Below are 52,258 nucleotides of genomic sequence, written 5' to 3'. Positions count from 1 at the left end.
GTGTCTTTCCAAATTTACCGGAAATCGTAAATCATATTTTGTAACATATCAGGAAGTTTAAAACTGTCAGGAACAGTATGCATGTACATGTACAATATTGTCGTAAAATACTTTTACGCACCCCATTCATATATTCTGACAATGAAAAACCGACACCCATTCATATATATGTAATGCATTTATGTAACCCATTCATATATATATATATGCATGGTGTTTATCCGTATCTACCTATCACAGCAGGATGCTGATCAGAACATTAGATATGTATCTAAAGACATTATCATGTCCCAGCTAATTGGATCCCTTCATGCTTATCAGTCAAGTGTTAATCTTTATTTACTTTGATGATTTTAAGGATGATTCAGTTGATGTCAAATCAATTACCATGTGTAACTATATAGCTATAATTCATATTTTTGAACCCCAACCGCATATACTCCAACTAAATTCCTGCCCTTTTCATATACTACTGATCATAAATAGTAGACCGATGTGGGCCGCACCTCTGTACCTACCCATTGTATTTAAGTTACCCCCCCCCCCCCGGTGGTGTACCTATTTCTGTTCATCTGTTCAAGATTAAAAAAAAACGATGGGATATTGTATTTTTGAGAAACAGATAGCTAAAATATTTACTTTCACGTGAATGGGATTTGTATCTATTTGGACTAGTTATGTCATTTTATACCGGAAGCTTCAAGAATTGATAAGGGTTTCTCATTAAGAAACATTAGGAATACATATTTTGTGTTTAAATTAAAATTAGTCTTGCTTTATGTTTCGTGATACCATTAGGTAGCTGTGACATTGGGCTACACGATGTTTATACATTCTATACATGTATTTGTTGATTAATTACGTTTCGTAGGATGTAAAAGTTTGAAGAAGAAAGTAGTTTTTGGTCATTTTTTTTTCGAGGCAAATCGATTCGTTAATGGGAGATATAGGGTGCCAGAAATTTGAGTTGATGAGTGGAGGTGCACGGATAATTATCTTAGGCCATGTATTATGTTCTTATTTACTAGTACATCTGTCCTCGTGGTGGAGATATAACTACACCATATTGCTTGACATTTTCATATAATATCAACAAGGAAAGGAAAACTTTTTGCTTCGGATTCCTGAAGAACTGGACAATCTAGGCTACCAGATGTTTTTATTCAATATTTTATTACTGCTCTCCATAAACCTGACTTTATTAGCACATGCACTTATAAGTTCACGAATTTTTAACCAGACTACAACTGGTTGGATGAGAAAACAAACTTTCTTCATTTACATAATAACGAGAACTTATGCCCTATAGTGTCGTTTATTTATTTGTTTTTATTTACATTTCAAGTATACAATACACATTTCAACCTTTTCTTTGCCTTCTGCTTAACAAGCAGAGTTATCTATACGGTACATTATTTCAAAAACTTATTGAATGATTTTGTTTTTGTTGTGACGAAGGCAGTTTTCTTGTTAACTACAGTTCTCGGAGATGCAACTGGACTTGCTTGTATCCTGCTTTTCGGTTTGTCTTTCGGTAAAATACTGTATCTATTGTCAGTCAACTTTAGTGGTGTTGTTTGATTAGGTTTAAGTGATGGAAGGATATTTCTTTCATCAGATTGTCGTGACGTCATATGTCTGCTAGATGGGTGAAGTCTTGCGTCCAGGACGCTCATCATACTAGACCACTTCCTATTTAAATTATCATTCATTTCATCGAGTTTCACTTTCAACTCTATACGCTCTTGCTTTGCCTCGGCCAAATCCTCTTTCAGGGCTTTCATCTGAGTGTTTAACGTATATATCTGAGTCGTCTTTTCGGTCAACTCTTCTCGTAATTCCTCACATTCCCTTCTTAAACTTTCTATTTCTTCGTCCTTCTTTAAAATTTCATTCTCTATCTTCTCGTGTTCTTCGTTTTTTGTGTTTATTTCGTGTTCAAGTTTGTGAAGTCGTTCGTTTACTTTCTGACCGTTGTAACCTAACGAAAGTCTTGATTTAAGTTTTTCATTCTGCTTTTTGAAATTCTGGACTTGTAAATCTAAATCTGTAAGTTTTTTCTGTTTTGTATCAAGTTCTTGTCTTACACGTTTTTGCTGTTCCCGTAAATGGTCATTCTCATTCTCCAGATTTGCGAGTTGTTTTTGGAGTTTCTCCATGTTTCCATATCCCATTTCCTTTCGTGACACCCTTGCGCCATCTTTCTGGATCAAAAAGGGAAACAAAATACTAAGAATTATATAATGCCTTGCGAAGACTATATGTAAATATTTGAATAACCCTGTATGTGAAGTTGTCAAAAAAAGTATTTCAATTTTAATTTTCTTTTAAATACAGGTATTTCAAATATATGTACAATTTGTGTACAAACATGTACAAAATGTATATGGTAATAAAGTATAACAGATCGACCAGAAAACGGATAAGTTTACCTGATCATGTGTCAGTGTAACTGTCCCATCTTTTGAAAAAATTTTCTTGTCTGAAATAAATTATAGATCAATAAATATTGGTACATCGACGCATTTTTATTTTCATAATGTTTTTTTTTTCTTATTATAATTATTAATTTCGTGTACTGAAAAACTAATGATTTTATGTTACGATTTACGTTTTGAGTAAGTGATTTTTGACATCATTCAATGAATTTTTGCCCAGCTGTGACGAAGTACTACATAGTACCCCATCGAGTTCACGGTTGTATGTCAATGTTATTTTAAGTGGGATTTACAAAATTCGGATTTAAGCGGAGCCAAGTTTTTTTTCAGGGTTTTTGTCCAAGTAATTCGAATAAAAGAGAAATGCTCAGTTTAAGAAAGTGCATTTTTTAATAATTACAAAATGTATGTGTGTACTTACCATGATTTATTACTGTAGTTTTGAGTTTTTCAGTGATGTGACTGTTTCCAGATGCTTCCAGGGCTAAGATGAATTTGTTCAAAGCCTCTTTCTTAATAACAATTTCCAGGATTTCATGAATTTGCATTCGGGGGTTCTTATTTGCCAAAATTCTAGATCTATCCTCAAGTCTAAGGATATCGTCTTCAATAAGTTTGTCCATAACTCCATCGATGTCCGTAATATTATCCTTGATGAAAGAAAGATTTCTCGTTAAAGATTTAGTTTCGTCTTCCTCCATGTCGAAAATGTTGAAAGGCACTGTTTTTGCTGTCTGTATTATCGTTCTCTTAGATAGTCATGACTTGTTTCTAATTTTAGCACTAAAAAGTATATATCTATTTCATCTAACTCGTCATATCTATTGTTTTAATAATCTTTATTTTGTAAGTGTATACTATTATTCAAACGGTCAGTCAATAAGAACAATGACAGAAAAAAACTAGGTCATTGAAGGACAGCCAAGGGCATTCCCCACTAATCTTATATTTATAAAATTATAAAATTTATAAAATGGGCTTGAAAAAGTGAGCTTGGTAATTTAATTACGTCAAAAACTTGACACGGTAATAAAGCAATGTTTTACTTTTTACTGCGAAGTTTCCCTTTCTTTTAAAATACGTAAGCATTTAGTAAAGACACAAATGACCATGCGAATGTTGATTATCGTTCCCTTGACAACCATCAAAACTTTCATATTTGCCACTGTCTACTTGAAGACACTACATTGAATAATATTTTTGCAATTAAACTGATGAAAAGACCAAGCGTACTATAAGACTAATCAGAAATTATGTGTTATATTTCAATAAAGCAATTTTAATAAAAAAAAAAAACAAACAAACAAACAAACAAAACAAAACAAAACAAAAAAACGGAGAGCGTTTCAAGTTTCGAACCAAATCATGTATTTTCAGGAGAAACGAAAATAAGCCACGTGCTTAGCTTTGAAAACAAATATATTCACTGGCTAAAAAATGTCAACTGATAATCCGTGCTTTTCTAGCCGTCAATGAGGAGTGTATTTGTTATCATGGTTAGATGCAGAATAAACAATGGCGTCCAGACACCTCGGATTTCAATAAGAGATCTATACATGTTTAGACGTTTGATCGAAAGAAAACCACACTTTTTTATTGACGGTTTAAAGTATTACTGTTTGTGTCAGTATAGAAAAATAGAGATCTATTTGATTTGCAAACATTTCATGAAAAAGTTTTAGAAAAATGTTGAATTAGAGGAGTGACTCCTTGTCGAAAACACCTCTGAATTTTCTACAACTTTCAAATATCCTTTATTAGAGGTTGTCCATAGATAAAATGTCTCACGCTATTTTACGTCAAAAATAAAATCATTAGACTTCTATTCGAATAATTCAATTTAGAGGCTGTCCATATAAAATCAGGCAAATCCTATGATCCAATTTTCCCAACTGAACTTTTTGTTTCAATATATGATACAAAATGTACGTTTGTCAAATAGTACAAAGATTTTAAGTAATTGACAATGGATATGGCTCGGAAAATGATGAAGTTCCCCAACTTGCACAAAATGATGAGTTCTCTTCCCTTATTAATAATTTTCAATACTGTTCTCTTTAATCGATACAGTTAATCAAAAACCAACATTTAACTTTATGTGATATGAAATATTCATGTGCCACTCATTGCCTGGTTTTTCTATGGCAACCCTCTTAATTCTTATTTTTGCATGATTCTTAGGTGGACAGCTACTTAACCATATTTTCCGATTGTATATTTTGTGGGACATACTTCGAATACCGTATAAGGGCACCGTTCATTTCACCTCACGAAATAAGCGTTGAGTACTAGAGGTACATGCAACTGTACAGTCTTCTTGGTTATGCAGTATGTCACCGAAATCAGTTCAAAGAAAACTCATATGTACAATAAATAGCTGCTCATTGCATTTATAATGTAATAAGAATCAGTTAATTGCATTAAAATGGTGAAGCCTGATGTTAATATAAGACACAACTTAGAAGTTTACAGCCATTGTGCTGTCAGTTTCATAGTCGACCTGGGTTTTTCTGTTTTAGATGAAAAAATGGATTGGGGAGATATGAATTGTTGTGGTCGTGAATATTTGTTCCGTTGGCTTGATGTGTTGCAAGACAAATCCTTTTGTTTGCTCGTGTTCGTGTCACTATTTCTTGGTGTTTTAGTGCCAACAAAGGGTGAAGTTGAGTTATTCACACTTAGACCTTTATCTTTGATCTGAGTTCGCATTCGAGGAGTTGTTCGAACAAACGTACCAGCAGATTGCCTGGCTGTACGGAATGTTTTGCCGCCACCGTTAGTTATAACATACATCATGTTTTGTATTTTTTCTTCAAAGTTGCTGTTGATCTTGTCCACCTTTAATTTTAATTCTTTCCTTTCTGACCGAGCACTTAGATGTTCTTCTTTCAGGTTCTGCATTTCTTCACTAAGCATTGATATCTGGTCGCTTTTTTCGTCTACCTCGCTCTTCAATTTCTCTAAGAGTGTGTGTAAAATTTCTACTTCGTCGGTCTTTTGGGCAAGTTCTTTTCTGACCTCTTCGTTTCTTTCATGTTTGTCCTTTACTTGCTTTTCGAGGCCGTCAATCGCCAATTGAATAGTGTCACTTTTTCTTAGAACGGACAATCGTTGACTTAGTTCTACATTTTGTTTCTGGTAATTACAAGATTCTCGATTTAAGTCGAGCAATTTCTGTTGTTTATCATTTAATTCTTCTCGTATCTTTGCCTGCTGCTCTTTCAACTGGATATTTTCTATTTGAAAATTTTCTAATTGGTTCTGTAGAATGTACGTTTTCTGTTCGATTTCTTCGTCAGAGTCAGGACATGTGAATTCCTATGTATAAAGCGTATTAATACATAAATGCGGTCTTATAAGGGGGGTTGAATTAGAATAATTTATTCGACCGTATATTATTATCGTGCAATCAACAGTAATCTTGTATGACAATATTTACAAAATGTTTGTTTTGACTGAAAAAGGGCTATCTTTTAAAATTAGTTTTTCAATGTTTTTCTCTACCTTTCGTTCCACATATATCGGGGTTAGATAAAACATTTGAATAGGCGATAAATACTTTGCATTTAACACCAGATAAACCATGATATCTTTTCTCGTTTATTTATTTTTTTTTAATATTAGAAAGTCTTTATCCAATTACGCATTGCCAGTTATTCGGAGAAAAAAATACCTGTTCGCTTAATTTTGTCTCATCCCGTTCTTTCTCTGAAAATGAAAATGAACATTAAAATGCTTAGTAAGAAAAAAAACATACATACACACACATACTGATTAGCAAGAAACTCCCGGTCCTTGTACAATGCACTTGGAAGTTAAGGGTTAAAATGTACTTATCATTATGCAGGAAACAAATATGTTCGAGAAATTTACTGTTAGCTAGATTCATTCGAAGAAAAAAACTTTCCACAATCCAATTCTCGATAAATGTGGTTCCATCACCTGGTAGAGAAGTATAACGTTTATTCAAAGGCCTGGGGCTTATGAGCTAGTGGGTTTTTCGATTCACAATTATAATTTTGTCCCGATTAAAAAAACTTACCATGGCGTAGCTCAGTTGTTTCTAATCTCGTCACTACTCTTTCATTCCCAGTGCTTCGCAATGCATTAACGAATCTTTGATACGCTTGCTTCTTCAACACTATATCTAAAACAGAGTGCACTGGGTCGTCTTCTGTCAAAATAATACCCCTCTCATTCATTCCAAGAATCTCTTCCTCAATTAAAATATCTATTACACTGTCAATATCAACTATTGTCTTCTTTATGAATGATAAGTTTCGAATTATCCTTTTTGAGTCATCCATGACATTAGATTGAAGTTTTTTTTCCTCCAATATGAGTTTACCTGCTATAGTTCAAAAGTCTATATACGAGAACTGCTAATTACTGTATAACTAGAGAATTTAGTGCAATTTTATAAAAAAAAAAGATAGAAACCGTTTTAACCACAACTATATTTGTAGTATTCGTCAATCATTTCAATTAAAGTCCCAATTTTTCTTCTTCAATGGTCATGATTTTGAACAATAAAGGGCTGACGAGACTAAATCATAGGTTAAATGTATCGTATTATTTTGACCCGTTAATAAATATCAAGGTGAAGGCCAGTAATAGTGTGTTGAAGCATAGCTGTATACTCCTGTGGTTGAAGCAAATGCTTGCGTTCTTGAGGGCTGTCTATTTTTCAGTGTATTTTTCAAATATCAATTTGATATATATAACCCAATGACTGCCTAGTCACATTGCTCATAATGATTTAAAAAAAAAGAATAACTTTACTTTTAATGGGGACCATTATTTACAAACAAATGGCAGAGATATGGGTACCAAAACGGCTCCATCCCATGCTAACATTTTCATGGGAAAGTTTGAAAAAGAACTTCTTGAATCTCCGATTGAAAGCCTTTGTCCTGGTATAGATTTATTGATGGCGTGAACATGAAGTGGACCCATGACGAAGAAGAGCTGAACAACTTCATCACCCGGGCAAACAACCAACACTCGTCTATCAAGTTCACTCACGAAACATCTACCACAACCATCTCATTCCTGGATACCGCCTGTACATCATCAGAGGGTAAGCTGTCTACAGACCTATACTCAAAACCAACTGACACCCAACAATTCCTTATGAGCTGTCATCCACCGCACTTGACTAAAAGTATACCATTTAGCCAAACTCTTGGGCTTAGGCGCATTTGTTTCAACGATAAATCTTTAAAAAAGCGTTTGGATCAACTACCGTAAAAACAATTTAAGAAGAGAGTATAAGAACAGCACCACCAAAGAAGGTTTCCGAAAAATTCATAACATGCCAAGGAGTAGCCTGTTACCGTATAAGGCAAGAAAAAAATACAAAACAACTCTTTGTGTCCTTACATACCACCCTTAGCTAAAACAGCCACACTACCATTCGTGAGCACTGGACTTCTGTCGAGAAAAATTCCACACTATTCAAGATCTTTCCAGAGCCACAAATGATTGCTTTCAGACAGCCAGACAGTTTGCGTAATCTGTTAGTACAGGCAGAAATATCTATGCCTAGCACAAACTGTAGGTGCAAGTTGATCCCGTGGTGACAAAAGGTGTAAATGCTGCAAACAGATGCACCAATCGTCGGCATTTACTAGCACGGTCACGGGGAAACGTTACAAAATATTTTGAATCGTACACTGCAAGAGTGTAAATGTAATTTTGATTTATTTACTTCGTTGTCCCGTCTGTGACCTCTAATTTGTTGGCAAATCCAAACAACCTTTTCACAAACGTTTAAATGTACACAGGAGCGACCTTACAAAAAACCCTTACTTCCAATAAGTCAACATTTCATGTTACAGAACTGCGACCTCGAGGATTTCAACAAAATGCAAATCCTAATCGTGGAATAGAATACGATCTGGAGCGATCCACAGAGGTTGACGCGGGAAGGGTCTTGTATGAAAGAACACTGTGCATTACATCCACATTAAGTTTTTCATGCTTGCATAGTCTATTTTCTTTACTGTGTTTGCTTATATTTCTAGTTAATTTTTGTACAAAGTTCAAGATCATCTCAAATTTGGTTTTCTAAGTTATACTTTCGATAATAATTTGTATACGTCACTTGATGATACAGCGAGTTGGGTTTTATTTAACACCCTACACACCCACTCTAACAATGCTAGAGGTTGTCTGGCAAGCTATTTTCTGACTTGGTGCCATCCTAACGTTGGGGTATGCAGGAACGGAATTCCAACCTCTTAGGTTGTAGGAGTACCTACACACCCAGTTTATGCTCAGCATTGAAGACGGTCATAAGTCTAATGAACATTTAGCTCGTATATATTCTCTTATAACATACCATTCTTCACATTGACTACGTTACTATTGATTTAAAGGATCCATTACATGAGTGCTAGTACGATTCCACTTATTGCATACCCTTTTATTGAATTTCAAGTTATTCTAATTGAAAGCAGAATTTGAAGTTCAGAAGCACCAAAGCACTTAAGTACCGAAATTACAGGATTAAGTACTACAAACTGCTCAGCTTCTGATGGACATCTAGGTTCCAGACCCATGTCAAATGATTTGTCATCAATTAAATTCAATCCTTATTTCAGCCCTGATAATAACTTGCACACAAAATCATTCCTTACCTTATCCCTTTTTGTAATTTTTTTTTCACAGGGGTGAAGCTTCATACGACCCAAGTAGTTAAACCTGAACATTTAGGGTAACTATGTACACTAAATTGGACATTAAATTCAAGCCTGACGATTTTTATTAGACATTATGTAAGATTCTGACACAGAAAAATTTTTCCATGACAAAATTTTCAAAATTTAAATACGGAGAAAGCCTTAATGTATCAAAGAATGCATAGAATTCATTTTTTTGTTGAAATATAGTCAAGTGAAGTTTTTGGACCCATCTGATAAACAAGACTTGTCCAGGTTTTTCTTTTTTTTCTTCATGATATTTTGAATGATAAGGAAAGACAATCATTCGACCATGTGTCTGAAACACCATGTGTCTGAAACGTTAAGTCACTACTGACCTTAAAATCATAACTTTTATGGGCATTTTTTCTTTTCTGATATAATAAATCATATCCACACAAAAGTTTTTTGTAATTGATAACAGGATTTTGGGTAACCCTCAGACTGTCATGACAAAATTTCACTAGAAATGCCTAGATTTCCATATTTTTATTATTGGTCAGAGACAAGCTATATATGACAGAAGATGAGCCCCCCCCCCTCCAATAGGCTTGCCTCAGCCAATATGGGAATTCATGAGCAATTATACCTCTAAGAATAAACAAATCCAATATATCAAATTACATAGTCCCATTACCTGTATTGGAGGGCAATCTGTCACACTGGCGTCATTTGACATTTCATTTTGTATAATATTGATAGCATGTACAATTCTTAGGCTTATATTCAATTGTTAGTCAATAATTACAAATGTGATACATGTTTTGATGTGTACACAAATGGAATCAAGTTTGATATGCTTGATATGTATTCTCCAGTTTGACAATATTAAAAAAAAATTATTTGTTAAAAAATTTGAAAAATTTAGTACCACAAAAATGTTGTTGGTTTTTGTGCGTTAATCCCTCCAATTAACCTGTGTTGACCTCTACAAGATAATACTTAAATATATGTGCAGCTTTCAAGTTCTATTCCTCTTGGACTGTGTAAGATTTTACTGGTCTGTATATTATGGAAATATTACACAGGGCCAGATCCAGACATTTTGAAAAGGAAGGTTGCCAGCCAAGGTTCCTCAGAAAGGGGAAGCTAGAACATTATTTGCCAATAAAATGGGGTGCCAGCCCCTGCACCCCCTCTGAAACCACCATTACACTATAATCCCCCAAAAATATTCTGAACATTTTGTCCAAATCTTCAAGAGCCATACTAAGGCCAAAGTACTTTGAACAGGAAATGACCAACAGTAAAACAAGTTTCACATAGACTGAAACTGATACAACCACAGTGTGTTCCATAGATAATAAATCATCCCTGTGGCTAGTCATTACAGTCAGGGAATTTTAACTCTAGAAATCCAAAGCATATCATTGACTCAAATTTATTTTATCATTGAATAAAATAAAACATCAATAACTAATGAATCATAATAATCTTAAAAGCATGGACAATAGAAATGCAAATGACATCTTTACTCATCTCTACATACTTTCCATAATTAAACAATTCAGTGTCTACACATCATTCAAGCTGATTCCACTGATATGATCATTGTTCTGCTTGTTTTACAGTCATTTAATCTTAAATCTAACTCAAGCTTAATAAGATCATTTAACTAATAATAATCATAACCATGATCATTAAACTGATAGTAATCATAACCATGATCATTTAACTGACAGTCATCATAACCATGATCATTACAACAGTTTGATATCCATATGAATCTATATCCCCGCTCCTAGACTCATGTCTTCTCTCCAAGCCCTGCATCTTTCCACTTTGTCAGGAAGAATTTCTCCAAAACATTAGCACACTTATAATACTCAGTGTCAGGTTTGTTGTAAGATCTACAGTTAGTGAATATTCTGTTCATATCAGCCATGAACAACCTCTTGTGACAGTAGTATCGATTCTTTAATCTATCTCCCATTGTCTTCAGATCTGAAATCAGAATTTAACAGATTTGCATATTTCAAGTTTGTATTTTCATATGCATTTTTTTATCAAACTCATTTACATATCACTTTTTGAAGTGAAAATGACGATGTCTTGTAAATCTTTGAAAAATTATTTTAGCAACTAAGTATGGCCTGAGGCAAGACCACAGGAACATAATTAAGACTAGGGAGAAATTTGACACAACTACATCATTTTAAACACAAACTACTTACCCATAGGGAATTTGATATGGTCATAATAATCTGGAGCTTCTGCTTTCTCCACTGGTTTCAGGAAAGGCCAAGCACTAGAATGGGCCTTGAATTAGAGAGATATAAAATATATGTCTTGAATGACATACAAAAGAATATATTGTAAAACATTGTAACTTAGCCACTGAAACAAAGAATACTTTTCATTAATGATTTTTTTTTCCTTTTTTGAGAAAAAGAGAGTGAGCTTATAATAAAAAAAGAAACAAAAATTTGAATAAAATATCTACCAACTTTTTGGAATTTAAGTCAAAAAGCTGATTGTGGTAAAAATTTAAAGTTTCACTTGATAATAATTGTATTGATATGTTATACATAATCTAACTTAGCCACTGAAACAAAGAATACTTTTCATTAATGATTGTGGTAAAAATTTAAAGTTTCACTTGATAATAATTGTATTGATATGTTATACATACTCTAACTTGGTTCACTATAGTCTTGAGTATTGTGATCAATTGGTCAGGATCCATTGGTGGCTCTGGGCTAAAAGTAGAATTAAATATCTAGATTGAGGTTTGTAAATTGGGCATTTACTTGCAAGAATAATAAAAAAAACTAAATAAAGTTACCACTACATTGAAGCTAAACAGTATCATTTTTCTTTAACAGGATGTTAAAACAGAGGTTAATCACAGTTCATTTACTGAATGCAAAAACAAATGACACAATGAAAATGAAAAATTAATACAAAATTCTATTTTGTTCTAAAAAATCTGTATGATGGGCAGAACTGTTTAAGGTTACGCTTTGTGCAACATTGTCCCTGTAATAAAAGACATATCTTAAGTACAGTAAACTTGCATCAGTTTGAAAACTCTAATTTATGAACTACAGCCAGTGTAGAACTTAAGTGCTGTAATCTATAAAAATCAGGAAAAATTGAAATATAATGGATTATGCTCATAAAAATACGAGTTTGGCAATGTGGGCCATAAATTTAAGGTCTATTGAAGACAAATTCACAGTTTATTCATCTTTGAAGGATCAGAGGATGAAGAAAAGTTCATATTTACAATAAAATGATTGGGGAAAGTGAGTTATCTCCCTTTGATGATGAAATATCAATGCATTTCATATAATTTATACCTAAAAATACTGACACTTACAAAAGAAATGTCATTGCTGCATTTCAGATAACAGTTTGAATAAAATTTGATGGAAAGACTTGTGTGTCTTTTCACACCATGATTCACCCACTCCATGATTCTTACAGAGAAAGGATTTAATCTGAAAATCTTACTTGTCCTCAGCTGTTGCTTTCCATCCTAGTTCCTGTAGTCCAGGTATACTCTCTATAGGTATTTGTCGGACACCTTCTTTAAAGCACTTCAGACCAGGATAAATCTTTTCCATCTGTTTCTGTTTTCTTTCTATTATCTTCTTCACAATCTGTTACAAATCAAAATGTTCCAAAGTCCAAACGAGTATAGTTCCCACAAAATTCAGTGGATCATAAATTCTTAATAATATGCACAACATTTCCTTACTTGATTTTATGAGGTCAACAAACAAAGCAGAAATTGGCAAAATCGGAAGTAAATATACAGTAAAAAAAAAAGAAAAAAAAAAGAATCATAACGGTAAAATACGGATTTGAAAAAGCAGAAGAAATTCAGGTTTGTTACTAAAACAAAGTTTCATGAAATCTGATGCAGTAGTTTACAAGGAGTTGTACTTACAAATCTGTGACAGACAGACAGACAGATAGACAGGGCAAAAATAATTTATCTCCCAACCAATAAACCTGACCAATTAGCAGTCAATGTTTTTGAATTGTATCTTCATATTCAATGGTATACATGTGTATTTTTTTTCATCATTGTGAAATTCTATTTCTATTTGTTCATCACTCATTTATTGAAAAATAAAGTATAACATAAGTGCTACCTCCTTCTGTTTCCTAATCACACTAGAGAAGTTGGTATAGCAGATCTTAGGATTCAATTCACATCCCATCAATGTAGCCCCCTCATAGTCTTTTATGTATCCAAGATAGGCAGACTTAGGTAGCTTTATCTCCTTAGAAAATCCCTGAAATTAACAAAAGATGTTTTATACATGTTGTAAAGTTTGTATTATCATACATGTACATGTAAAAACTCATAAATGAACTTGAATTTTTACAAAAGAAAACAAAAAAATCTTATTCTGCAAAAACCTTAAGCTTAAATTGTATTCCCATATAATTTGAAAGTAAAAATACATAAAGCATAAAATGACCTGAAAGGAATGTTGCAGTACACACATAATATTTGTTTGTTACCTGTTTCTTGAAATAGCCTATTGCATATTCATCAGCAAATGTCAAGAAATGTATGATGTTGTGTTTCAGGTGGTAGTCTTTAAGATGATTCATCATATGAGTACCATAGCCCTGAAACAGAATGGACACATTTGATTCATCATATGAGTATCATAGCCCTGAAACAGAATGGACACATTTGATTCATCATATGAGTATCATAGCCCTGAAACAGAATGGACACATTTGATTCATCATATGAGTACCATAGCCCTGAAACAGAATGGACACATTTGATTCATCATATGAGTACCATAACCCTGAAACAGAATGGACACATTTGATTCATCATATGAGTACCATAGCCCTGAAACAGAATGGACACATTTGCATAAGTAAGTTATGCATGACACTATAGTAATCTTACAAATCATAAATAACAATGTCAATACTTTTAACAGTAAATGAACAAGTTTAAATAGAGAGTAAGAGTAATGATCATTAGAAATAAACAAGTCTTTATGCATGGTCATATTTTGCATCTTACACTCTGGTGTATGTTGATAGTTTATAATTCTTAAATTTCCCATAAAACACTACCAGTTGTGCCTTTCATTTTTTGCATTTACAGTAAATTTTCTTCATTACAAATTTTTCTTCTAATTAGAAGTTTCTAAATCTACTAACCTTGACTTGTTCATTAGAGGTCACTGCACAGAAAACTATCTCTGTAAATCCCTGGGAAGGAAACATTCTAAAACATATCCCACCTATGACCTTCATGTCTTTTATCAATGACAAACATTTATGTTTCCTGAAAATAAATTAAAAAAATATATATTACTCACAGTCAATAACATAGTAAATTATTTAATGCAATTAATCAGTTTTTTAAACATCTAAGCACATTTTAGCCAACAAGAATGGTTAAAGAGATTATTGCTTTCAATAAATCAAGGGCATGAACATTTTGTTTTCCTGTTGCCTGGGAAACATGAAATTGTGCATATGAAAGTAATTTAATAATAAATACTTCCAGTTAGGACATCCCCTTACAAGTTGGATCTGCTTCAATGGCTCACACAGAGATAATAAAAGTAAATAGGGAAAGTGAATTAATTGTTTTCAATAACCCAAAGAAAAGAAAGAATGCAAGAAATTCTTCATGCTCTAATAACTAAAAGGTACATTTATACAAAAATATCTATCTCAAACATTCACAATTTTGGTTATGAAATTCCTTCAATAACCATTTGTCAAATACCCTTTCAATCAATTTTACAAGAATCAAAAATGAAAACTTACGGATCAAACACTAGTCTTGTAATGTATTCTTTAGGCATTCTGGGTAACTGATGAGAAAAGACATTCTGCAGACCTATCAGCCATATCAGTGTCTGTCTAGATGGTTTGTGACTAAGACTGTTTCCTACCACATGAAATTCTATAACGCCTTTAGATTCCTCCTGTCGAGCTGCTTCATCTCTAGCAGCATGGGCAGGAAACATGGAGGTCTGTCAAATGAAAGTTATCATAGAGATATTTCATAATATTACAATTTGTTTATTTTCCTTATTTTGTTGTTATCAAATATAAAAAAGATGAAATGTTGACTCTTTGTTGTAAATGTGATCATAAGTTAAATCCTTGATACTTGAAATAATCAAGTCATGTCACAATATTCTTGAAAGACGAAGAGGAGAGCAAACTTAGCACTTCTTAGTTGACTCTTTTCTTAAAAGAATTATCAAGCCAACACTACAGATAAATATTTTTAAACATTTCTTAAGCAAATAAACAGAACAGATAAGTGTAGATATAAATGTAAATTAAAGTTAGCTCAAATGTGTATATTTATTTTTCATTGATTTATATTTTTGTATGAAATTGTCATATCCTGTAATTTATACTTTGTAAAGAACATATGTCGAATATACAGTTAAAAACCATCACCTCATCAAATTCAAGGCAAGATATCAACAAACAACTTACATCAGGTCCTAACATTTTCTCTGGTTCTGTGATGGTAGCTACAATCTCAGCTACAACCTCAGGAGAAACATCTCCATCTACCTTCCTTCTCTTAACATCCACTTCAAATGATTCCTCTAACTTTCTTTTCAGTTCACCTGTAATTTCAAATTAAACAGAAATTAAAAAAAAAAATATTTTGATAAAGTAACTTCATTTCTTTTATAAAGTTTCAGTCAGTTCTTTAATAGGACTGTCTGTCAATTTAATATGTTAATTTCTTTAAAAAGATGGAGAAAGTGGAATCTTATTTTTACACTATAACAAACCTATCAGTTAGTAATACAGAAAGTAATATTATTAACTTTACAGAATAAAGTTGATCTTCCCTTGACTGAAAAACCATTACCTAAAGAAATGTCATATAATAGTTAACTAGACAATTAACAAGGAAGTTTATCTTTCATAATTTCATAGGTACTTTAATCTTGGTTTGATAGAGAGTTCAAATCTTTTTATCACAAGTGTCCTGTTACCTACCTAAGGAAGTTCATCTGGTGATTGTCATTTACTTAACTCCTGACATTAACTGTATCAATCAGTGTAAAATTTTATTTAAAAGAAAAAGGGCAACACAGTACTGTGTCAGTGTTCTAGAATTTTCAAAAAGTTGAGGTTTCCTCGGGAAAAATCCATATAAAATCAACTTTCCCACAGTCAAGGACTGCTTTCCTAACAAAACAAATCCTTACAGCATATGAAGTTTTTAACTTGCCACGGGAAAGTGTAACTAAGTACCTAACTTTCCCTGACCCAAATTTCACTTGCCCCAGGTAACGGGAAATAGCAATCCTAGAACACTGTGTGTGACTGAAAATTTAAGTTCTGTTGCATTTGTGTGATTGAAAGAAATACACATCAGTAATATCTTTTAATACTGACTCAACTGCATCACTTCAGAGGAACTATTAAGGATGGAGTGTCAGCCATGTCCTAAATATGTATACTCAGTGTCACATAAATAACATATTGTTCAAATTTGAAATAAAATTTAGTGCACAGTTTTATTGACACTTATCGATATCTAAAATGTGTAAAATAACTTCATTCATATCACCAAACGGTTTCTCCGTAAAATGTGAATTGTTTGAACCTGATGACATTTTAAATCCAGATCACAATGTTTACACTGTCAAATCTGCCGTGATTTTGTTACCAAGACGATTTTCGGTTGTTGGTAGTTTGACGAAAACAAAAATTTGTCGCCTTATTTTGTGTCAAAAATTCTTCTGAAGGTTATAGTTTCTACTAAATAATTGTTTATTTTCTAATTTGTGAGAAAAATTACATTTTTGTCAACATAGAAATTAAAAAATACATTTACTAGTATTATGTCAACAATCAGCACTTAGCAACAAAAATGGCAGAATTACAATAGAATTTCTCATAAGGAATTATAAAAATCTTTTTGATTGTGTATATCAATTGTAAAGTACTGATGTAACTGACAATGCATAACAAATAAAAAGAAAGACAACTCTGCCTCGATAAAAGAACAGCTGAAGAAAATTATAATTAAATCAAAAATGGGCTTGAACTAACGTCTAGTATGGATTCCCTGTCAAACCATGAATAGAATTATATTAAATTGATGAACGTAAGACCCTCATAAAAATTAAAACACAACTTAAATTTTTAACAACATGTTGCATGCTACATCCTGCTATGAATTCCCCATTCAACCATTTCTGTAATATTAAGTTAAATATGGTAAACAGGAAGTGGATAAGTGAGGAACTAGAACAAGGGAGAAACAATATAATACAAGTCATCATGCAAAAGCAACATACCAAATATCTTAAGTATTCCCTCCAAAAAAAAGCTTAGGATCTGTTAAAGAAAAGTGTAAAGAACGGACAGACTAGGCGATTGCAATACAGCCCCACACCCAAATAATCTATAATGTATGATATAGAATCACTTTTTACAATGATATCTAAAAGAAATAAAACTTACTAGTTTCAGATCTGGAAGCTCTTCGGCCTGGTGTTGAGGTTGGTGATGTTATTGATGTGAAGCTGTCACCATTTGCAGATGCTGTGATGGGTATGGTACCAGATGTAGTAAATCTACTCAATCCACTCATCCCTGTAGCTTGAGTGGGTGTAGTTGCTATTTAAATTTGTTTTATTATATATTAGTTGGTTTACTGCTACAACTGGAGTTTGAAAACCAAATTTAAGTTAAACTTTCACATCAGTATGGAAATTCATATCAAAAGAAAAAAAAAGGAAATGGGTAAAAGCAGGAGTTGTTTCAGATGACAAAAGACAAAACGGCATGTTTACCAACAAACTCCTCAAGATAATTTATGCTAAGTTTCACTGTTATACATGTTATTTGAAGAATATTACATTTTTTTCCTTTAAAATCTAGTGGTTGACTTATTATATCTAATAAACAAATATAGAACTAGCGTCTAAAATCAGAAAGTCTTTTATTCTTACGAGTGTTTGGTGGTGAAGTTGCCATGTTTGCAGCATTCTGTGAGAACTCTATGTCCCATATTGGAGAATTAGCACCATACACTTCTTCTTCCAACATGGACAGAAACCTAAAGTGGATATGCTATGATAGTCAGTAAAATTTGGTTTATACAATGATACAGTGTTCCATGCTACACATGTAAAATTATTTCACATGATTTTCACATGATTTTTACCTGAATTGAGCAAATAAACTAAGTGACAGAGTTCATGTGAAATTCGGGTGAATGGAGCCTTCATGTGAAATTCACACCAAATGTTCATATGAAATGTGTGTTTAGTGAATTTAACATGAAAATCATGTTAATTTCATGCGAATTTCACATGAATTTCATGTGAAGCTCAATTAATATGGCCCCGTGCAGGTCCGGGTGTTAAAAGAATAGGCCTGCAGCAGCGCTAAGCTTGTCGTAAAAGGCGACTAAATAGTGCTCAGAAACCTAGCCAGGGGCTAGGCGCTCTGCCCACATAGCAACTGGGATGTGTGCCCCAGGTGGTGGAATGGGGTACCCCTGGTGTATTACATGCTGGGGTTGTCAGGCTATAATACGGAAAACCTGACCGCAAACCATAGTGGTGCGCCGTGTTGGGAAAGATGCCACGTTCCTCGCACGTTAAAGAACCCTGCTGTGGTATTCGATAGGAGTAGGAACCTTTGCGCTCCGCCACAGGAGGCTAAATTGCCCGACCTTACCCATCCCCCTTTTTCCAGTGGCAATCAAAATTTGTCGACCCTATTATCCTTGTGACCCATCCTTTTTTTTTCATTTCATGTTCATTTTATCATCCATTTCATGTTCATTGTCTGAATATAGCTGAAATATTGCTGCTCGGACGTTAAACCCCAACAAACAAACAAACAAACATCAATTAACATGAATTTCATGTGAAAAATATTTGCCTGTGTAAGTTGTTGTAAGACTGTTGTCAACTGCATTAAAGTTAACAGCTTTTAATACATTCCTTCAGTTCTTAGGGACAGAGCATTAGAGACATCCCATGTGTGTAGATGCTCTGAAATAAGATTGACCCAAAATCACTCTGTTGGAAATGACATTATTCAGAATTGATGTATGCAATTAGGAATTGGTTGTTTGAACTTTAAGTAGCTGTCTTTGTGAGAATCATGCAAAATCTGAAAAATGTGATACACCCAAAAAAAAGGCTATATATTTTTATTTTTGTAATGAAGTTGTTTTATTGGTCTATACTGTGAATGTGTACTTATTCAGTCAAATCTACCTGCTCTTAGGAGATAATCAATATTCAAAATCCAATACATTCTATTGTATTTGAGTGTCATTTACAGAGTTATTTCCTTTAATTTTGAAATCTATAGTGCATTCTATATAATTTTTATTTCCTAAGAGCACATGTTAAATGAAAAACTGCATGTTAATTGATGTTTACTGTGGCAATTCAAACAAAATATCAAAAATAAAATTATGTAGGCTATTTTACCCATGAATCACATTTTCCATGAATCTTAGCTGGTGTGCTACTTAAATGCAGACCAACAGTGTGTTTTAATATTAGATTATTTGACATTTTTTCAGTGAGAGGGAGTTCCTCATGCTTATTTCGTCGAATGGCTTTGCTGCGAGAGGAGATGAGCATGAGAAACTCCCGCAAGTTTAAAAAAATATTTAATAATCTGTTTATTGCTGTTTTGCTGAATTGTAAGGTATTAGTTTTCTTTTATTTTCTGTTTACTTAACCTAAATATGTTTGTTTGTTTGTTTGTTGGGGTTTAACGCCCGAGCAGCAATATTTCAGCTATATTCAACCTAAATATGTAAATTTTATAAGCACTGCAAAATTTTTGTTTTGGGACTATTTTTCAGTGATTGCTTAAGTGACGTCACGTATGTTGTGCAGCTGTGATACACATTTTAAAAAAAAAAATTGGTTAAATATGACGGTCATGTTTAAAATTTGTGGAATAATTTTGGGATTTATTCATTCTAATCAGGTAAATTACTGTATTCAATCACTTTCCATTGTAAACTAGAAAATATTGCCACAAATTAGCTATTATTTCATACGCAGTAAACAAACAGACGTTTTTTTGGGTCGTCAAATATTCCTACGCTGTTGCTTGTATGTCATGCTATGACATAAAAACTAGCGATAATTTTCATTCTCACTCGATTGGCATGAGTTTGAAAATTATTTTATAGCAACATCAAAGGGATTTTAAACAAAATAGCGATAAAGAAAACTCATATCTTCCCTTTGACCAAGATATGAACAATATAACAACATAGTGTTGCATTATCAACAAAGTCAAATGTTGTTTGAGTACAAACAGCTTTGTCCTTTATAAGCAAAACCTGAAATCACATTAAAACAATATAACAATGTACTAAAAACACACACATATATTAAAACTTGAAGAAAGAAAAACACAACCAATGTTATTTAGCTATGTATAAAAAAATATCACTTGATCCTGTAGACACAAAATATGTAGGCAGCCTTATATCACCTTGGAAAATGTGTTAGAACTAAAGTTCTTTTCTCTGGAGGCATCTTTTCCTTCTCTGCCCTGAACTTATCCAAGAGTTGTCTCCTCATTGTTTGGAACACAGATCTGAGTAGGGTTCTACCAAATATCAATGTAGTTTCATATCTGGGAAGGCTGTCACAGAAAGCTGGCACATGGCAGTAACATAACCACCTAAAATAGAAATTTCTGGATAATGACTGGAAAATTATTGAAAATTTGATTCAGTAATATAAACAAAGAGGTCTTTCCTGTATTGATGTAAAGAATTGTGGGTATGCTAGCAAATTATGGAATATTTACCCTAAATTATGGTAAGTGTCTAAATTTATACAGGTAATGATAAAAAAAAGTTTGGCAAGCACAGCATGATACTTCTCAAAGCTCTTGTAAAGAGAATCATTAAAATCAGATGAAAAATGCTAAAAGCTATGTAAAATCTATTAAATGATCTTAAACAAAATTTTATAACAAACAAATTAGAATTGTCAAAATTAAATGAGAAATAAACCTTATACATCAATTTCTAATAAGCACCCATTTTACCACTTTTGGCCCTTTTTTTGCAGACTTGTGGTGGGCAGCCATCCCATTTTGACTAGCAAACTTCCTCTAGTAGCAAGTAATGAAATATAAAAATTTCACGACATTTGGTTGGCAACAGCTTAAGTGATCACACAGAAATGACAAATTTAAAATGACGACAATTACAACAACATCATAACATAATATGACTGAATTTGTCTTATAAAATTAATGCAAGTCCCTAAATATTTGCCATAAATTATGGCAAGTAACTGAATATTTACCTTAAGTTAAGGCAGGTACATTAATATCTACTTTGAATTATGGTAAATACATTAATATTTACCTTGTATAATTAACTTTGTATGTTGCCATATCTTCAGATCCAGCATGCTGTTGTCTGCTTGTGGGTGTTTCTAACTTCCAATGATTTAAACAATGCAGGAACATTTTAGCTAAGTCATACATGGTCTGCCATTCTCTCTGTGCAAGGTGTCCAAACTTGTACAGCACAAAATTTGTCACACCCTAAACAACAAAAACATGATGTTAATCTTAATTCCGCAGACGAGAAGAGAAATACATAACATGTCCACATATACAAACCCTGCCCAATTATATAGACATTATTTATAATTTTACGTATATGTAATTTCTAGCATCCTACAACTGTTTTATCACTGACTGAGTCATTCACACAGTAAGTAAAACAAACAATTTCTCTCACTCATCTATTTGTACTATTGACTTTATAGTTGTCGGAAGCAATAACATGATTTGTAAGTGGAAGTCCAATTTTAGATTATCTCCCTTGACAGTTTCTTTACAATAAAAAAATAGACTCACCTTAGCAATGCTTGGTTTTTCAAATGGAGGATTACCTAGTGGTCCTTCTATTGTTGGGTTACTCATATTCAAAATACATTTTCTCAGCAACTAAAATGTAATATTTTAAAACTACATTCTGTATTCATGTTAAAACGGACTCAGTTTAGTTTTTGTTCAGAGTAGATTATACACAAAAAAAAGACAAAAATAAAAAATTGCATTTGCATAAAGCAGTATCTTAAAGGGTCCAATGATGAGTGCAAATGCTATAAATATACTAGAGTTGACAGATAAACAATACATTCAGAAAGAAATTCTTTTCAGCAAAAAAATTTAGCATGTACAAAATGTAATTCACTGCATTTTGTAAATTTAAAACTGAAACTCACTTTGTCTAATAGATAATGCAATAATTCATCATAGTAAGTGCATATTCCATGGCTGGTAAAAATTCTAACAAGCTATTAAAAGTTCCACTTGCAATTTACATATATCCATAAAAATCTCCAAAATATCGTTTCTGGCCAGCGGAGCAAAAAGTTTTATCATGAAGACTGAAATAATTTTTTAAAACTTTTTTTCCATAGAACATAAAAACAAAGTGGTTTTACCTTAAACAGGTAAAAATAAACTTGTTTAGTTTCTGAATCTTCTTCTTTATGAACACATATAAATAAATTTTCAACATCAACAACAATTCTAAGAAGTCTGTTTAGTTCCTCCTCTGCAGTATTTTCTAAATGTGATACATGTTGACCTACAATAGCAGAAAAATGAGAAGCAAAGAAAATCATCAAAAGAACAGAATACCACATACAGTAACAAAAACACAGAAAACTTGTACAAAATCATAAACTGTCTAAAAAACAATCATTAATTTTTCCACTTAAATTCTGCATCTAATGGTAATTAAACCAGTAATTTGGTGAGAAACCCATATGACAAACATCCCATAAAGAAGCAAAACACCATACAAGTAAATAAATAATAAAATTTTACAAAATCCAGATCATTTGTAAAATTATCTCACTGTACACAGACTGAACTTGCATTAAAAAAAAAAAACATTTTCTTTCATATTTTTTACACCCAGTTATCCAAACAGAAACTTTTACCTAAATTAACGAAAATAAATACATAACCATTTTAGATAATGTCTCTTGTTCAATTGTATTGAGCATCATAATAGCAGGCTCTTATTATGAATAAAATCAAAATACTGCATATATTTTTTTTCAATATTTTTTCTTACCATCTTTAATTAAGTCATATCCAACATAAGTATCATCTTCATCTTATAATAATTGCTGCCTAGTGATGATTTAGATAAAAAAAGATGAGAAAAACAAAACAATTTTCTCTTAATAAAAAAATATATGAGACAAAACTGTAGAAGATCTTTCCTATTTTGTAACAAAATGTTTAATTAAAAAGAAATCAGATACAAAGAGATGATAGAATACAGCAACTGACAACCATAAAACATTCAATGAAAAACCAATTCATCTATAAAAAGATTCATTTTATGGGAAAATCAATATTGTTTACAACTGAACGGCAGCTGTATACATTGATTATAAAAAAAACTGTATTTACCATAACTAATATTTTCATTTCAGATATATACTGAGAAATTTGACAATAGGGAAGGAGATTTAAACTTTATATTATTCCATATATATTTGAATTTATGTGTTATAGAAAGTTTACATCTACATGTCAATAAATACTTAAAGCAGTTCATCAGGTAATTATATCAAAAGAAGATAAAGTGAACTAGCAGTTCATTGGGTAATTGTATCAAAAGAAGACAAAGTGAACTTGCAGTTCATTACGTAATTGTATCAAAAGAAGACAAAGTGAACTTGCAGTTCATTACGTAATTGTATCAAAAGAAGACAAAGTGAACTTGCAGTTCATTAGGTAATTGTATCAAAAAGAAGACAAAGTGAACTTGCAGTTCATCGAGTAATTGTATCAAAAGAAGACAAGGTGAACTAGCAGGTATTTGTATCAAAAAGAAGACAAAGTGAACTAGTAGTTCATCAGATAATTGTATCAAAAGAAGACATGTTTGTTTGTTAGGGTTTAACGTCCGAGCAGCAATATTTCAGCTATATTCAGACGATGAACATGAAATTGATGAGAAAATGAACATGAAATGATGATGAAATGAAAAAGGGATGGGACACAAGGACAATGGGGGGTCGACAAATTTTGATTGCCACTGGAAATAGGGAGAGGTGGGTAGGATCGGGCAATTTAGCCTCCTGTGGCGGAGCCCTGTGGTTCCTACTCCAGGAGAATACCACAGTAGGGTTCTTTAACGTGCGAGGAACATGGCATCTTTCCCAACACGGTGCACCACTATGGTTTGCGGTCAGGATTTCCGTATTATGGCCTGACAACCCCAGCATGTAACACGCCAGGGGTACCCCATTCCACCACCTGAGGCACACATCCCAGCTGCTCTGTGGGCAGAGCGCCCTAGCCCCCGGCTAGGGTTCTGAGCACTATTTAGTCGCCTTTTACGACAAGCTTAGCACTGCTGCAGGCCTATTCTTTTAACACCCGGACCTGCACGGGGCCAAAAGAAGACAAAGTGAACTAGCAGTTCATCAGGTAATTGTATCAAAAGAAGATAAAGTGAACTATTTTACTTTGTGAAATACAATAAAGACTCTATTTAATAGTATATGTCACACTTCTTCTACATATTTTTTTAGAAATTCAATTGAACAGTTCAATCTCTGTCCATATTTTACCAGTGTTTTGAATATCATGGTAAGTGTTAAACCATCCTAAGTTATATCGGTACATGTATCAATTAACTGACCTAACAGAGGAAAAAAACAACAAATTTGGAAAGATAAACTTAACACACATACATGTAAACCTTTTGTATGTAAGTAAAAGAATAATTTTCCTGGGATATCCTCTCATTTTGCACTTTCTTCTTTCGTCTACTCTGGACTTTTTTATGAGTAACTTCTTAAAATCAAGGAAAGAAAAATGCAGGGTTGGTCACTAAATAAAAATATAAGGTTGTCCAAAAGGAGAAAATACAAAATTGTCAATAGAAAAATGAGGTATGTTTGAAATTTCAAGTTGCCAAGATGGACTTCAGATTGTTTTTGAAGGCAGAAAAAAACTATAAATGATTTGACACTATCTGTCACTAACGATTAATAAAACACAATCTCTAATGTAATACTAAGTGAAAAAACTTATTTCGAACCAAATAAAAAATAAATAAAAACTGTAAAAAAAATTGTTTCACATTGATGCAGCTTGATACAATTACAGAAGTCATATTCTGACAGCTCAAGGGTTACAATTCAAAATTTTTCATGTGAGTGAAAAGTACTTTTTATTATTTTTTTTATATAAACAAGGATTTTTATCGCACAAATGAGGATTTTAAAGTTGACAATGTCAGTTTACTGCTAGCAGTCCTTTGTGCATTTGTGTAATGTATAGTCAGTTTCCTTATTTATGTTTTAATGAGGGATCCAGACCTTTTTTAAGTGATAGACAAAACATTTTGGTGTGTTTTTGAACTTTGATAGGGTAAAATGTTTGACACAGAATAAGTATCAGACCAAAATGAAAGTGGTCAAAGAACACAATATCAAATAATAAATGCTTTTAAAAATGCATAATAATTAAAGAAATAAGCAATTTAAACTTTTTTTAAATGCTTATTTCTGACCCAAACAGTTAAGGCCAAAACACCAAAAATAAATCCCAACAGTGCTTTTGTGAGATGGAATCATGTTGTTTGGTTTCAATAAGAATAGTATATAGCATAATATATGACATTTGTAAATAGATGTTTTATTTTAGGTGATTACAGTGTAATACTGAGTATACAATGAAATTTTGTTCTGACAACTAATATGGTACAGAATAAACAGCAAACTTCTTGGTTATAACAGTAAATTCAAGCACAGTCATTTCAGTTTTGTAATAATTTTTTTTCTTATATCTTTAACTTTTACCTGTATTCTCCAATATGATATAGTTAATCTTTAAATAAGTATATTCTCCAATTAAAATAATTAATCTTTAAATTAGAACAAAGCAATGATTTCTTCAATATTTTAAAAATAGCACAAATTTTGCATGGTAATAAAATGTCCCCTACCAGAAGAAAAATCAGTTGAAGCGAATAGAATGTAAACTTCATGCATAATTTGTTTGCAGAAATAGTATGGAAAACTTAGTCTGCATTAAATTTCAAGGTCAAAGGGCCATAACTCAGCAAAACATCAACAGAACAAAATCTGAACATGATTTGTAACTTGTCATGGTAAAGCAATGTACCAACCATTAAAATTAAAATGTATATCTGCCAGCATGATGTAAAAAGTGAGGAAAACTGAGTTTTTGCATAAATTTTCTGAATAAAAAAAAAAACACAGAGCCAAAGTAATGGATGAACAGACTGACTGACAGAGTACAAATTTTTTAAGTTCCCCCTTCAGCAAAAGTCGCCAGGAGGGGACTAATAAACTTCTTACCTAAAGTATGGCCACAACTTCTACATGGATCAGTCAAATTGGCCAAGGGTTGTGAAACATCAACTCTTGGCGGTGTTGGTGGTGGATTAGGATTTTTCCATCCATTACATTTACAGGAGTCAGACTATAAAAGAATAAAATATACATATTATGTCTCAAATTAAACATTCATTGTATTTAAATCAAATCCATATGTACAAGACAGATACTGATTTCCAACATTTCTAAGTCCCTGTGTAACTTTGTAGCAGGGATCAAAAATTGGTTTGTCACTAATATGGAGGCATTGTCATATCAATGCCATATTTTGATTATTTCAAGAGAATTCTAGGAGTGAGTACATAGGTAAATTAAAACACAGAAATGAAGCAGTAATATAGAAAAAAAGGGTAGGTAAAGAAAAACTCCCCCCCCCTTTGGGATCAACTCTTTTGGCTCTTTTAATTGGTTCTCCACACCCCTCTTCATGTTTTCTTTCTAGGACTGATGACTATTTATAATCTCATTGTGCCTTCATTCATGGATAAATTTCTAAGTCTCCAAAATGAATAGATTTGTGTCTTCTATCTGCCAGTGGCATAATATCATGGAGCCAACCTTGATATTCTAGAACTACCTGTAAATGTGGCCTTAATATTTGCATTTGAAGCTATACAGGATTTTTCCTGTGGCATTGTAAGAGATATATGCAGGGCAAACAGCTTTCAAATATCAAACCAGGTTTTTTTTTAATAGTATAAGAAGAATGGATATGGTGAATATGTCAAAGAGACAACAACCCCAACGGGATGAAAAATGTCAGTTCAAGGCAACCCATAGATCTTCAACGAACTCATTCCACTGGGCAGGCTGCGGCTACCCTAAAAACAACATTATACACCAAGCATAGCAAAATAGTTGCCTCTATGTACTCCAGCAACATAAAGTAAACTAAAAGTGAAAACAGAACAAGACATACAAGAGGCCAGAAATTCATGACTTGGGACGGGCTCAAAAGTGTGGCTGGTATAGTAATCTGGCGTGAATACAACCTTCCCCCTTTTAAAACTGGTCACTGTGGAAAAAAATATAACACAATTTAACATACCTAAAAACCAGTTAAAAAAGGTCTGGATCCCTTGTTAAAACATAAATAAGGAAACTGACTATACATTACACAAATGCACTAACAAAGGACTGCAAGCAGTAAACTGACATTCTCAACTTTAAAATCCTCATTTGTATGATAAAAATCCTTGTTTACATAAAAAAAATTATAAAAAGTACTTTACACTCACATGAAAAATTCTGAATTTTAACCCTTAAGCCGCTATGCTATTTTCTATTGTTTCATCGTGTAATGCTGAATAAAAAATTGAAAAATTGACTTATTGTACTTACAATGTTTGATGAGCATATCTATGTGTTATTGATCTTAGATAATAAAAGCAATAGCATTGTTGTATTCTTGAGTTTCATATTTTCACATTAATTTGTTTCCATCAGCATTTTTATCAGTTCAGGTGCAAATAATTGTGAGATAATGTGTTTTGATGATTTAATATTGGGAACAATGCAGAAAACAATTTTCACATATTAAAAAGTCTAAAAGAATTCAATTTCATTATTACCACCATCGGAATTTCCTCCGTTGTCTAGGAATGACCACAAACATTTGATTACCGAAAACAACAATAGTCACACTTAGAAAACGTTCATAAAAATATCGCAACGACTATAGTGGCAAAAAGCAGCTTAAGGATTAAGATATAAAATTAATTACCTTTATAAATACATGATTTATTCTGATAGAACTATACTTTGCTTAAAGTACATGATTTTATAATAAAAAAAAATGTATAGCAACTAGGATGTCCATAGAAAGTTTTTTTCTATCGTTTTCAAACGCAGGACACTTAAATCGTGAAAATTGAAAATTCATCTCCATTTTCGATGCTGCAGAGGGGACATATTCTTTGATTTTGTTGGTTGGTTTGCCAACTACTGCTCTATATTGGCAGTTTATGGTTGATTATCCTGAATTTTGGGATACTAGATTTTTCACAGTCACACTGCAGTGCATGCTGTCAATGTTGAACATACTGATAGCATAAAACACACCCAAACAACATGGTGAATAAAGAAATGGAATATCATTTTGAGCTCCTTTTATGTAACTAGGTAGAAACATGAAAAATTACTCAGGCAGCTTGTTAAGTCATAGCAATTTTCTGATCTTGCCCCCTTTTTCATCTCTATATCAGCTTGACTACACAGCTTGAGTATTTGTTATACGTTGTTCCATAATTTTATCCTTGTTGTTTCATTAATATAACAGATGCTTTTTTAGTAGTTTGTAACAATTAAGTAAATATTTGTGAATGTTTATCAAAGACAAAAATGGTGATTAATGTTTATTAGCAATTCTTTACTCATCTTTTTTTTACTTATGATTTATTATCAATTATTATTACAATTTAATAATTTCACCTCTATCATCCATCTTTATTTCAATTATACAAATTTATGTAATATTTCAAACTGTATCCAATATCTAACAAAAAATGTATAGACGAAATATATTGTGGCTGAAGTGTCTATGGCCAAGGTGGTAATGTGGCAGAAAGGACTTGCATCAATAAAAACTCGGGTACCTCGAAAAGCAGAAAGACACTGTCATTAGCCGAAAGACACTTGTAAAAGCAGAAAGACACTCACTTTTTTTTTAATTGTGGTATTTAGACCAAGAAAATAATTATAAATGGCCAAAATTAAGTGTAATGTTAACCTGAATTTTTTCAAAATGTATTTAACCTCAAAGAATCTTATTTTAATTATGCTAGAGTGAACCTGGTGACTTTTCAAGCGTATTATAAAAACATTTTTTGGATTGCCAATGAAATTCAAATATTGAATTTTGAGTATAAGTTATAAAAACATAAAATTCAATCCATCCAGTCAAATATATTGTTTTCATTAGAATTGAAACAAAATTAAATAAGATATAATCTAATTACGTTAAAACATTTTACTTAGCATCCTTAAGAAAACGAATAGTGATTTGATTAATTACATTGCTTTGAAGAACCAATTATTGCATAATTAAAATTTTATTTGATTTGCCTAAAATTTTTTTAATGAATAATAGCCTATTATTAATCATTTTTAATATTTTGATATAGTAATTAAAATTATTTTATTTTGAAAACAAATCTAGAGCATCAATCAGGGTATTAGCATAACCGATCACTTTGTTGCCCATACACAATTTATTTTGTGTTCAGTAGCTTGTACAATTAGTAAAACATTGTAAAATGTAATACATTTCCTAAATATTGGCAAAAAATACAAAAACAGTCTAATATTAGGTGTATTTCTGCTTTTTTCATGTGTTTTTTGGCTAATGACAGTGTCTTTCTGCTTTTCGAGATACCGTAAAAACTCATGTGCAATGTAAAATTGAATTAATTAATAGCTTTGTACTTCCAGGTTTAGTAAAGTATAACCTATCATGCAATTTTTCAATATTTACAATATATCATCGTTAACTAAACAATAAAAACTGTGAAAGGCAATGGTCTTGGTAGCCCGAAATAGAAGGGCGCAGCGCCCTTGGTGCCCTTACATGCGCCCTTCTGCCCTTACGACTTTTCTGATATGCCCTTGTGCCTTTTTTTGCAACGGTAAGTTCTGAACAGGTGGTTTTTTGCATGATCGATTGATTTCCTGTCATAAATATTACAACTACAGTCATGACACGTACCTGAAGTTTACCTGGAGAATACAATCATGTCATTAAAATTAATTAGTGTAGATTAAACTTCAAAGGTGTTAATTACCAGATATCAGTTATAATTTACGTTTTGTTTTGTGTAATTGATTAACATAATTAGTTTGAAGTAGGTGATGAAAACCTCAGCGTGTGCCTGCTGCTTGGGCGGTATGATTGATCTCAGCAAGACTACTCAATGTCACAGCTGATAACGTGCGTTTTGAGACAGTTTTTAGTTATTCATAAACCACTATGCCTCTGCAGAAACGACGTTTAAATCAACTTGCTAGTGACAAGCAGACAGTTGCAAAGATGAACGCATCTATCAGATCATTCTTCAACACAGACTCAAGTTGGTACCAGTCATTTATATATTTATTTTTCAAATAAAATATTTATGTGACCACGTACATGTACTGATGACATTAAATTTTTGAACAAAAGTTTTTAAAAAATACATAATTTTAAAAGTTCGATTGCTTGCTTGAACCAGTACGGCAGCTGACATGATTTTATCATGACCTATGACATGACTAAAAATAGATTTCTTAAAATAACTTATAAAAACTTGCTGCTCGTTAGATTTTAAAAGATTTAGTTATTATTTATTGGATTAAATATTTATGAAAAAGTTTCGAAAGTTGTGCAAACAAAATTAATTACAAGATAGACCATGACGAATAACGTGTATTCATACGGAGATTGGGAGCCGATTTGCAAATAATTTTACTTCTCCGTGGAATTTTCTCCATAATTAAAATTTATAAAATTCATATTCCGAATTTTAACTTTTCATGATTTATTTCTTCTCTCAAAAAAATTAACTAAATTCATTCACAGTGAACTGTAAAAGGTCGTTTTTTTCGCCAATCTTCATTTATGTGGTTCTAACAATTTCATATTATACATTTTATACAAGAAAATCATTTTTAAAGTTTTACAAACAAGTTTAAACAATCAACTTGACATGGAAAATATGCGAACCAAAAAAAGTGTCATTTTCCGACTACAAGGGTGCCCCTCTGCTCAACAGCACCCTGCCCCTTTCAATTTCTATCTGGAGCACTGAAAGGTCGCATGTAAGAAAAAATAGGACTCTGCATGGTGCTTGAAAATGTAAACAATGAACCTTGCAGGACGAGTAAACAGCTAGCTTTTCAAGTTTTTTGTTTCTGGGATAGCCTCGGACCATGGCCTTTTTCTGGGCAATTCTCTGAAGATTATTCGGTCGAGACATTTCTCCGGTTGTGGACTGCATTGGGGGTTTATTAGCTTGTTGCCCATCAGTTCCATTCTGTAGGGGTTCGCCAGTGTCGCTCATCTTTATGTCGCTTACAACAATTAAAAAAAAATAGCCTCACTTTTACTTTTCATACGAGTATCCTCGTTGAGTCATTTCGCATCTAATGAGGCTCGAATATTGTACAAGTGAAATAACAATGTAAAGTTTATATACACGATTTTTTTTTTTAAATCTGTAAAATGTTTTTAAATCTTATATTTCTTTTAAATACGTTTTACTTCCCGTTTTGTTTTTATGCCCATGAAGACCCTTATGTTTTTTTTCCTCTTTTTTGCGCGAGTTGCGTATTAATATATAATCTATAGTTAAAAGGGGAGGGGTAATAAAAAGCAATGTTCAATTTTGGTATATATAATACTTTTTCTGAAACAAATTAAACAAACCAAAAAATACCGTAACAGATGTAAATTACATATTCGGATATGCCAATAAGTATTGGAAGTCCCTTCTCACTTTAAATGTTCGATTTGCAAAAAAATTATTCACATGATTGAAATCGCGATTATAAATCAATGCTGTTTGAACATATGGGTATATTAACTATAGTCTATTTTAGATCACGAACTTCACATTTTTTTAAAATATAAATTGGATTGAAATATTAGTAAGTTATGCATCTCATATTCAGCAAATATAACTTTCAATACAATTAAGGACACTGGCATATAATATTATTACTTGCCTTTTCGTAACTTTATATAGACAGTTTTGAAAGTGATGTTCTGAAAGAACCCCATCGTTTCCTCGTTTGCTTCAAAATGGTCAGGCTCGAACTATTTTTCTCTACAATAAATACTTAGCACGACCATAAAGTGACTTGGGCTGTGGGCACTACTCAGAAAACAGTGTCAGAAAAACTTGTGATCAGCTACAGAAACTCTACAAAAGTGTCAGAAAAACTTGGGATCAGCTACAGAAACTCTACAATACTGTTCATATGTTTTATCTTTTAACAAAAAAGTGACATTTTTCACCTTAGAAACCTTCTGGCACTTTGAAAAAAATGTTTTGTAAATTATAGAACATGAAAAGCAACAAATTATACTGCTAGAAAAAATTGAACATTCTTGACTGAAAAGTTAACTTCATAGCAAAAATGATGAAAGAGTAATCAAGGGAACCAAGATTCTAACGGAAACAAAGGACAAAGATCTATAGACCAGACATGGAACATAGACACACACAACAAAGAACATACAAAAGCAAAATAATACATACACAGTAAGAAAAGTATACGAGCAACTCGGACTCCACTAAAAACTAGGAGCATGGACCAGATGTTGAAAGGATGCTGCATAAAGGGGGGGGTGTCATTTTTTGTTAAATTTGGTACGGGGTGCAGCTCGGGCTGGAAAAATACCCATTCATATATTTGTATCAAAAAACAAAACAAAAAAAAATACATACATACCCATTCATGTATTTTATTACCGTGTACCAGGGAATTTATATTACACTCCCTGTGTGTACCTAACATCTCTCTGAATTAAGACCATTTAGGTCTCTAGCAGGTTGGAGAAAAGCAATAAATTATACATTTAATTGTAGAAAAATTGTAGAAAATAACCCATTGATAAATGACAGCCCGGTGACATAGGAAGGAAACAATTATGACCCTGTCATAAATTTCAACTCATGAAAAACAAACCAATTCCAGCGGCATGTCTGTATATACTGGTATATAAGAAGTGACCCCCTCGTGGGATGTTAAATTGCCACAGATGAAAGGCATATGTCATGTAATTCTATATGTTTTGGGAAGATTAATGTTTTAAATACATTCATTCCCATTTTTTTATCTATGGTAATAACCTTATATTTATGTATAATATATTTTAAGACAATTACATGACTGGAAACTAACATTTATTAATGTCTCTGTGTTGATAGTTCGGGAATGGATTATCAACCTTTTGGTACTATTACTGATCGCTTGAGTAATTGAGAAAAACTATCTAATCTATAAATAGTAACATGCTTGTACAAAAGCACGTGTTCAATAGTTTGACAGTTTTGATACTTATTATTAGCAATGGCAGCAGATAAACAGCAAGTACATCGACCCGGAGTTTTTAAGCAACAAAACAAGTCACATAAACATGGCAAACATCGGAGTAAGGGGTCACTGGAAAGGGAAAATAGAGGTATTCATTTGCCACATGTATTATTGAGTTACTTACCAGTTTACTCGATCTGTACTGTTTTAATCAAAATATTTATGTTAGTCGTAAACTTTTGGGTAATTACGTACAATTTATACATTTGGTCTTTAAATTAAATTTTAATTAAGGATATTTAGTATATAGTTCGACCGTAAGCACCGTCTTAATTCTAATGGCAATGGTACTGTATATTATACATGTATGTTGGAAAGTATCATGGACTAATGGACTCCCTTCTACCAACATTTTGTACATGTACCTGTGTTCTACCTGTCATTTGCGGCAAAACTTAGTCTTCTTAGACTTCTTAAGTCGCCTCAATATAAAAAACTTTTTTCTTACATTTACTTATTTGAGCTGTGTTCTACATATATAATGTATGGCAGGATGAAGTTTCTTTCATTCCATTGAATCTTCCTCATTCCACTGGCTTTTAAAAATATTCACAGATTTTGCTCATACAGGCTTGGTTGACAAACCATTCCACTTATCAACAATACATAATGAAAAAGAATGAAAACAGTTAATTGTGTTACACATTTTCTTGTGAAACTTACACGGATGTCCATGTGCAGGGTTATTAGATAAACTAAACATATTTTGCCATTTGATATCATTGATTCCAGGTAAAGCTTTAAACACCCCAATCATATCATATTGGTCATGTCTGTACTCCTAAGTAGGTTAACCAAGAGCTTTAATCAATCTTCATTATTCAACTTGTGTATCATTGCTTAGCAGAAATGAACAGAACATCTCTACGTCTAAAAAGTTCAATTGAATACCATTAAATTTTTAAACCATATCCTTAACTCCCATGATACACTTGTTTACAATAGAGTAATCAAGGGAACCAAGGTTATAGCGGTAATCAAAAGAATGTAATCCAGGAAATGTTCAGAGACGTTAAAAACAACAACTTGTGGATGTCCCATGTAAAATATATACCAAATAAATCAGGGTTCTGTCATCTTAACTTACAACTTACAGCCAGTTGAAAAGAACCAGTTCCAAATTCAAGTTGGAAAAAGTTGTTTTTGCATTCAGTAAATGAATGGTGATTAACCTCTGTTTAATGTATCATGTCAGTAACATCATAATTGACAGCTATTCAAACTTTAAAGGCAGTGTCCAAAAGATCACACAGGTGTTCTGTGGTAGTTAAGTAGGACACATTGGTACAATGTAGGGCAGATTTCTACCTAGAGAGCTATTTAAACTACTTAGTAGCCACCAAGATTTGTATTGAAATTGGAACTTGTTCTTTTCAACTGGCTATAATAACCCTCAATTTTATATCAAAAGAATTGAACAAAGACTACATGATCAATTTAAGTAAAATTTAGTAGGCTCACCTGCTCTAAGTGAAAAATTGTCATTTTTCGGTAAATTATTTATAAAATATTATATTTGAAAGACCCCCATATATTGATTTATGTAAAACTAAAATAGAAAAATCTATCATCAGTAAATTTCATTTGAGTGCACATGCACTAGAAATAGAAAGGGGTTGGGAAAAATATGAGAAAAAAACGTATTTGTGATATGTGTGATTTTTCATGTGATATAGTCCATTTGAGTTATATAAATCTTTGAAAAAAAATCCTTAAAAATTATTTTTTAAAAAATTCTAACTTTTGTATTACAGATTCATATCTACAGTACATACAAACTCTGGGAAATATTTTCAGAATTTAATCTCAATAAACAGAAAACTTTCCTTTTAGGCTTTATGTTATTTCAATTATATATATTTCTATTGTTTTTTGTATGCCTTAGTATTGTAAGAGCTATTTAAATATTCAGTTGAATAACTAAGACATGTGATCATCAGCTCATTTGATTATCTTAAGATTTTGATTGAACATGAGAACACATCCTTTATAATCCTGTATTGACACCTATAGATATTCAATACTTGAAGTGACCTAGCTTTATTATGTAGCCTGAGCACATGGCTTTTTGTTTATATTTACATCAAATATTCAAATAGCTGTTCCAACATTCAAACAGACAAAGTTATATTAAAATATTTAAAATTAAAATTGCATTAAGCCTAATGGGAATTTCTTATGTCTGTTGTGATAAAATTCTGAAAATATTTCTCAGAGTTCGTATGCATTATAGAAAACCAAATACAGTTGAAAAATTGAATTATGTAAAAAAAATTCGAAAAATTATTTTATAAGAATTTTTTTTTTTCAAAGATTTATAAAACTCACAGACTATAGTGGGGACATCGAGGATGAATATCATTTCTTCTCGGTGTGCACCCACTAAACACCACATAGTATACAGTTATTAAATGGGTTGGATGCAATAGACCAGAATATTTGTCCTGAGGTACTGAGAACACTTGATCATTCTAAGTACCAAAGGACAAATGTTCTGGTCTATTGCATCCAACCCATTTAATAACTGTTTTATTACCTAATTTGTCTATGAGATATAATAAAGAATGGAAATGGGGAATATGTCAAAGAGACAACCATTCGACCAGGAATAGGAAATTGACTGCTCCATGTTTATGAATTGGCAGACGAGAGTCACATCTACATTTTTAAACACAAGTTTTTTGTGTGTTAATTCCAATTCAATGAAGCGCTTAAAAAAAGTTCAACCAATCAAAAGGCTTAGATAAAGGTCATCAACAGTGCAATAGATTGCCCCGTCCTGAATAAATTTTGAAAATAGAGAAAAATATGTGTATATTTAATAAACAAGATAAAACCTTATAATTAGGTAATAAAAATCAATACAGATTGAAATTGGACAACCATAATTCAATTTCTTCATCAAAACCTCACCTCACACCAAGAGGTATATCATGTATATTTTAAACAGTAGTTCTATAGAAATACTAAAAATAACTATCAATTTCATGAATGAATGTTGGATTTCGAAGGTCAATTTAATTTAAAAGAAATTATATTAATATATAACATCAAAGTTTAAACTATAGATTAATCTATTTTGATCAGATTTACACCACTGTTGCACCATGGTCATAAATTTAGTTAATATGTAATGTATGTTACATTGTACTGTTTTTGTTCATGCCATAACCATTTACTGTAAATGTGTTTGTGCAAATAAAATTGTCTATTGTCTATTGTATCAGGTACTTACTTTGTAGCATGGTGCTGAATTTTCTCAATTTTATGAAAGTCTTTCTTCAAATATGGTGACCACATGGTTGTAGAATATTCTAATAAAGGATGAATTATCGATTTGTACAGTAAATTATATGTCTTTTTCCATATAATTGAATTCCCTTGACCAGTGTTCTATTATAAGAACCATGTATGTTTTTTATTCAATAAAAATTATTGATATTTCACATTAGTTCAACCATATGAAAATTAGTCATTGTACAAAAACAATATGCTTTTAAATGAGAAAACATTCAACTATTTGGGATAAGGCAGTCTAACATTTGTCCTTCTTTTCAACTGTACACAGAATTATTCCGTAATTTATTATGATTCTAATAGGACTACATGTATTTTCGTCATATTTTTAAAAAGGTTTTACCGCAGCTGGGATCTAAAGTCATATTAGAATTTTGAATATAGATTAATGTTTAGATATGTATATATACCTGTTATATTTTATATCAATAGGCAAGGTCAATGTCAAATCTCTTACAAAGAAAAAGAAGGGTGCTTTGAATAGAAACGACAGACGGCACCAGGTAAGGTTAAGTTATCAAAATATTATCTCTTTAAAATAAATTAGAATATTGTGATAAAATCATGTACTCAGAAAGTTGCAAGTTTTGACAATTTACACTTGCAAAGAAGTAGCAACAATGTAAGTACTAACAAGGGGAATCCATAGACAAAATTAAACCTAAAATACAAAAGGAGAACAGATGAAGATCAAAAACAAAGAATTAAAAAGTACAGTCAGAAAATGGAACATATCAAGACCCTATTAAAAACTAGGATGAACTTGTGCTCTGAACAGGTAAGCAGTTTAAAATCATTTCATGTAAAAATTGCCATTACAATTCATTTGTTAGATTTGGGCAACATATACATTATAATTAGTTGCTTTTTTTCCTTTTTAATTAGTCATGATATAAAAAATAAGGATGCTATATTTTTTAGGATACTCAGGTGCTTTCAGCTCATTTGCTAATGACTGAACATAGAGGTTAATTTCACAGACTGAAGCGAACTTTGAATACACTTGAACATTTTTGAAAAAATCCTGAACCATGGCAAGGAGTTGTCAAACTTTAGGTTTCTTTTGTTATTATGTGATATCTTACTAATACCTGCATGTTTGTAGAACCAAGTGTGGATCTAACAGTCTTTGCCATATAGATTTCTGACAATAAGCTCAAGCTCAAAAATTTAAATGAACTTATATACAAGTAGTAATCATTGGCATGTTAGCGAAATTCTGTAAGCCCACCAACATCTTTACCAACCATGGCTGTCAGGCTTGTGGTGAATTTCACATTTCGAAGACTACTCCAAGGATGCGTGTGCCCAGTAATATGTCCCCTCTAAAAATGTGGAAAAGGTTTTTTTGGCATGAAAAAATCTTGATTTTTTACAAATTAGAACCCCAAAATTTTCATGTCACATTTCACTAAGGATTTAATTATCCCCCTCCCCCAAATGAAATTTGGGGGTATATAGGTTTCATCCTGTTTGTCTGTCTGCTGCAACTATTTTCTAAGCAGCATTGTTATGACATTTTGTGGGATGTAATATAACCACATGGAGATGTGCAAATTGTCAGAAATTTATGTTTGTGCTAAAATTGTAGAAATAACAGCTGTCGGACTTAGGCTCTTTTCAGTAAATCTTGGTCTGATGCATTGTCCCCAATTCCTTCTCAATGACTTGTAGGATTGTTATGGAACTTGGTGGTGTGTTTTAGAATGGTAGCAAAGTTGTTTCAAAAGTGCTTAGTCTGTCTCCATAAAAATTGTGTCCAATATGAATTGTGTGTCCACATTGGTTCTATTTAGGCCAACTAACCTGAAAACATTGATCCTCCCTTGAGAACCTAAATAAATGTACAAATAAATGTAAACTAATTATTAAATATGTAAATTATAATTTTTAGTAGCAAAATGTACTTAAATGTTTGACTTACAGTTTGAATTTTCTATCTCTTTTCCAGGCATTACAAATCAGGAAACAAAAGAGAGATGAAATACTTGCGAAGAAAAGAAGTCGAGGTAGTCAAGGATCTCCACCACACTTAGTGGTAAGAACATAAAACTGGTTTTGTGTCATTGATGTGACAAAGATTTGTCAATAACTATTGAAAGGTTTCATCTAGTCACACTGTAGGTCAAGTCAACAAAGTTTGATACATGGTTGAATTGATAAGTTCTTGTATGAACATGAATGAATGTATATTTAATAGACATATTATTGATGGTTGCTTTTTGAGCTCACTATCAATTATTAGAATAGGCACTACTTGCTATTATTTGAATACCAGTATTTAAAGCTTTTATGTATATTACAAGCTTATTATATATACACTGTCAAACCACAAATGATATTTATACAATGATGTTTGTTATAAGCTTATTTTGTGTTTTAGGTTGTTGTGAAGCTTCACAAAAATGTTAACACTGACTCAGTGCTGTCTTTATTAAAAACCTGTGATGAAGAGGCAAGCATATCACAGAATGAGCAAGGAGTCTGCCACATCAGGTATACATGTAGCAGGGAATTATTTAAATCAGGCTCTGTTTAGTCAATAATGGAATAACAGTATTCAATTTGAACTCAAATTCATTTAAGGATGTTTCATGGGACATCATTTATATTTTTGTAATAGGTTACTCATCACACTCATGATAAAGGGGTCCTTATTTTACACAAAACTTATTAAAGACAGTATTTTTACCATAGTAAGTCACAAAGTAACTTACTGAAAAAACCACAGAAAATTATTAAGGTTGTACCTGTCTGGTATGAAGAAATGTTTTTATTTTCCCATCCAGTACAACTTGTCCATTATTCCTTAACAAACATTATCAATCGAATGACTTCTATTCATTTACAGATATTGAATTTTAGTGAGTCATTTTATCTTTTTTCCCATTGTGATGATAAAATTGTTTTTTAATATCTTTTACTTGTAATGCATATGGTGATTTAACAATTTTAGCATACCTAGATTTAAACAGAGAGTGGCTGTATATGTACCAGAATATGGCAATATCCATTCCATATTAGATGCTGCAAAGGTTGCTGACTCCCTATTATGTTTGCTTTCACCAGATGGTGGTATTGATGACCTTGGTGACTACTGTTTGACCTGCCTTTTTGGACAAGGTGTCCCATCAGTTACTTTTGGAATTCAGGTTAGTTTTATACCCCACCACTTGAAGTGGCAATGTATTATGTGTTATACTCAGAAAATATTGGCAGTTGAGTATTTGTCCGTCTGCCCATCCCCTGACAATTTTCAGATGATAACTTCAGAAGATATATTGAAGGATCTTTTAATAACTTTGTAGTTATAAAGTAACATAAAATACAGATCAAGTTTGGATTGCAGTTTGATGGGATTATTTACTCAAAAGTTACGGCCATATTATGTTGTTGTTACCTCCCTAAATATATTGATGAATCATAGTTATCTTCCTTGTAATATCAAAGAATTGTGAAAGTTAGTTTTTAAATTAACCATACATATGCTATTTAAATTGTAAACTATTTACCCTGTGAGATTATCATGCTGTGTATTGGCTGAGTAATGTTTTGTTTAAATTAGCTTGGATGCACATATGCAAATGTGGATTCTAATGCTTCCAGGTAGCACTATGATAGTGTATAACAAGTATTGTTAAACATTTATTCTGATATATGACATGCGACATAAATGGCTAGCATGTAGTAAAACAATGATAAAATGGAGTTTCTGTGATTTATTTCTTAATTTGAATTTAGTAGCAAATGTCATGAATGACTTTTAAGTAAACTTTTTAGGGTTTGAAAGCTATATCACACAAAAAGCAAGGAGAGGTCAAGAAAGTTCTTCAGCGTCAAATAGATAAAAGGTTTGTATGAGACTAAAATATATGTGTAGTGAGTAAAGTAAAAATTTTCGAAACATCATGCATTTCTTTTCAAAGATTAAATACTTAGTGTGAAATACTTTTTTGTCAAATTCTCAAAGTTTTAAGAATTTGATTAGTTGTCACATTAAACTCCGATTTACCAGTAGATGAATTTTTTAATTCACATTTTGTAGTTTAGTTTACAGAAATGATTTTCTTTCCTTTTTTAGCGGATTACTGCTATTTCAAATCTGGATTTTACTGTTACTATTCATTTTCTTTATCGTATATTGACTTCTGATTTTGCCAGTTTCCTCTATGTTTGTTGACCTCGTAAAATCATTCCTGATTTTATGAAGATTATCGGTAAACAGGGGTTTTTCCAGGATTTTGAAAGCATTAGTCACTTTCGCATGAGAAAATGAGGACCTTTTTAATGGTATATTTTTTTTAAAGTACGGTAGTATTTGCATCTGACATTAAATGAAACTTAAATGTACATGTACATTGCATATAAATAAAGTACATAATTTTTTTCCACTGTCATGCAAGCATGTTTTTCAGAGAATCCAAATAGTATGCTCAAGATTAAATTAAAAAAGGAACTCCCCAGCTTTTAAGAATCATCAAAAATAGAAATCCCTTTACACTCTTATACATTAATCAGGGACATACAAGTGTACATACCTGGCATAGTTTTAAATGTACATATATTTCATAGAAAAAATGATGTTTTCTGCATTGCCACACTTTGTAGAAACACAAAAATACATCTAGCACAGTGTAGATATAGAACTGCCTTAACATGTACTAGTGCTACATTGGACAGATATAAATATTTTCAAATAGGTATTTCCCTATTGTTGCCTCATGAGATTCAATTTTTAGCACAATTTTCAACTGTGCTTTTGGGAACCAGACCGAGTTAATGACAAATTTATGTCATTATTTTTCAGTTATATTCAGTATTGGTCCCTAAGGAATTCATTGATAGCATAAATGATATTTTCAAGATGGTAAATATTGCTGACATTCAACTACAAATGTAGTGACACCAGGGTAGTGACAAAATTACCCACATTAGTTCACACTGAAGTTTGATGTACAAAAATAAATGATAAATTACTTTTTATGCCATTTTGAGACAAAGTTAATGATAAGTAAAGAAATTTTCAAAGCAGGAATTGTTAATGGCATTTGAACTTTCATGCTTGAGTGGTCAGAGATCAACATTTACTCCACGTGCGGTGCCTGATTAGTGTAATAGGCGAATTAGGTGATTGTTTACACACAATTTTGACACCTGTTGAGAGTTGTAATTACGTTTGGGTAATTAAATTGTCACTTTTGCCACTTGAACAAATGTTGGGCTTACAGCTCTTAATGTTTTTTGTACTTTCAAAGATTTCAGGTGACGAAATGAGACTCAATTATTTTCGTCATTCTGAAAGTCTTTTGTCATTGGCGAAAATGACAAGCGCTAGAAAAATCACTGTGGTAAATCAATTTCAGTTATGGTTGATATTTTTAGGTTTCCTGGTGAAAAATATCATTCCATAGATACAACACAGGATGCACTTCTAATGGTTAGATTGATAACAAACCAGAAATTGAAACCAATATACTTCAGAGAGTATCGTCCACATTTAATGGCAGAAAATATACAATTTGAACTGGCGTATGAAAGTGTAAGTTTACATTATTTAAAAAGTAAAATTTGGAGAGATGTGCATTTTAATTACCATGAATAAGAGGCATATTTAAGTATTTTTCAGAAACTTCTACCTACATAATGATGAACAATTATTGGCCTCATAATAAAAAAGTAAAACACTCATAGCCTTTTTCAAGACAACTTTATTCAGAGTACAAAAAAAAAAAAAATTTCAGAATCCAAGACTTACTTTATTTGTAATACATTTTCTATTCAATTCATTGCTAATGTCAGTTTGCATTAGGAGTTAGCTTACTTGCATGATAAGCCATGATTGTAATTTTTACATTAATGTATGTCAATTTTAGAGTGAGACTGGCACCTTGAAAGTAACTGGTTTCTTGAGAGGTCAGAATCTGTCAGTGAATGGTCTGGTACACATCCCAGGTTGGGGAGATTTTCAGATGTCACAAATTGATGCAGTAAAGGATCCCTATGTACAGAATCAGAAAAGCAAAGTTTTATCGGGCCAGGTTTGTCCGACTTGAATAATGCTTTGAATGAAATTTAAGAGATTTTGAATCTGCTACATATACTGGTTAGGCTAAAATACAAGCAGTTACATGTTCCTTTCTTTGGCTATGAATCAGATACTCAAAATAAGGACAAAAATAAGGGATTTTTGAGGACACTGGGAATATTTGGAAAGAAAGAATCAAATTTGTTGATTCATTAAATTGCTGTATTTCTTTTAGAATTTTCAGAAGTACAACTGTACCATTTTAGAATTTTCTGATGTACTCCCTAAAGCTCCAAACAGCATCTGACGTTCAAAATTTACTCTAGATGCTGCAGCCAGCCCTCTCAGAAAATACAAGAATCTTGCAAAATCAGAAAAAAGTAAATGATTTTACCCAATGTTATCCGATTGTCAAATGACCTATGATTTGAATAAAGCCATTGAATTTGAAAGGCCTGCATACAGTCATTAGTAAGAGAGGAAACAAACGTCTGCTGCTGCGTGGAGCACGGTACTCCCAGTCTAGGTTTTTGTAATGGTCAACAACTTGTAACTGCTTTGTCTTATAGGACACTGAAATGACAGAATCAGAAGGTTATGTAACAGTACTAGACAAAGTCAATACATCACAACAAGAGTCGTTGGAGAGTGAGAATATACCAGATCCAATTGAAGGTGAACAGACCTGGCCAACAGATGAGGAGTTAGCTGAAGGTTAGAGTTTTAAGTACAGTTTTGCGTAAGAATCATGCAGAGGGTTTCAAGTCCATGTTTTTGTCAACTTTCTTATTAATGTAAATGCATCCAGTTTGCCAAAAAAAATAATTTGAGATCCAATAAAAGAAATGTAGAAGGTTAAGAAAGTGGAGAAAAAAATTGCTGGTTTTATGTTGATATGTAGTGAGCAAAAATTATGGGATATATTTTTCATTAGAATATCACTAAACTGTTTTGATTTATTTCATTACTGTCCCAACCTTGGATACAACTCTCAGTGGTATTATTATCTAATATTTCACGTTCTGAAAGATTAGAAGTTGTTAAGGAAGTTAACAAAAGTATTTCCTTTATTAGCTCACCAAGCTAAATTTTTCAAAACTCTTCTCCTCTGACACTATATGACCAAGTGGAACCAAACTTGGTATGAATATTCTTTGGGGTATCCTGCATAGAACTGATGTGGGGATTATTGATCCGTTGAAAAACATGGCTGCCATTACTAAAAAATAGAACATAGGGGTCAAACAGTAGTTTTTCGCTTATATCTCTAAAACTGTTAGGTTTAGCCGAATTCTCATGTGGGTAAAAGGGTTCAGCATGATGAGATCTATCTGTGGTCTAATACTCATTTTAATCTGATAAGGTCTCACTAACCACTTCCGGGTCAAATGGCCACCCCCTTATGTAGTACCAAGAACACACTGAACCTAGACATATGCATTGTAAGTGCATTATTTGTGTGTATTATGATTAAAACTAGTCAAAATAAAGCTGAGAATGTGTACTTTAAAATCATATATGTAATTAACTACAAAAGTGTATGAATATTGTTTACATGTGTGAGTAATTTGCCTCCATGCTGTCAGTTAGCAGAACAGGTAAAAATGTGGATTTTCAGTATTATTTATTCAAGTAAATTTTGTGAAGAATTTCTACTATCATCATATCATTAGCATAATGATTTTGGAAGCCTTATTTTCCAAGCTTTGCAACGGTATGAGCTTTAAGAAGTCATTTGTCCTGGGAATTCACAGTGAGACTTTGAAAATTACTTTTTTAGCATGTAAAGTAATGGAAACGTTAGAAGTGGTTAGTGAGACCTAAGCCATGTTGGAGTTATTGCCCTTTTTCAATGTTTTTAAGTTATTTTTAACATTTTTTCTTTCCAAAATCTTCTCCTCTGACACTACTGGACCAATTGGAAACAAACTTGGTATTAATGTTCCTTGGAATATCATTCAAAAAACTGATATGGGGATTTTCCATCTGCCTAAAAACATGGCCACCATTATTAAAATAGAACATTTAGGTCAGACAGAAGTTTTTCCCATATATCTCCAAAACAGTTAAGTTAGCCAAATTCTTTCAATTGCTGAAATGATCCTCATTATAAGGCCTAGAAAAGTCTATAGGGATCAAAGTTGTCAGACGACTCCTTTGAGGCGTTATTGCCCTTTAAAGGTGAAAAAAAAAAATTTCAGTATTCAGCCAATATCTTGAAAACTATGATAAATAGAATCTTTTAATTGCTGACATGATCCTTATGATAAGTACTACCAAAATCTTCTTGAATCAAAATTGTTCGACAACTCCTGTTATTTATTGCCCTTGTAAGGCAAAATTTCACCAGGTGAGCCATTCAAGCTCCTGGGAGCCTCTTGTTCCTTATTAGTATGGTTCTTAAGTAAACCTGTACTTTCAGAGATAATGGAAACCAGAATGAAAGTGGCTGTTAAGAACGATATTTGTTATATATCAATTTTCGGACACAATATTAAATAATTGTTGGGACCTAAAGTAAGGATTACATTGAGTAAGATATTCTAATATTGTTTACTTGTATTCTGCTGTTCATAAAGAGTACTGTATTTTTATGGTTTTTTTTATTCATTTCACAGCTGATTTGAATGCTAAGAAGAGAACTGTAAAGAAGGTTCCTAAAGGAACATCTGAATACCAGGCTACCTGGATTGTAGACAGTGATGAAGACAATGTGGTAAGAGGTTAAAGTGTCAATGGTTAATTGATTGTCATCATTGCATGAGTAGGTTTATTATCTTAATGTAATTACCTTGGCATTTGATTTATACTGGAGTTTACTTTACAAAGGTTTAAAATGCATAACAATTATGTAGCTGTCTTTGTAAGAATCATGCAGTTTCTATAAAATGTGATACACCCCTAAAAAGGCTACAAATTTTTATTTTTGTTATTTAGTTGTTTTATAGGTCTATATGATGAAATGTGTATTTATTCTTTCCAATCTGTCTGTTCTTAGGAGTTAAATCTTATTGAAAATCCAATAATGTTTATTGTATTTTAGTGTCTTTTACAGAGTTATCTCCCTTGATTTTAAATTCTACAGTGCATTCTATACAATTTTTATCTCTTATGAACAAGGGTTATATGTAAAACCACATACAATTTTCTGTAGCAATAGAGGGTACATATTAATTTGTCTGGCCAGTGATTTCATATTAATGTCAAATGATAAACAGGGTTCCTTTTAACACTGTGAGTGAAATCAAAAGATCCCTAAGATGAGGCCAGTTTCTTTGTTTTTCTCAAATGTAATAATGCTTTCTTTAATTTTACTGATAGATAAAAATAAAATCAATGAATAGAGGCTATAATAAACAACAATATAAGTGATTGTTCTTCAACAACAACCAGAAATTTTTCTGCCTGTCCTATTTTATGAAACTGTATGAAATAGAATTATTTGGAGGAAAATCCATCCATCCTTATATGGTGATCATGCTGTCTTTTGGTTTCTTTGTCCTAATTTTCATCCACAACTCTTTTAAAACTGCTGAATGGAATTTGATGAAACTTGCTAGCATTCAGCATCAGATGATGTCATTGTGCACCTCTTATTTTGCATTTCCACCTGAATGATTTATGGTTTCCTCTATGGTTTTTTGGTGAGGGGAGCAGGAAGTATCAATAAGTGAACTTTGGTAACAGTTTTTTCCTAGTTTATAAGTTACTGAATTTAAGTATGCTGTGAAAGAGTGAATTTGCATGAACAGAAAACTGTTAAAGATTTGATGTTTTTCTTCAAAAACAGGAGGATGATGAGAGTGAAGATGAAGATGATGAAATGCAGGGGATAGATGAAGAGGAATCTGAAGAAGAAGGGAGTGACAAGGAAGAGTTTGATACAGTAAGAAGCTAAAATAAAGATCATTATGTTTCTATTTGACACATTCATATCCAAATTTCAAGTATCTTCATAACAGTGAACTGTTAATGCCATTTTTTACTCATCTAGCCCATAGAGCAATGTAAACTATTGTCATCACTTGGCATCTGTCATTGTCGTTAACATATTTTCAAAACTCTTCTCCACTGACATTACTCAAACAATTAGAACCAAACTTGGCATGAATGTTCCTTAGGGTATTCTGCATTGAACTGATGTGGTAATTTTTTATTCGTCCAAAAATATGACTGCAGTTTCTAATAATATAACATAGGGGTCAGAAAGAAGTTTTTTTGCATATATCTCTAAAAATATTAGGTTTAGCAATATTCTAACAGGGAAAAAGTGTTTAGGATGAGTTCTACCTGTGGTCAAATTTTCATGACAACCTGTCTAGCCATGTTGGAGTTATTGCCCTTTCTTGACACTTTTTTTGGCTATTTTCAATGTTATTTCTTTGATAAATCTTCTCCTCAGAAACTACTGGACAGAATTTAATGAAATTTGATATGATTGTTCCTAAGGTATGAGCATTAGGAATATTTATCCCAAATAAAACATGTCTGCTTTTGAAAAAAAAAAATAAGAATGTTGCTGATCAAACCAGGTGGGTTTAATCAGGCATTTTAGAGCATCTAGTTCACTTCATGAATGATGATAGAAGATAGATTGTTACGAATAATTGAAAAAAAAAAGCAACCACTAGATTCCATAATTCAGGGATGCATTAGATATACACTGGTCAAATGTAAAGTACATCAATAATAATGCTATTAGATTTTCAACTTTACTTTTGTATCTTACTTTTTTAGTTGACTGTTACTGAAGCTGATGATGATGCCAGATATGATGAGAATATGGACATGGATGAAGAAAAAAGCATGTAGGTTTAATGCAACATTATGTATATTGAATACTATAAATACATTTACTGAATCTTATTTCAGGTAGCCCTGATTATTTCATTTGAGCAGGTCTGAAATTAGGATCATTTAAAAGATTATTGGGCCAATATGTAAATTAGACAGTCCAACCTTGGCTTAGCATTGCTGTTTATTAATATTGATTGGGTTTTTAAAGATTTAAACCTATAATTTTCATCTTGCATCTTAAAACACTTAATTTAAGGCTAGCAAAGATCAAAGAAGAAAAACTTCATGTCATGTTCCCAGATGAGGTTGACACGCCCATGGAAAAAACAGCAAGAGATAGATTTGCTAGATACAGAGGTTTAAAGAGTTTCAGAACATCACCATGGGATCCTAAAGAAAACCTACCAACTGACTATTCTAGAATATTCCAATTTGCAAATTTCCGTCAAACCAAGAAACGTGTGATGGACTCAGATATAGATGGAGGTGCTATGGTAATTTTGTTATTTCAATATTTATTTTCCCTACACTATAAGTGATTTGCTGAATTATTTAAGGGAGGTTTCAGTGGTTGAAAATTAAAGTTTTCTTCCATTTCATGTATTTTATAATTGCAAATATGGTACACCTGAACTGTTCAATGTAATTTGATACACAACGTGAAGGTTGGGCATCTTGTGTAGATGAATTTAAAGCAAGAAAAGTATTTTGAGATGCTTTGAAAGGGTGATATCCAACATAAGGGTTTGCATATTGCAAGCAGCAAGTATCACTAATTTTAGTCACAGTTTCTTTTTTCTATTCATGAAAAATAACATGTATGCTTTAAAGGCAAGGAAAAACCATTTTCATCTACTGAGAATAAATGAGCAAAGTTTCTTAAAATTCCTGTTGAAAAAGGTTATCTTGTTATAGCATATATTTAGTTACTGTTTTGTGTGCCTTTACAGCAACAGTACCTCTTTTGATTAATAACGTTTTCTTATACCCCACTCATGCTGTCCTTCCTCCTCTCAGACCATTGAATCTATTTTGATTAAACTTTCACACATTCTTTACATGATGCCATTGTGCACGACTGATTTTGTTTTTTCCATCTGAATGACTTTGGGGTTTCCTATTGCACAACATGGACTTGACTGAACGAAGGGACATCTTCTAATCTGCAACTCCTCTAAAAACACTGAATAGAATTCAATGAAACTCTTCACACATCATATGATGCCATTGTGCATCTCTTATATTGTTTTTTTCCATCTGAATGAAATTTTAGGTTTTATATACTAGTATGGTTTCTAGGGAGGGGAGGGGGTATCACAAAGTCATTAAGTGAGATTTCCTCACAGTTTTTCTGCTTATAATTGGTTTGTATTTGAATATCAACACTTTGGTTGCAATACAATAATCTTTTTAAAATTATTTTCAGCCTGGATGGTACATTACTGTTCACATATCAAATGTCCCAAAAGCCTTTATGGGTAAGTATAATATAGCTTGACGAGAATCAAATGAATTCATGGAAAAATTACATCCCTGTAAAATACAGGATTTTTTTGTAAGTTGGTAGAACACATTAAAGAGTCTTAAAAATGTTAAATAGATTTTATTGATTTCAGTTTAAAATCATAACTGTAAGAACAGAATTCCAATTTTTAGAGTGAAAAGTTCCTAACAATTTGTGACATAATAAAAATCGGTAATTCTGATTATCACAATCAAAGTCACAGATACTTTAGTATTTTTCTAGTTATCTGGCACAAGGATCTTAGAAATTAATTTTAGTTTTATCTTAAGATAACATGCCAGCAATCTTCTAGAAATTATTAGTATGTATTATCAGTAATCTCTTTAAGAATCCTACCAGCCTGGAAGTCCAGTAGTGATATTTGGTCTGTTAAAACATGAACAGAAAATGTCCGTAGTTAACTTCCTATTGAAGAAACATCCTACTTGTAATAAACCTATCAAGTCAAAGGAAAGACTGATTTTCCATGTTGGATACAGGAGGTACTCAACATGTCCAGTCTTCTCACAACATACTAATGGTGCTAAGCATAAGGTATGAACAAAGTCTTATCTTTTTTTGTATCATTTTGTTGCAGATTCATGATTATTTTAACCAATTTCTTGAAAAATTCAATAATATTTTAGAAAGTTTTAATTTACTTTTATTTGATTACATATAGAATCATACATTGTCACAATAGGTTTAAAAATGTATTCTACATTATTAAAGTAAATAGCACAAACTTATTTGTTTTAAACATTCCTCAGAGGTTTTGACAATCTCACAATAAATTGCGATCAGTTAATGTCCATGAACAAAAAAAAAAGAATGTCCATTATAAGTAGAGAAGCAGTTAAATGTGATGAAAGTTAAGTTATACACTAACGATCAACATGAATGAGTACAATTATACAAAATAAAATCTGTTTGCATGTTAAGAATCTTGTTCATGAATGCATTTTTATTATTTTTTATTCTTCTTCAGTTTGATCGATTTATGCCATCAGATACAGTTACGATAGCAACAGTATTTGCACCAATCATGTTCCCTCCTGCCTCCGTTCTTGTATACAAAGAAAACCCTCTAGGTAAATGTTTTTAAAAGATTTTGGAGTAGTCAATCCTCATCATCAAATGTGTTTTAATTCATTATACCTAAAACTAACACCATCAAGGTTACTGTTATCTTTAAAAGAGTGTTGTTATTTGCCCTTGCCCCCAACGGTTCAGGTTTTAACCACTGCAATCATAGCTACAGTGCATGGGGTATTTTTGGTATATCCCTCCAAACTATTTTGGAAGGTATATAGCAAGATAATTATTGTCTGTAACTTACAAAGGGGGATAGCCAAACTTAATGGTTATACATGTACATGGATGCAACCCCTAACTGGATTTTGGCCAGATTTTATAGGATGTTCAGGCAATATATGTAAATATGCATGAAGCAATTTAATTATTGTGTGATGGAAGTGGAATGTATTCTTTTTGTGATCTTGCTTACGGTATTTCTTGGTTTGGAACAGCCATCCTATAAATTATATAAATTAATGCAGAGTCATTAAAAAGATAGCTCATATAACTTTCAAACAATTTGCTTGTTTTTAAGTGGAAAATGAATAAAAGGATGCATGTTCCAGGATTAACCCAAAGGCATTAAATTGATTTATTCTTTTGAAATAAATTGAACTGGGTGTATCTTTATATATTACAGGTGAACATGAACTAGTTGCTACTGGCTCTTTACATTCAGTCAACCCAGACAGAATAGTTGCCAAGAGAATTGTTCTGTCAGGTTATCCATTCAAAATCAACAAAAGATCAGCAGTTGTTAGATACATGTTTTTCAACAGAGGTTAGTATGTGTTTACTTGTAAATTTGATTAAATAAAACATTAGTAAGAAAGTTAAACAAAATTTTATTTAAAAAATAGATACACATAGTGAAAATATGCTTTCAGTATTTAATCATGGCTCAGAACTTGAAATTAATTAAATTTCCTGAAGTTATTGGAATTTATTTTAGGTGTAGAATAGCTGTCCTTCCATTGCTAGTAAACATGAATGGATGATATAGCATTTTTATCTGTTCATCTGTCCTAAATGACAAAATCTGACAAGTTCCTACTCTGAAGGTAATCTATTACTTATTGAATATCAAAGTTAAGAGTCATGATATGATTTTGCCTTAATGTAGATATTATTTAACATGTGTATAAATCTTTTTTTCAGAGGATATTGATTGGTTTAAACCTGTGGAGTTGAGATCGAAGTGGGGTCGACGAGGTCATATTAAAGAACCCTTAGGTTAGTGGCTATGCTTAATCTCATCTTGTAAAAGTTATTTATCCACAGAAATAAGACTTCAAAATTATCTAGTAAAAGTTGCACTCTGCATAGAGAAAAATACCATACTGTAATGTTTAAAAAGTACCAGTAATTATACTGTACAATAATGTAATACTTACTTTTAGCGAGCAAGTTTATTTTTTTCAGGCAATTTGTGATTTTCTTTTACCTTGTGCAAATTAAAATGGCATTTATTCTAAACATTGAATTAATGTATTTTTTCAAATATCTTTCAATTTAAATATTACAGGTACACATGGTCATATGAAATGTGTATTTGATGGACAATTGAAATCACAGGACACAATTTTAATGAACCTGTACAAGAGAGTGTTCCCAAAATGGACATATAACCCTAATGTTTCTAGTCCTCCTGTGATAAAAGAATTTAATTTAGAAACCATGGACATGGAGGAAGAAGAAGAGGAAGGGGCAGCTTACCAAATATTTGAATAAAATTTTGGTCATGATATTGATTTTTTGTTATTAGCCATTTCATCAAGATTTTGTTAATGTATTGAATGGAAAAAAACAAGACAAATTGATAGCAATTAGAGCTGTTCATTGTCATTTCTTGCAAGACATCTCTTGTTATTAAGGGGTTGCCTTAGCCCCCCCCTCCCAATACTGTGTAATATAAATTCAGTAACCTTAGTATTGTTGTTATTATGTTG

The 52,258-nt window shown here is 32.1% G+C and overlaps 4 protein-coding genes across 4 annotated transcripts; 1 reads left to right on the top strand and 3 right to left on the bottom strand.

Moving 5' to 3' along the window:
* Nucleotides 1–1,165: 1,165 nt before the first annotated feature.
* LOC148627574 (uncharacterized) lies at nucleotides 1,166–3,207 on the bottom strand. Its single transcript, XM_088575010.1, has 3 exons — nucleotides 2,860–3,207; nucleotides 2,433–2,482; nucleotides 1,166–2,204 (listed from the first exon to the last, which is right to left on the bottom strand). The coding sequence occupies exons 1-3, from the start codon at nucleotides 3,137–3,139 to the stop codon at nucleotides 1,413–1,415; spliced, it is 1,122 nt and encodes a 373-aa protein (XP_088431136.1). The 5' UTR covers nucleotides 3,140–3,207; the 3' UTR covers nucleotides 1,166–1,412.
* Nucleotides 3,208–3,364: 157 nt separating this feature from the next.
* On the bottom strand, nucleotides 3,365–6,823 carry LOC148627573 (uncharacterized). Its single transcript, XM_088564673.1, has 3 exons — nucleotides 6,481–6,823; nucleotides 6,112–6,146; nucleotides 3,365–5,756 (listed from the first exon to the last, which is right to left on the bottom strand). The coding sequence occupies exons 1-3, from the start codon at nucleotides 6,743–6,745 to the stop codon at nucleotides 4,905–4,907; spliced, it is 1,152 nt and encodes a 383-aa protein (XP_088420799.1). The 5' UTR covers nucleotides 6,746–6,823; the 3' UTR covers nucleotides 3,365–4,904.
* A 3,686-nt stretch (nucleotides 6,824–10,509) lies between these two features.
* On the bottom strand, nucleotides 10,510–31,593 carry LOC148627572 (histone acetyltransferase KAT2A-like). The gene is made up of 17 exons (XM_088574996.1): nucleotides 31,380–31,593; nucleotides 26,500–26,623; nucleotides 22,588–22,733; nucleotides 21,995–22,084; nucleotides 21,495–21,676; nucleotides 20,606–20,797; nucleotides 18,079–18,185; nucleotides 17,588–17,743; nucleotides 15,593–15,729; nucleotides 14,906–15,114; nucleotides 14,288–14,414; nucleotides 13,622–13,732; nucleotides 13,246–13,389; nucleotides 12,599–12,747; nucleotides 11,775–11,841; nucleotides 11,317–11,401; nucleotides 10,510–11,086 (listed from the first exon to the last, which is right to left on the bottom strand). The coding sequence occupies exons 1-17, from the start codon at nucleotides 31,569–31,571 to the stop codon at nucleotides 10,890–10,892; spliced, it is 2,415 nt and encodes an 804-aa protein (XP_088431122.1). The 5' UTR covers nucleotides 31,572–31,593; the 3' UTR covers nucleotides 10,510–10,889.
* A 1,904-nt stretch (nucleotides 31,594–33,497) lies between these two features.
* LOC148627571 (pre-rRNA-processing protein TSR1 homolog) lies at nucleotides 33,498–52,056 on the top strand. The gene is made up of 19 exons (XM_088574972.1): nucleotides 33,498–33,697; nucleotides 37,339–37,409; nucleotides 38,858–38,944; nucleotides 39,290–39,402; nucleotides 39,863–40,058; nucleotides 40,687–40,757; nucleotides 42,289–42,445; nucleotides 42,780–42,944; nucleotides 43,501–43,645; nucleotides 45,550–45,647; nucleotides 46,722–46,817; nucleotides 47,669–47,739; nucleotides 47,985–48,222; nucleotides 49,155–49,206; nucleotides 49,582–49,787; nucleotides 50,221–50,323; nucleotides 50,950–51,090; nucleotides 51,468–51,542; nucleotides 51,835–52,056. Exons 1-19 carry the CDS (start codon nucleotides 33,586–33,588, stop codon nucleotides 52,038–52,040), a joined length of 2,403 nt encoding a protein of 800 aa, XP_088431098.1. The 5' UTR covers nucleotides 33,498–33,585; the 3' UTR covers nucleotides 52,041–52,056.
* Nucleotides 52,057–52,258: the final 202 nt, after the last annotated feature.

Source organism: Perna viridis, chromosome 1 (genome assembly GCF_037379345.1).
Source record: "Perna viridis isolate PV_CMFRI_1.1 ecotype Kerala chromosome 1, ASM3737934v1, whole genome shotgun sequence".
In the NCBI taxonomy this organism is placed as follows: domain Eukaryota; kingdom Metazoa; phylum Mollusca; class Bivalvia; order Mytilida; family Mytilidae; genus Perna; species Perna viridis.
The sequence above is the reverse complement of the archived record's forward strand: the minus strand, read 5'-3'. Positions and strand labels throughout refer to the sequence as shown.

Bases quoted from the DNA above. Each gene is read 5' to 3' on its own strand.
- LOC148627572 (XM_088574996.1), bottom strand. From the start codon at position 31,571: ATGAGCGACACTGGCGAACCCCTACAGAATGGAACTGATGGGCAACAA. The intron at 11,402-11,774 runs GTATGTATAACA...CTCTAATTCAAG, and splicing joins CTATAGTGAACCAAGTTAGA to GCCCATTCTAGTGCTTGGCC. The intron at 11,087-11,316 runs GTAAGTAGTTTG...TTCTGATTTCAG, and splicing joins CCATATCAAATTCCCTATGG to ATCTGAAGACAATGGGAGAT.
- LOC148627573 (XM_088564673.1), bottom strand. From the start codon at position 6,745: ATGGATGACTCAAAAAGGATAATTCGAAACTTATCATTCATAAAGAAG. The intron at 6,147-6,480 runs GTAAGTTTTTTT...TTTCATTTTCAG, and splicing joins AACAACTGAGCTACGCCATG to AGAAAGAACGGGATGAGACA. The intron at 5,757-6,111 runs GTATTTTTTTCT...CTTTATACATAG, and splicing joins AGACAAAATTAAGCGAACAG to GAATTCACATGTCCTGACTC.
- LOC148627574 (XM_088575010.1), bottom strand. From the start codon at position 3,139: ATGGAGGAAGACGAAACTAAATCTTTAACGAGAAATCTTTCTTTCATC. The intron at 2,483-2,859 runs GTAAGTACACAC...AATTTATTTCAG, and splicing joins AACTACAGTAATAAATCATG to ACAAGAAAATTTTTTCAAAA. The intron at 2,205-2,432 runs GTAAACTTATCC...TTTTTGATCCAG, and splicing joins TTACACTGACACATGATCAG to AAAGATGGCGCAAGGGTGTC.
- LOC148627571 (XM_088574972.1), top strand. From the start codon at position 33,586: ATGGCAGCAGATAAACAGCAAGTACATCGACCCGGAGTTTTTAAGCAA. The intron at 45,648-46,721 runs GTAAGAGGTTAA...CTTCAAAAACAG, and splicing joins ACAGTGATGAAGACAATGTG to GAGGATGATGAGAGTGAAGA. The intron at 49,788-50,220 runs GTATGAACAAAG...ATTCTTCTTCAG, and splicing joins CTAATGGTGCTAAGCATAAG to TTTGATCGATTTATGCCATC.